This window comes from Cervus elaphus, chromosome 32 (assembly GCF_910594005.1).
Source record: "Cervus elaphus chromosome 32, mCerEla1.1, whole genome shotgun sequence".
In the NCBI taxonomy this organism is placed as follows: domain Eukaryota; kingdom Metazoa; phylum Chordata; class Mammalia; order Artiodactyla; family Cervidae; genus Cervus; species Cervus elaphus.
This window is the reverse complement of record NC_057846.1, coordinates 236,872-308,960: the sequence shown is the minus strand read 5'-3', so window position 1 is coordinate 308,960 and position 72,089 is coordinate 236,872.

Here is a 72,089-nt window from a genome sequence, read left to right as displayed (position 1 = left end):
CCCTGGCTTCGACTCCAGAGGAATACCACCTTACCACAAGCACCTCAAGAGGAGGCTTCTCTCAGCTCTAGGTATGTGAGAGGGACCCTGAGTTTGCGGCCTCAAGTGGAATGGACACTGCGATGCCCTGACGCGAAATAAGGCCGGATATCCCTGCAGTGACTTGAATGCAGGCTCGTCTTGCATTTCCCAAGATGAAAGAATGTCTGAATCCCCTGTGGAGACCACAGAGAAAGACCTAGTTTCCTACCTCATGGCGACCGGAGGCCTCACATCCTTTGAAAACTCCAGAGGTATGCGGAGATCAGTGCCTCCAAAGGAGTCGATGCCTGACTCCTCGTGAAACTTGATAGGAGTCCCAGGATTCCTGTGGCACGTGGAAAGGGACACTTGGTCTCCCGCCTCAGCTGGAGAGGCATCCCAATTGGCCTGCCAAGCCTCGAGGAGAATCCCGAGTGGTCCCTCGCAACAAGGCAGGAGTCCTGACGTCGCTGAATAAACACGTGGGTGGAAGGGCAATCCCCGTCGTAACTCAAGAATATACCCCAGGTTCCCGCCGCAACTCGAGAAAAACCATGAGACTTCCCACTCGCCGTGAGATGAGGCCCGATTCCCCTGCACTGCATGCAGAGCAATTCCGTGTTGCACATCACACATGAAAGGAGCCTTGATTTCCTTGGTGGCACTCCAGAGAAACCCCAAGAACACTGTTTCAAGGCTAGAGGGATCCTGAGGTCACTGTATCAACACGAAAGAGCTCCGTGGACCACAAATCAACTCGAGATGAGAGGTTAGTCCCTGGCTTCGACTCCAGAGGAATACCACCTTACCACAAGCACCTCAAGAGGAGGCTTCACTCAGCTCTAGGTATGTGAGAGGGACCCTGATTTTGCGGCCTCAAGTGAAATGGACACCGCGATGCCCTGACTCGAAATAAGGCCGGATATCCCTGCAGTGACTGGAATGCAGGCTCGTCTTGCATCTCCCAAGACGAAAGGATGTCTGAATCCCCTGTGGAGACCACAGAGAAAGACCTAGTTCCCCACCTCATGGCGACCGGAGGCCTCACATCCTTTGAAAACTCCAGAGGTACGCGGAGATCAGTGCCTCCAAAGGAGACTATGCCTGACTCCTCGTGAAACTTGATAGGAGTCCCAGGATTCCTGGGGCACGTGGAAAGGGACCCTTGGTCTCCCGCCTCAGCTGGAGAGGCGTCCCAATTGCCCTGTCTAGCCTCGAAGAGAATCCCGAGTTGTCCCTCGCAGCTAGGCAGGAGTCCTGATGTCGCTGAACAAACACGTGGGTGGAAGGGCCATCCCCGTCGTAACTCGAGAATATACCCCAGGTTCCCGCCGCAACTCGAGAAAAACCATGAGACTTCCCCCTCGCCGCAAGATGAGGCCCGATTCCCCTGCACTGCATTCAAAGCAATTCCGTATTGCACATCACACATGAAAGGAGCCTTGATTTCCTTGATGGCACTCCAGAGAAACCCCAAGAACACTGTTTCAAGGCTAGAGGGATCCTGAGGTCACTGTAGCAACAAGAAAGTGCTCCGTGGACCAAAAATCAACTCGAGATGAGAGGTTAGTCCCTGGCTTCGACTCCAGAGGAATACCACCTTACCACAAGCACCTCAAGAGGAGGCTTCTCTCAGCTCTAGGTATGTGAGAGGGACCCTGAGATTGCGGCCTCAAGTGGAATGGACACTGCGATGCCCTGACGCGAAATAAGGCCGGATATCCCTGCAGTGACTTGAATGCAGGCTCGTCTTGCATCTCCCAAGACGAAAGGATGTCTGAATCCCCTGTGGAGACCACAGAGAAAGACCTAGTTCCCCACCTCATCGCGACCAGAGGCCTCACATCCGTTGAAAACTCCAGAGGTACGCGGAGATCAGTGCCTCCAAAGGAGACGATGCCTAACTCCTCGTGAAACTTGATAGGAGTCCCAGGATTACTGTGGCACGTGGAAAGGGACACTTGGTCTCCCGCCTCAGCTGGAGAGGCGTCCCAATTGCCCTGCCAAGCCTCGAAGAGAATCCCGAGTTGTCCCTCGCAACTAGGCAGGAGTCCTGACGTCGCTGAACAAACACGTGGGTGGAAGGGCCATCCCCGTCGTAACTCGAGAATATACCCCAGGTTCCCGCCGCAACTCGAGAAAAACCATGAGACTTCCCCCTCGCCGCAAGATGAGGCCCGATTCCCCTGCACTGCATTCAAAGCAATTCCGTATTGCACATCAAACATGAAAGGACCCTTGATTTCCTTGATGGAACACCAGAGAAACCCCAAGAACACTGTTTCAAGGCTAGAGGGATCCTGAGGTCACTGTAGCAACAAGAAAGTGCTCCGTGGACCAAAAATCAACTCGAGATGAGAAGATAGTCCCTGGCTTCGACTCTAGAGGAATACCACCTTACCACAAGCACCTCAAGAGGAGGCGTCTCTCAGCTCTAGGTATGTGAGAGGGACCCTGAGATTGCGGCCTCAAGTGGAATGGACACTGCGATGCCCTGACGCGAAATAAGGCCGGATATCCCTGCAGTGACTTGAATGCAGGCTCGTCTTGCATCTCCCAAGACAAAAGGATGTCTGATTCCCCTGTGGAGACCACAGAGAAAGACCTAGTTCCCCACCTCATCGCGACCGGAGGCCTCACATCCTTTGAAAACTCCAGACGTATACGGAGATCAGTGCCTCCAAGCGAGACGATGCCTGACTCCTCGTGAAACTTCTTAGGAGTCCCAGGATTCCTGTGGCACGTGGAAAGGGACCCTTGGTCTCCCCCCTCAGCTGGAGAGGCGTCCCAATTGCCCTGCCAAGCCTCGAGGAGAACCCGAGTTTTCCCTCGCAACTAGGCAGGAGTCCTGCCGTCGCTGAACAAACACGTGGGTGGAAGGGACATCTCCGTCGTAACTCGAGAATATACCCCAGGTCCCCGCCGCAACTCGAAAAAAAAATGAGACTTTCCCCTCGCCGCGAGATGAGGCCCGATTCCCCTGCACTGCGTGCAGAGGAATTCCGTGTTGCACATCAAACATGAAAGGATCTTTGATTTCCTTGATGGCACTCCAGAGAAACCCCAAGAACACAGTTTCAAGCCTAGAAGGATCCTGAGATCACTGTAGCAACACGAAAGAGCTCCGTGGACCAAAAATCAACTTGAGATGAGAGGTTAGTCCCTGGCTTCGACTCCAGAGGAATACCACCTTACCACAAGCACCTCAAGAGGAGGCTTCTCTCAGCTCTAGCTATGTGAGAGGGACCCTGAGTTTGCGGCCTCAAGTGGAATGGACACCGCGATGCCCTGACTCGACATAAGGCCGGTTATCCCTGCAGTGACTTGAATGCAGGCTCGTCTTGAATCTCCCAAGACGAAAGGATGCCTGAATCCCCTGTGGAGACCACCGAGAAAGACCTAGTTCCCCACCTCATCGTGACCGGAGGCCTCACATCCTTTGAAAACTCCAGAGGCACGCGGAGATCAGTGTCTTCAAAGGAGACGATGCCTGACTCCTCGTGAAACTTGATATGAGTCCCAGGATTCCTGTGGCACGTGGAAAGGGACACTTGGTCTCCCGCCTCAGCTGGAGAGGCGTCCCAATTGCCCTGCCAAGCCTCGAGGAGAATCCCGAGTTGTCCCTCGCAACTAGGCAGGAGTCCTGCCGTCGCTGAACAAACACGTGTGTGGAAGGGCCATCCCCGTCGTAACTCGAGAATATACCCCAGGTTCCCGCCGCAACTCGAGAAAAACAATGAGACTTCCCCCTCGCCGCGAGATGAGGCCAGATTCCCCTGCAGTGCGTGCAGAGCAATTCCATGTTGCACATCACACATGAAAGGAGCCTTGATTTCCTTGATGGCACTCCAGAGAAACCCCAAGAACACTGTTTCAAGGCTAGAGGGATTCTGAGGTCACTGCAACTACACGAATGAGCTCCGTGGACCAAAAATCAACTCGAGATCAGAGGTTAGTCCCTGGCTTCGACTCCAGAGGAAACCACCTTACCACAAGCACCTCAAGAGGAGGCTTCTCTCAGCTCTAGGTATGTGAGAGGGACCCTGAGTTTGCGGCCTCAAATGGAATGGACACCGCGATGCCCTGACTCGAAATAAGGCCGGATATCCCTGCAGTGACTTGAATGCAGGCTCGTCTTGCATCTCCCAAGATGAAAGGACGTCTGAATCCCCTGTGGAGAGCACAGAGAAAGACCTAGTTCCCCACTTCATGGCGACCGGAGGCCTCACATCCTTTGAAAACTCCAGAGGTACGCGGAGATCAGTGCCTCCAAAGGAGACGATGCCTGACTCCTCGTGAAACTTGATAGGAGTCCCAGGATTCCTGTGGCACGTGGAAAGGGACCCTTGGTCTCCCGCCTCAGCTGGAGAGGCGTCCCAATTGCCCTGCCAAGCCTCGAGGAGAATCCCGAGTTGTCCCTCGCAACTAGGCAGGAGTCCTGACGTCGCTGAACAAACACGTGGGTGGAAGGGCCATCCCCGTCTTAACTCGAGAATATACCCCAGGTTCCCGCCGCAACTAGAGAAAAACCATGAGACTTCCCCCTCGCCGTGAGATGAGGCCCGATTCCCCTGCACTGCATGCAGAGCAATTCCGTGTTGCACATCAAACATGAAAGAAGCCTTGATTTCCTTGATGGCACTCCAGATACACCCCAAGAACACTCTTTCAAGGCTAGAGGGATCCTGAGGTCACTGTAGCAACACAAAGGAGCTCCGTGGACCAAAAATCAACTCGAGATGAGAGGTTAGTCCCTGGCTTCGACTCCAGAGGAATACCAGCTTACCACAAGCATCTCAAGAGGAGGCTTCTCTCAGCTCTAGGTATGTGAGAGGGACCCTGAGTTTGCGGCCTCAAGTGGAATGGACACCGCGATGCACTGACTCGAAATAAGGCCGGATATCCCTGCAGTGACTTGAATGCAGGCTCGTCTTGCATCTCCCAAGATGAAAGGATGTCTGAATCACCTGATGAGACCACAGAGAAAGACCAAGATCCCCACCTCATCGCGACCGGAGGCATCACATCCTTTGAAAACTCCAGAGGTACGCGGAGAACAGTGCCTCCAAAGGAGACGATGCCTGACTCGTCATGAAACTTGATAGGAGTCCCAGGATTCCTGTGGCACGTGGAAAGGGACACTTGGTCTCCCCCCTCAGCTGGAGAGGCGTCCCAATTGCCCTGCCAAGCCTCGAGGAGAATCCCGAGTTGTCCCTCGCAACTAGGCAGGAGTCCTGACGTCGCTGAACAAACACGAGGGTGGAAGGAAAATCCCCGTCGTAACTCGAGAATATACCCCAGGTTCCCGCCGCAACTCGAGAAAAACCATGAGACGTCCCCCTCGCCGCGAGATGAGGCCAGATTCCCCTGCAGTGCGTGCAGAGCAATTCCGGGCTGCACATCACACATGAAAGGAGCCTTGATTTCCTTGATGGCACTCCAGAGAAACCCCAAGAACACTGTTTCAAGGCTAGAGGGATCCTGAGGTCACTGTAGCAACACGAAAGAGCTCCGTGGACCAAAAATCAACTCGAGATGAGAGGTTAGTCCCTGGCTTCGACTCCAGAGGAATACCACCTTACCACAAGCACCTCAAGAGGAGGCTTCTCTCAGCTCTAGGTATGTGAGAGGGACCCTGAGTTTGCGGCCTCAAGTGTAATGGACACCGCGATGCCCTGACTCGAAATAAGGCCGGATATCCCTGCAGTGACTTCAATGCAGGCTCGTCTTGCATCTCCCAAGACGAAAGGATGTCTGAATCCCCTGTGGACAGCACAGAGAAAGACTTAGTTCCCCACCTCATCGCGACCGGAGGCCTCACATCCTTTGAAAACTTCAGAGGTACGCAGAGATCAGTGCCTCCAAAGGAGACGATGCCTGACTCCTCGTGAAACTTGATAGGAGTCCCAGGATTCCTGTGGCACGTGGAAAGGGACCCTTGGTCTCCCCCCTCAGCTGGAGAGGCGTCCCAATTGCCCTGCCAAGCCTCGAGGAGAATCCCGAGTTGTCCCTCGCAACTAGGCAGGAGTCCTGACATCGCTGAACAAACACGAGGGTGGAAGGACCATCCCCGTCGTAACTCGAGAATATACCCCAGGTTCCCGCCGCAACTCGAGAAAAACCATGAGACTTCCCCCTCGCCGCGAGATGAGGCCCGATTCCCCTGCACTGCGTGCAGAGCAATTCCGTGTTGCACATCACACATGAAAGGAGCCTTGATTTCCTTGATGGCACTCCAGAGAAAACCAAGAACACTCTTTCAAGGCTAGAGGGATCCTGAGGTCACTGTAGCAACACGAAAGAGCTCTGTGGACCAAAAATCAACTCGAGATAAGAGGGTAGTCTCTGGATTCGACTCCAGAGTAATACCACCTTACCACAAGCACCTCAAGAGGAGGCTTCTCTCAGCTCTAGGTATGTGAGAGGGACCCTGAGTTTGTGGCCTCAAGTGGAATGGACATTGCGATGCCCTGACTCGAAATAAGGCCGGATATCCCTGCAGTGACTTGAATGCAGGCTCGTCTTGCATCTCCCAAGACGAAAGGATGTCTGAATCCCCTGTGGAGACCACAGAGAAAGACCTAGTTCCCCACCTCATCGCGACTGGAGGCCTCACATCCTTTGAAAACTCCAGAGGTACGCGGAGATCAGTGCCTCCAAAGGAGACGATGCCTGACTCCTCGTGAAACTTGATAGGAGTCCCAGGATTCCTGTGGCACGTGGAAAGGGACCCTTGGTCTCCCCCCTCAGCTGGAGAGGCGTCCCAATTGCCCTGCCAAGCCTCGAGGAGAATCCCGAGTTGTCCCTGGCAACTAGGCAGGAGTCCTGACGTCGCTGAACAAACACGAGGGTGGAAGGATCATCCCCGTCTTAACTCGAGAATATACCCCAGGTTCTCGCCGCAACTCGAGAAAAACCATGAGACTTCCCCCTCGCCGCGAGATGAGACCCGATTAACCTGCACTGCATGCAGAGCAATTCCGTGTTGCACATCACACATGAAAGGAGCCTTGATTTCCTTGATGGCCCTCCAGAGAATCCCCAAGAACACTGTTTCAAGGCTAGAGGGATCCTGAGGTCACTGTAGCAACACGAAAGAGCTCCGTAGACCAAAAATCAACTCGAGATGAGAGGTTATTCCCTGGCTTCGACTCCAGAAGAATACCACTTTACCACAAGCACCTCAAGAGGAGGTTTCTCTCAGCTCTAGGTATGTGAGAGGGACCCTAATTTTGCGGCCTCAAGTGGAATGGACACTGCAATGCCCTGACTCGAATTAAGGCCGAATGTCCCTGCAGTGACTTGAATGCAGGTTCTTCTTGCATCTCCCAAGATGAAAGGATGTGTGAATCCCCTGTGGAGACCACAGAGGAAGACCTAGTTCCCCACCTCATCGCGACCGGAGGCCTCACATCCTTTGAAAACTCCAGAGGTACGTGGAGATCAGTGCCTCCAAAGGAGACGACGCCTGACTCCTCGTGAAACTTGATAGGAGTCCCAGGATTCCTGTGGCATGTGGAAAGGGACCCTTGGTCTCCCGCCTCAGCTGGAGAGGCGTCCCAATTGCCCTGCCAAGCCTCGAGGAGAATCCCGAGGTGTCCCTCGCAACTAGGCAGGAGTCCTGACGTCGCTGAACAAACACGTGGGTGGAAGGGCCATCCCCGTCGTAACTCGAGAATATACCCCAGGTTCCCGCCGCAACTCGAGAAAAACCATGAGACTTCCCCCTCGCCGCGAGATGAAGCCCGATTCCCCTGCACTGCGTGCAGAGGAATTCCGAGTTGCACATCACACATGAACGGAGCCTTGATTTCCTTGGTGGCACTCCAGAGAAACCCCAAGAACACTGTTTCAAGGCTAGAGGGATCCTGAGGTCACTGTAGCAAAACGAAAGAGCTCCGTGGACCAAAAATCAACTCGAGATGAGAGGTTAGTCCCTGGCCTCGACTCCAGAGGAATACCACCTTACCACAAGCACCTCAAGAGGAGGCTTCTCTCAGCTCTATGTATGTGAGAGGGGCCCTGAGTTTGCGGCCTCAAGTGGAATGGACACCGCGATGCCCTGACTCGAAATAAGGCCGGATATCCCTGCAGTGACTTGAATGCAGGCTCGTCTTGCATCTCCCAAGACGAAAGGATGTCTGAATCCCCTGTGGAGACCACAGAGAAAGACCTAGTTCCCCACCTCATCGCGACCAGAGGCCTCACATCCTTTGAAAACTCCAGAGGTACACGGAGATCAGTGCCTCCAAAGGAGACAATGCCTGACTCCTCCTGAAACTTGATAGGAGTCCCAGGTTTCCTGTGGCACGTGGAAAGGGACACTTGGTCTCCCGCCTCAGCTGGAGAGGCGTCCCAATTGCCCTGCCAAGCCTCGAGGAGAATCCCGAGTTGTTCTTCGCAACTAGGCAGGAGTCCTGACGTCGCTGAACAAACACGTGGGTGGAAGGGCCATCCCCGTCGTAACTCGAGAATATACCCCAGGTTCCCGCCGCAACTCGAGAAAAACCATGAGACTTCCCCCTCACCGCGAGATGAGGCCCGATTCCCCTACACTGCGTGCAGAGCAATTCCGTGTTGCACATCACACATGAAAGGAGCCTTGATGTCCTTGATGGCACACCAGAGAAACCCCAAGAACACTGTTTCAAGGCTAGAGGGATCCTGAGGTCAGTGCAGCTACACGAAAGACCTCCGTGGACCAAAAATCAACTCGAGATGAGAGGTTAGTCCCTGGCTTCGACTCCAGAGGAAACCACCTTACCACAAGCACCTCAAGAGGAGGCTTCTCTCAGCTCTAGGTATGTGAGAGGGACCCTGAGATTGCGGCCTCAAGTTCAATGGACACGGCGATGCCCTGACTCGAAATAAGGCCGGATATCCCTGCAGTGACTTGAATGCAGGCTCGTCTTGCATCTCCCAAGACGAAAGGATGTCTGAATCCCCTGTGGAGACCACAGAGAAAGACCTAGTTCCCCACATCATCGCGACCGGAGGCCTCACATTCTTTGAAAACTCCAGAAGTACGTGGATATCAGTGCCTCCAAAGGAGATGATGCCTGACTCCTCGTGAAACTTGATAGGAGTCCCCGGATATCTGTGCACGTGGATAGGGACCCTTGGTCTCCCGCCTCAGCTGGAGAGGCGTCCCAATTGCCCTGCCAAGCCTCGAGGAGAATCCCGAGTTGTCCCTCGCAACTAGGCAGGAGTCCTGACGTCGCTGAACTAACATGTGTGTGGAAGGGCCATCCCCGTCGTAACTCGAGAATATACCCCAGGTTCCAGCCGCAACTCGAGAAAAACCGTGAGACTTTCCCCTAGCCGCGAGATGAGCCCCGATTCCCCTGCACTGCGTGCAGAGCAATTCCGTGTTGCACATCACACATGAAAGGAGCCTTGATTTCCTTGGTGGCACTCCAGAGAAACCCCAAGAACACTGTTTCAAGGCTAGAGGGATCCTGAGGTCACTGTAGCAACACGAAAGAGCTCCGTGGACCAAAAATCAACTCGAGATGAGAGGTTAGTCCCTGGCTTCGACTCCAGAGGAATACCACCTTACCACAAGCACCTCAAGAGGAGGCTTCTCTCAGCTCTAGGTATGTGAGAGGGACCCTGAGTTTGCGGCCTCAAGTGGAATGGACACCGCGATGCCCTGACTCGAAATAAGGCCGGATATCCCTGCAGTGACTTGAATGCAGGCTCGTCTTGCATCGGCAAAGAGGAAAGGATGTCTGAATCCCCTGTGGAGACCACAGAGAAGACCTACTTCCCCACCTCATCGCGACCGGAGGCCTCACATCCTTTGAATACTCCAGAGGTACGCAGAGATCAGTGCCTCCAAAGGAGACGATGCCTGACTCCTCGTGAAACTTGATAGGAGTCCCAGGATTTCTGTGGCACGTGGAAAGGGACACTTGGTCTCCCGCCTCAGCTGGAGAGGCATTCCGATTGCCCTGCCAAGCCTCGAGGAGAATCCCGAGTTGTCCCTCGCAACTAGGCAGGAGTCCTGACGTCGCTGAACAAACACGTGGGTGGAAGGGCTATCCCCGTCGTAACTCGAGAATATTCCCCAGGTTCCCACCGCAACTCGAGAAAAACCATGAGACTTCCCCCTCGCTGCAAATTGAGGCCCGATACCCTGCACTGCGTGCAGAGCAATTCCGTGTTGCACATCACACATGAAAGGAGCCTTGATGTCCTTGATGGCACACCAGAGAAACCCCAAGAACACTGTTTCAAGGCTAGAGGGATCCTGAGGTCAGTGCAGCTACACGAAAGACCTCCGTGGACCAAAAATCAACTCGAGATGAGAGGTTAGTCCCTGGCTTCGACTCCAGAGGAAACCACCTTACCACAAGCACCTCAAGAGGAGGCTTCTCTCAGCTCTAGGTATGTGAGAGGGACCCTGAGATTGCGGCCTCAAGTTCAATGGACACGGCGATGCCCTGACTCGAAATAAGGCCGGATATCCCTGCAGTGACTTGAATGCAGGCTCGTCTTGCATCTCCCAAGACGAAAGGATGTCTGAATCCCCTGTGGAGACCACAGAGAAAGACCTAGTTCCCCACATCATCGCGACCGGAGGCCTCACATTCTTTGAAAACTCCAGAAGTACGTGGATATCAGTGCCTCCAAAGGAGATGATGCCTGACTCCTCGTGAAACTTGATAGGAGTCCCCGGATATCTGTGCACGTGGATAGGGACCCTTGGTCTCCCGCCTCAGCTGGAGAGGCGTCCCAATTGCCCTGCCAAGCCTCGAGGAGAATCCCGAGTTGTCCCTCGCAACTAGGCAGGAGTCCTGACGTCGCTGAACAAACATGTGTGTGGAAGGGCCATCCCCGTCGTAACTCGAGAATATACCCCAGGTTCCAGCCGCAACTCGAGAAAAACCGTGAGACTTTCCCCTAGCCGCGAGATGAGCCCCGATTCCCCTGCACTGCGTGCAGAGCAATTCCGTGTTGCACATCACACATGAAAGGAGCCTTGATTTCCTTGGTGGCACTCCAGAGAAACCCCAAGAAGACTGTTTCAAGGCTAGAGGGATCCTGAGGTCACTGTAGCAACACGAAAGAGCTCCGTGGACCAAAAATCAACTCGAGATGAGAGGTTAGTCCCTGGCTTCGACTCCAGAGGAATACCACCTTACCACAAGCACCTCAAGAGGAGGCTTCTCTCAGCTCTAGGTATGTGAGAGGGACCCTGAGTTTGCGGCCTCAAGTGGAATGGACACCGCGATGCCCTGACTCGAAATAAGGCCGGATATCCCTGCAGTGACTTGAATGCAGGCTCGTCTTGCATCGGCAAAGAGGAAAGGATGTCTGAATCCCCTGTGGAGACCACAGAGAAGACCTACTTCCCCACCTCATCGCGACCGGAGGCCTCACATCCTTTGAATACTCCAGAGGTACGCAGAGATCAGTGCCTCCAAAGGAGACGATGCCTGACTCCTCGTGAAACTTGATAGGAGTCCCAGGATTTCTGTGGCACGTGGAAAGGGACACTTGGTCTCCCGCCTCAGCTGGAGAGGCATTCCGATTGCCCTGCCAAGCCTCGAGGAGAATCCCGAGTTGTCCCTCGCAACTAGGCAGGAGTCCTGACGTCGCTGAACAAACACGTGGGTGGAAGGGCTATCCCCGTCGTAACTCGAGAATATTCCCCAGGTTCCCACCGCAACTCGAGAAAAACCATGAGACTTCCCCCTCGCTGCAAATTGAGGCCCGATACCCTGCACTGCGTGCAGAGCAATTCCGTGTTGCACATCACACATGAAAGGAGCCTTGATTTCCTTAATGACACTCCAGAGAAACCCCAAGAACACTGTTTCAAGGCTAGAGGGAACCTGAGGTCACTGTAGCAACAAGAAAGAGCTCCGAGGACCAAAAATCAACTCGAAATGAGAGGTTAGTCCCTGGCTTCGACTCCAGAGGAATACCACCTTACCACAAGCACCTCAAGGGGAGGCTTCTCTCAGCTCTAGGTATGTGAGAGGGACCCTGAGTTTGCAGCCTCAAGTGGAATGGACACCGCGATGCCCTGCCTCCATTTAAGGCCGGATATCCCTGCAGTGACTTGAATGCAGGCTCGTCTTGCATCTCCCAAGACGAAAGGATGTCTGAATCCCTTGTGGAGACCACAGAGAAATACCTAGTTCCCCACCTCATCGCGACCGGAGACCTCACATCCTTTGAATACTCCAGAGGTACGCGGAGATCAGTGCCTCCAAAGGAGACGATGCCTGACTCCTCGTGAAACTTGATAGGAGTCCCAGGATTCCTGGGGCACGTGGAAAGGGACACTTGGTCTCCCGCCTCAGCTGGAGAGGCGTCCCAATTGCCCTGCCAAGCCTCGAGGAGAATCCCGAGTTGTCCCTGGCAACTAGGCAGGAGTCCTGACGTCGCTGAACAAACACGAGGGTGGAAGGACCATCCCCGTCGTAACTCGAGAATATACCCCAGGTTCCCGCCGCAACTCGAGAAAAACCATGAGACTTCCCCCTCGCCGCGAGATGAGGCCAAATTCCCCTGCAGTGCGTGCAGAGCAATTCCGTGTTGCACATCACACATGAAAGGAGCCTTGATTTCCTTGACGGCACTCCAGAGAAACCCCAAGAACACTGTTTCAAGGCTAGAGGGATCCTGAGGTCACTGTAGCAACACGAAAGAGCTCCGTGGACCAAAAATCAACTCGAGATGAGAGGTTAGTCCCTGGCTTCGACTCCAGAGGAATACCACCTTACCACAAGCACCTCAAGAGGAGGCTTCTCTCAGCTCTAGGTATGTGAGAGGGACCCTGAGTTTGCGGCCTCAAGTGGAATGGACACCGCGATGCCCTGACTCGAAATAAGGCCAGATATCCCTGCAGTGACTTGAATGCAGGCTCGTCTTGCATCTCCCAAGATGAAAGGATGTCTGAATCACCTGATGAGACCACAGAGAAAGACCAAGTTCCCCACCTCATCGCGACCGGAGGCATCACATCCTTTGAATATTCCAGACGTATACGGAGATCAGTGCCTCCAAGAGAGACGATGCCTGACTCCTCCTGAAACTTGATAGGAGTCCCACGATTCCTGTGGCACGTGGAAAAGGACCCTTGGTCTCCCGCCTCAGCTGGAGAGGCGTCCCAATTGCCCTGCCAAGCCTCGAGGAGAATCCCGAGTTGTCCCTCGCAACTAGGCAGGAGTCCTGCCGTTGCTGAACAAACACGTGTGTGGAAGGGCCATCCCCGTCGTAACTCGAGAATATACCCCAGGTTCCCGCCGCAACTCGAGAAAAACCATGAGACGTCCCCCTCGCCGCGAGATGAGGCCAGATTCCCCTGCAGTGCGTGCAGAGCAATTCCGTGCTGCACATCACACATGAAAGGAGCCTTGATTTCCTTGATGGCACTCCAGAGAAACCCCAAGAACACTGTTTCAAGGCTAGAGGGATCCTGAGGTCACTGCAGCTACACGAAAGAGCTCAGTGGACCAAAAATCAACTCGAGATGAGAGGGTAGTCCCTGGCTTCGACTCCAGAGGAATACCACCTTACCACAAGCACCTCAAGAGGAGGCTTCTCTCAGCTCTAGGTATGTGAGAGGGACCCGGAGTTTGCGGCCTCAAGTGGAATGGACACCGCGATGCACTGACTCGAAATAAGGCCGGATATCCCTGCAGTGACTTGAATGCAGGCTCGTCTTGCATCTGCCAAGATGAAAGGATGTCTGAATCCCCTGTGGTGACCACAGAGAAAGACCTAGTTCCCCACTTCATGGCGACCGGAGGCCTAACATCCTTTGAAAACTTCAGAGGTACGCGGAGATCAGTGCCTCCAAAGGAGAAGATGCCTGACTCCTCGTGAAACTTGATAGGAGTCCCAGGATTCCTGTGGCACGTGGAAAGGGACCCTTGGTCTCCCGCCTCTGCTGGAGAGGCGTCCCAATTGCCCTGCCAAGCCTCGAGGAGAATCCGGAGTTGTCCCTCGCAACTAGGCAGGAGTCCTGACGTCCCTGAACAAACACGTGGGTCGAAGGACCATCCCCGTCGTAACTCGAGAATATACCCCAGGTTCCCGCCGCAACTCGAGAAAAACAATGAGACTTCCCCCTCGCCGCGAGATGAGGCCCGATTCCCCTGCACTGCGTGCAGAGCAATTTCGTGTTGCACATCACATGAAAGGAGCCTTGATTTCCTTGATGGCACTCCAGAGAAACCCCAAGAACACTGTTTCAAGGCTAGAGGGATCCTGAGGTCACTGTAGCAACACGAAAGAGCTCCGTGGACCAAAAATCAACTCGAGATGAGAGGGTAGTCCCTGGCTTCGAATCCAGAGGAATGCCACCTTACCACAAGCACCTCAAGAGGAGGCTTCTCTCACCTCTAGTTATGTGAAAGGGACCCTGAGTTTGTGGCCACAAGTGAAATGGACACCGCGACGCCCTGACTCGAAATAAGCCCGGATATCCCTGCAGTGACTTGAATGCAGGATCGTCTTGCATCTCCCAAGACGAAAGGATGTCTGAATCCCCTGTGGAGACCACAGAGAAAGACCTAGTTCCCCACCTCATCGTGACCGGAGGCCTCACAACCCTTGAAAACTCCAGAGGGACACGGAGATCAGTGCCTTCAAAGGAGACGATGCCTGACTCCTCGTGAAACTTGATAGGAGTCCCAGGATTCCTGTGGCACGTGGAAACGGACCCTTGGTCTCCCGCCTGAGCTGGAGAGGCATCCCAATTGCCCTGCCAAGCCTCGAGGAGAATCCCGAGTTGTCCCTCGCAACTAGGCAGGAGTCCTGCCGTCGCTGAACAAACACGTGGGTGGAAGGGCCATCCCCGTCATAACTCGAGAATATACCCCAGGTTCCCGCCGCAACTCGAGAAAAACGATGAGACGTCCCCCTCGCCGCGAGATGAGGCCAGATTCCCCTGCAGTTCGTGCAGAGCAATTCTGTGTTGCACATCACACATGAAAGGAGCCTTGATTTCCTTGATGGCACTCCAGAGAAACCCCAAGAACACTGTTTCAAGGCTAGAGGGATCCTGAGGTCAGGGTAGCTACACGAAAGACCTCTGTGGACCAAAAATCAAGTCGAGATGAGTGGTTAGTCCCTGGCTTCGACTACAGAGGAAACCACCTTACCACAAGCACCTCAAGAGGAGGCTTCTCTCAGCTCTAGGTATGTGAGAGGGACCCTGAGTTTGCGGCCTCAAGTGGAATGGACACCGCGATGCCCTGACTCGTAATAAGGCCAGATATCCCTGCAGTGACTTGAATGCAGGCTCGTCTTGCATCTCCCAAGACGAAAGAATGTCTGAATCCCCTGTGGAGACCACAGAGAAAGACCTAGTTACCCACTTCATTGCGACCGGAGGCCTCACATACTTTGAAAATTCCAGAGGTACACTGAGATCAGTGCCTCCAAAGGGGACAATGCCTGACTCCTCGAGAAACTTGATAGGAGTCCCAGGATTCCTGTGGCTCGTGGAAAGGGACACTTGGTCTCCCGCCTGAGCTGGAGAGGCGTCCCAATTGCCCTGCCAAGCCTCGAGGAGAATCCCGAGTTGTCCCTCGCAACTAGGCAGGAGTCCTGCCGTCGCTGAACAAACAAATGGGTGGAAGGGCCATCCCCGTCTTAACTCGAGAATATATCCCAGGTTCCCACCGCAACTCGAGAAAAACCATGAGACTTCCACCTCGCCGCGAGATGAGGCCCGATTCCCCTATACTGCGTGCAGAGCAATTCTGTGTTGCACATCACACATGAAAGGAGCCTTGATTTCCTTGATGGCACTCCAGAGAAACCACAAGAACACTGTTTCAAGGCTAGAGGGATCCTGAGGTCACTGTAGTAACACGAAAGAGCTCCGTGGACCAAAACTCAACTCGAGATGAGAGGGTAGTCCCTGGCTTGGACTCCAGAGGTATACCACCTTACCACAAGCACCTCAAGAGGAGGCTTCTCTCAGCTCTAGCTATGTGAGAGGGACCCTGAGTTTGTGGCCTCAAGTGAAATGGACACCACGACGCCCTGATTCGAAATAAGGCCGGATATCCCTGCAGTGACTTGAATGCAGGATCGTCTTGCATCTTCCAAGAAGAAAGGATGTCTGAATCCCCTGTGGAGACCACAGAGAAAGACCTAGTTCCCCACCTCATCGCGACCAGAGGCCTCACATCCTTTGAAAACTCCAGAGGTACACGGAGATCAGTGCCTCCAAAGGAGACGATGCCTGACTCCTCGTGAAACTTGATAGGAGTCCCAGGATTCCTGTGGCACGTGGAAAGGGACACTTGGTCTCCCGCCTCACCTGGAGAGGCGTCCCAATTGCCCTGCCAAGCCTCGAGGAGAATCCCGAGTTGTCCTTCGCAACTAGGCAGGAGTCCTGACGTCGCTGAACAAACACGTGGGTGGAAGGGCCATCCCCGTCGTAACTCGAGAATATACCCCAGGTTCCCGCCGCAACTCGAGAAAAACCATGAGACTTCCCTCTCACCGCGAGATGAGGCCCGATTCCCCTACACTGCGTGCAGAGCAATTCCGTGTTGCACATCACACATGAAAGGAGCCTTGATTTCCTTGATGGCACTCCAGAGAAACCCCAAGAACACTGTTTCAAGGCTAGAGGGATCCTGAGATCAGTGCAGCTACACGAAAGACCTCCGTGGACCAAAAATCAACTCGAGATGAGAGGTTAGTCCCTGACTTCGACTCCAGAGGAAACCACCTTACCACAAGCACCTCAAGAGGAGGCTTCTCTAAGCTCTAGGTATGTGAGAGGGACCCTGAGTTTGCGGCCTCAAGTGGAATGGACACCGCGATGCCCTGACTCGAAATAAGGCCGAATGTCCCTGCAGTGACTTGAATGCAGGCTAGTCTTGCATCTCCCAAGACGAAAGGATGTCTGAATCCCCTGTGGAGACCACAGAGAAAGACCTAGTTCCCCACTTCATTGCGACCGGAGACCTAACATACTTTGAAAATTCCAGAGGTACACTGAGATCAGTGCCTCCAAAGGAGACGATGCCTGACTCATCGTGAAACTTGATAGGAGTCCCAGGATTCCTGTGGCACGTGGAAAGGGACCCTTGGTCTCCCGCCTCAGCTGGAGAGGCGTCCCAATTGCCCTGTCTAGCCTCGAAGAGAATCCCGAGTTGTCCCTCGCAACTAAGCAGGAGTCCTGACGTCGCAAACAAACACGTGGGTGGAAGGGCCATCCCCGTCGTAACTCGAGAATATACCCCAGGTTCCCGCCGCAACTCGAGAAAAACCATGAGACTTCCCCCTCGCCGCAAGATGAGGCCCGATTCCCCTGCACTGCATTCAAAGCAATTCCGTATTGCACATCACACATGAAAGGAGCCTTGATTTCCTTGATGGCACTCCAGAGAAACCCCAAGAACATTGTTTCAAGGCTAGAGGGATCCTGAGGTCACTGTAGCAACACGAAAGACCTCCGAGGACCAAAAATCAACTCGAGATGAGAGGGTAGTCCCTGGCTTGAACTCCAGAGGAATACCACCTTACCACAAGCACCTCAAGAGGAGGCTTCTCTCAGCTCTAGCTATGTGAGAGGGACCCTGAGTTTGTGGCCTCAAGTGAAATGGACACCGCGACGCCCTGACTCGAAATAAGGCCGGATATCCCTGCAGTGACTTGAATGCAGGCTCGTCTTGCATCTCCCAAGACGAAAGGATGTCTGAATCCCCTGTGGAGACCACAGAGAAAGACCTAGTTCCCCACCTCATCGCGACCAGAGGCCTCACATCCTTTGAAAACTCCAGAGGTACACGGAGATCAGTGCCTCCAAAGGAGACGATGCCTGACTCCTCCTGAAACTTGATAGGAGTCCCAGGATTCCTGTGGCACGTGGAAAGGGACCCTTGGTCTCCCGCCTCAGCTGGAGAGGCGTCCCAATTGCCCTGTCTAGCCTCGAAGAGAATCCCGAGTTGTCCCTCGCAACTAGGCAGGAGTCCTGACGTCGCTGAACAAACACGTGGGTGGAAGGGCCATCCCCGTCGTAACTCGAGAATATACCCCAGGTTCCCGCCGCAACTCCAGAAAAACCATGAGACTTCCCCCTCACCTCGAGATGAGGCCCGATTCCCCTACACTGCGTGCAGAGCAATTCCGTGTTGCACATCACACATGAAAGGAGCCTTGATGTCCTTGATGGCACACCAGAGAAACCCCAAGAACACTGTTTCAAGGCTAGAGGGATCCTGAGGTCAGTGCAGCTACACGAAAGACCTCCGTGGACCAAAAATCAACTCGAGATGAGAGGTTAGTCCCTGGCTTCGACTCCAGAGGAATCCACCTTACCACAAGCACCTCAAGAGGAGGCTTCTCTCAGCTCTAGGTATGTGAGAGGGACCCTGAGTTTGCGGCCTCAAGTGGAATGGACACCGCGATGCCCTGACTCGAAATAAGGCCGGATATCCCTGCAGTGACTTCAATGCAGGCTCGTCTTGCATCTCCCAAGACGAAAGGATGTCTGAATCCCCTGTGGAGACCACAGAGAATGACCTACTTCCCCACTTCATTGCGACCGGAGGCCTCACATACTTTGAAAATTCCAGAGGTACACTGACATCAGTGCCTCCAAAGGAGACGATGCCTGACTCCTCGTGAAACTTGATAGGAGTCCCAGGATTCCTGTGGCACGTGGAAAGGGACCCTTGGTCTCCCACCTCAGCTGGAGAGGCATCCCAATTGCCCTGCCAAGCCTCGAGGAGAATCTCGAGTTGTCCCTCGCAACTAGGCAGGAGTCGTGACGTCGCTAAACAAACACGTGGCTGAAAGGGCCATCCCCGTCATGACTCGAGAATATACCCCAGGTTCCCGCCGCAACTAGAGAAAAAACATGAGACGTCCCCCTCGCCGCGAGATGAGGCCAGATTCCCCTGCAGTGCGTGCAGAGCAATTCCGTGTTGCACATCACACATGAAAGGAGCCTTCATTTCCTTGATGGCACTCCAGAGAAACCCCAAGAACACTGCTTCAAGGCTAGAGGGATTCTGAGGTCACTGTAGCAACACAAAAGAGCTCCGTGGACCAAAGATCAACTCGAGATGAGAGGTTAGTCCCTGGCTTGGACTCCAGAGGAATACCACCTTACCACAAGCACCTCAAGAGGAGGCTTCTCTCAGCTTTAGCTATGTGACAGGGACCCTGAGTTTGTGGCCTCAAGTGAAATGGACACCGCGACGCCCTGACTCGAAATAAGGCCGGATATACCTGCAGTGACTTGAATGCAGGCTCGTCTTGCATCTCCCAAGATGAAAGGATGTCTGTATCCCCTGTGGAGACCACAGAGAAAGACCTAGTTCCACACTTCATGGCGACCAGAGGCCTCACATCCTTTGAAAACTCCAGAGGTACGCGGAGATCAGTGCCTCCAAAGGAGACGATGCCTGACTCCTCGTGAAACTTGATAGGAGTCCCAGGATTCCTGTGGCACGGGGAAAGGGACCCTTGGTCTCCCGCCTCAGCTGGAGAGGCGTCCCAATTGCCCTGCCAAGCCTCGAGGAGAATCCCGAGTTGTCCCTCGCAACTAGGCAGGAGTCCTGACGTCGCTGAACAAACACGTGGGTGAAAGGGCCATCCCCATCGTAACTCGAGAATATACCCCAGGTTCCCGCCGCAACTCGAGAAAAACCATGAGACTTCCCCCTCGCCCCTAGATGAGGCCCAATTCCCCTGCACTGCGTGCAGAGCAATTCTGTCTTGCACATCACACATGAAAGGAGCCTTGATTTCCTGGAAGGCACTCCAGAGAAGCCCCAAGAACACTGTTTCAAGGCTAGAGGGATCCTGAGGTCACTGTAGCAACAAGAAAGAGCTCCGTGGACTAAAAATCAACTCGAGATGAGAGGGTAGTCCCTGGCTTCGACTCCAGAGGAATAAAACCTTACCACAAGCACCTCAAGAGGAGGCTTCTCTCAGCTCTAGGTATGTGAGAGGGACCCTGAGTTTGCGGCCTCAAGTGGAATGGACACCGCGATGCCCTGACTCCAAATAAGGCCGGATATCCCTGCAGTGACTTGAATGCAGGCTCGTCTTGCATCTCCCAAGACGAAAGGATGTCTGAATCCCCTGTGGAGACCACAGAGAAAGACCTAGTTCCCCACCTCATCGCGACCGGAGGCCTCACATCCTTTGAAAATTCCAGAGGTACGCGGAGATCAGTGCCTCCTAAGAATACGATGCCTGATTCCTCGTGAAACTTGAAAGGAGTTCCAGGATTCCTGTGGCACGTGGAAAGGGACCCTTGGTCTCCCGCCTCAGCTGGAGAGGCGTCCCAATTGCCCTGCCAAGGCTCGAGGAGAATCCCGAGTTTTCCCTCGCAACTAGGCAGGAGTCCTGCCGTCGCTGAACAAACACTTGTGTGGAAGGGCCATCCCCGTCGTAACTCGAGAATATACCCCAGGTTCCCACCGCAACTCGGGAAAAACCATGAGAATTCCCCCTCGCCGTGAGATGAGGCCCGATTCCCTTGCACTGTGTGCAGTGCAATTCTGAGTTGCACATCACACATGAAAGGAGCCTTGATTTCCTTGATGGCACTCCAGAGAAACCCCAAGAACACTGTTTCAAGGCTAGAGGCATCCTGAGGTCACTGTAGCAACAGGAAAGAGCTCCCTGGATCAAAAATCAACTCGAGATGAGAGGTTAGTCCCTGGCTTCGACTCCAGAGGAATACCACCTTACCACAAGCACCTCAAGAGGAGGCTTCTCTCAGCTCTAGGTATGTGAGAGGGACCCTGAGTTTGCGGCCTCAAGTGGAATGGACACCGCGATGCCCTGACTCGAAATAAAGCCGGATATCCCTGCAGTGACTTGAATGCAGGCTCGTCTTGCATCGCCCAAGAGGAAAGGATGTCTGAATCCCCTGTGGAGACCACAGAGAAGACCTAGTTCCCCACCTCATCGCGACCGGAGGCCTCACATCCTTTGAAAACTCCAGAGGTACGCGGAGATCAGTGCCTCCAAAGGAGACGATGCCTGACTCCTCGTGAAACTTGATAGGAGTCCCAGGATTCCTGTGGCACGTGGAAAGGGACTCTTGGTCTCCCGCCTCAGCTGGAGAGGCGTCCCAATTGCCCTGCCAAGCCTCGAGGAGAATCCCGAGTTGTCCCTCGCAACTAGGCAGGAGTCCTGACGTCGCTGAACAAACACGTGTGTGGAAGGGCCATCCCCGTCGTAATTCGAGAATATACCCCAGGTTCCCGCCGCAACTCGAGAAAAACCATGAGATTTCCCCCTCGCCGCGAGATGAGGCCCGATTCCCCTGCACTGCGTGCAGAGCAATTCCGTGTTGCACATCACACATGAAAGGAGCCTTGATTTCCTTGGTGGCACTCCAGAGAAACCCCAAGAACACTGTTTCAAGGCTAGAGGGATCCTGAGGTCACTGTAGCCACACAAAAGAGCTCCATGGACGAAAAATCAACTCGATTTGAGAGGATAGTCCCTGGCTTCGACTCCAGAGGAATACCACCTTACCACAAGCACCTCAAGAGGAGGCTTCTCTCAGCTCTAGGTATGTGACAGGGACCCTGAGTTTGCGGCCTCAAGTGGAATGGACACCGCGATGCCCTGGCTCGAAATAAGGCCGGATATCCCTGCAGTGACTTGAATGCAGGCTCCTCTTGGATCGCCCAAGACGAAAGGATGTCTGAATCCCCTGTGGAGACCACAGAGAAAGACCTAGTTCCCCACCTCATCGCGACCGGAGGCCTCACATCCTTTGAAAACTCCAGAGGTACACGGAGATCAGTGCCTCCAAAGGAGACGATGCCTGACTCCTCGTGAAACTTGATAGGAGTCCCAGGATTCCTGAGGCACGTGGAAAGGGACCCTTGGTCTCCCGCCTCAGCTGGAGAGGCGTCCCAATTGCCCTGCCAAGCCTCGAGGAGAATCTCGAGTTGTCCCTCGCAACTAGGCAGGAGTCGTGACGTCGCTAAACAAACACGTGGCTGAAAGGGCCATCCCCGTCATGACTCGAGAATATACCCCAGGTTCCCGCCGCAACTAGAGAAAAAACATGAGACGTCCCCCTCGCCGCGAGATGAGGCCAGATTCCCCTGCAGTGCGTGCAGAGCAATTCCGTGTTGCACATCACACATGAAAGGAGCCTTCATTTCCTTGATGGCACTCCAGAGAAACCCCAAGAACACTGCTTCAAGGCTAGAGGGATTCTGAGGTCACTGTAGCAACACAAAAGAGCTCCGTGGACCAAAGATCAACTCGAGATGAGAGGTTAGTCCCTGGCTTGGACTCCAGAGGAATACCACCTTACCACAAGCACCTCAAGAGGAGGCTTCTCTCAGCTTTAGCTATGTGACAGGGACCCTGAGTTTGTGGCCTCAAGTGAAATGGACACCGCGACGCCCTGACTCGAAATAAGGCCGGATATACCTGCAGTGACTTGAATGCAGGCTCGTCTTGCATCTCCCAAGATGAAAGGATGTCTGTATCCCCTGTGGAGACCACAGAGAAAGACCTAGTTCCACACTTCATGGCGACCAGAGGCCTCACATCCTTTGAAAACTCCAGAGGTACGCGGAGATCAGTGCCTCCAAAGGAGACGATGCCTGACTCCTCGTGAAACTTGATAGGAGTCCCAGGATTCCTGTGGCACGGGGAAAGGGACCCTTGGTCTCCCGCCTCAGCTGGAGAGGCGTCCCAATTGCCCTGCCAAGCCTCGAGGAGAATCCCGAGTTGTCCCTCGCAACTAGGCAGGAGTCCTGACGTCGCTGAACAAACACGTGGGTGAAAGGGCCATCCCCATCGTAACTCGAGAATATACCCCAGGTTCCCGCCGCAACTCGAGAAAAACCATGAGACTTCCCCCTCGCCCCTAGATGAGGCCCAATTCCCCTGCACTGCGTGCAGAGCAATTCTGTCTTGCACATCACACATGAAAGGAGCCTTGATTTCCTGGAAGGCACTCCAGAGAAGCCCCAAGAACACTGTTTCAAGGCTAGAGGGATCCTGAGGTCACTGTAGCAACAAGAAAGAGCTCCGTGGACTAAAAATCAACTCGAGATGAGAGGGTAGTCCCTGGCTTCGACTCCAGAGGAATAAAACCTTACCACAAGCACCTCAAGAGGAGGCTTCTCTCAGCTCTAGGTATGTGAGAGGGACCCTGAGTTTGCGGCCTCAAGTGGAATGGACACCGCGATGGCCTGACTCCAAATAAGGCCGGATATCCCTGCAGTGACTTGAATGCAGGCTCGTCTTGCATCTCCCAAGACGAAAGGATGTCTGAATCCCCTGTGGAGACCACAGAGAAAGACCTAGTTCCCCACCTCATCGCGACCGGAGGCCTCACATCCTTTGAAAATTCCAGAGGTACGCGGAGATCAGTGCCTCCTAAGAATACGATGCCTGACTCCTCGTGAAACTTGATAGGAGTTCCAGGATTCCTGTGGCACGTGGAAAGGGACCCTTGGTCTCCCGCCTCAGCTGGAGAGGCGTCCCAATTGCCCTGCCAAGGCTCGAGGAGAATCCCGAGTTTTCCCTCGCAACTAGGCAGGAGTCCTGCCGTCGCTGAACAAACACTTGTGTGGAAGGGCCATCCCCGTCGTAACTCGAGAATATACCCCAGGTTCCCACCGCAACTCGGGAAAAACCATGAGAATTCCCCCTCGCCGTGAGATGAGGCCCGATTCCCTTGCACTGTGTGCAGTGCAATTCTGAGTTGCACATCACACATGAAAGGAGCCTTGATTTCCTTGATGGCACTCCAGAGAAACCCCAAGAACACTGTTTCAAGGCTAGAGGCATCCTGAGGTCACTGTAGCAACAGGAAAGAGCTCCCTGGATCAAAAATCAACTCGAGATGAGAGGTTAGTCCCTGGCTTCGACTCCAGAGGAATACCACCTTACCACAAGCACCTCAAGAGGAGGCTTCTCTCAGCTCTAGGTATGTGAGAGGGACCCTGAGTTTGCGGCCTCAAGTGGAATGGACACCGCGATGCCCTGACTCGAAATAAGGCCGGATATCCCTGCAGTGACTTGAATGCAGGCTCGTCTTGCATCGCCCAAGAGGAAAGGATGTCTGAATCCCCTGTGGAGACCACAGAGAAGACCTAGTTCCCCACCTCATCGCGACCGGAGGCCTCACATCCTTTGAAAACTCCAGAGGTACGCGGAGATCAGTGCCTCCAAAGGAGACGATGCCTGACTCCTCGTGAAACTTGATAGGAGTCCCAGGATTCCTGTGGCACGTGGAAAGGGACTCTTGGTCTCCCGCCTCAGCTGGAGAGGCGTCCCAATTGCCCTGCCAAGCCTCGAGGAGAATCCCGAGTTGTCCCTCGCAACTAGGCAGGAGTCCTGACGTCGCTGAACAAACACGTGTGTGGAAGGGCCATCCCCGTCGTAATTCGAGAATATACCCCAGGTTCCCGCCGCAACTCGAGAAAAACCATGAGACTTCCCCCTCGCCGCGAGATGAGGCCCGATTCCCCTGCACTGCGTGCAGAGCAATTCCGTGTTGCACATCACACATGAAAGGAGCCTTGATTTCCTTGGTGGCACTCCAGAGAAACCCCAAGAACACTGCTTCAAGGCTAGAGGGATCCTGAGGTCACTGTAGCCACACAAAAGAGCTCCATGGACGAAAAATCAACTCGATTTGAGAGGATAGTCCCTGGCTTCGACTCCAGAGGAATACCACCTTACCACAAGCACCTCAAGAGGAGGCTTCTCTCAGCTCTAGGTATGTGACAGGGACCCTGAGTTTGCGGCCTCAAGTGGAATGGACACCGCGATGCCCTGGCTCGAAATAAGGCCGGATATCCCTGCAGTGACTTGAATGCAGGCTCCTCTTGGATCGCCCAAGACGAAAGGATGTCTGAATCCCCTGTGGAGACCACAGAGAAAGACCTAGTTCCCCACCTCATCGCGACCGGAGGCCTCACATCCTTTGAAAACTCCAGAGGTACACGGAGATCAGTGCCTCCAAAGGAGACGATGCCTGACTCCTCGTGAAACTTGATAGGAGTCCCAGGATTCCTGAGGCACGTGGAAAGGGACCCTTGGTCTCCCGCCTCAGCTGGAGAGGCGTCCCAATTGCCCTGCCAAGCCTCGAGGAGAATCCCGAGTTGTCCCTCGCAACTAAGCAGGAGTCCTGACGTCGCTGAACAAACACGTGTGTGGAAGATCCATCCCCGTCTTAACTCGAGAATATACCCCAGGTTCCCGCCGCAACTCGAGAAAAACCATGAGACTTCCCCCTCGCCGCGAGATGAGGCCCGATTCCCCTGCACTGCGTGCAGAGCAATTCCGTGTTGCACATCACACATGAAAGGAGCCTTGATTTCCTTGATGGCCCTCCAGAGAATCCCCAAGAACACTGTTTTAAGGCTAGAGGGATCCTGAGGTCACTGTAGCAACACGAAAGAGCTCCGTAGACCAAAAATCAACTCGAGATGAGAGGTTATTCCCTGGCTTCGACTCCAGAGGAATACCACTTTACCACAAGCACCTCAAGAGGAGGTTTCTCTCAGCTCTAGGTATGTGAGAGGGACCCTAATTTTGCGGCCTCAAGTGGAATGGACACTGCAATGCCCTGACTCGAAATAAGGCCGAATGTCCCTGCAGTGACTTGAATGCAGGTTCTTCTTGCATCTCCCAAGATGAAAGGATGTGTGAATCCCCTGTGGAGACCACAGAGGAAGACCTAGTTCCCCACCTCATCGCGACCGGAGGCCTCACATCCTTTGAAAACTCCAGAGGTACGTGGAGATCAGTGCCTCCAAAGGAGACGACGGCTGACTCCTCGTGAAACTTGATAGGAGTCCCAGGATTCCTGTGGCATGTGGAAAGGGACCCTTGGTCTCCCGCCTCAGCTGGAGAGGCGTCCCAATTGCCCTGCCAAGCCTCGAGGAGAATCCCGAGTTGTCCCTCGCAACTAGGCAGGAGTCCTGACGTCGCTGAACAAACACGTGGGTGGAAGGGCCATCCCCGTCGTAACTCGAGAATATACCCCAGGTTCCCGCCGCAACTCGAGAAAAACCATGAGACTTCCCCCTCGCCGCGAGATGAGGCCCGATTCCCCTGCACTGCGTGCAGAGGAATTCCGTGTTGCACATCACACATGAACGGAGCCTTGATTTCCTTGGTGGCACTCCAGAGAAACCCCAAGAACACTGTTTCAAGGCTAGAGGGATCCTGAGGTCACTGTAGCAAAACGAAAGAGCTCCGTGGACCAAAAATCAACTCGAGATGAGAGGTTAGTCCCTGGCCTCGACTCCAGAGGAATACCACCTTACCACAAGCACCTCAAGAGTAGGCTTCTCTCAGCTCTATGTATGTGAGAGGGGCCCTGAGTTTGCGGCCTCAAGTGGAATGGACACCGCGATGCCCTGACTCGAAATAAGGCCGGATATCCCTGCAGTGACTTGAATGCAGGCTCGTCTTGCATCTCCCAAGACGAAAGGATGTCTGAATCCCCTGTGGAGACCACAGAGAAAGACCTAGTTCCCCACCTCATCGCGACCAGAAGCCTCACATCCTTTGAAAACTCCAGAGGTACACGGAGATCAGTGCCTCCAAAGGAGACAATGCCTGACTCCTCCTGAAACTTGATAGGAGTCCCAGGTTTCCTGTGGCACGTGGAAAGGGACACTTGGTCTCCCGCCTCAGCTGGAGAGGCGTCCCAATTGCCCTGCCAAGCCTCGAGGAGAATCCCGAGTTGTTCTTCGCAACTAGGCAGGAGTCCTGACGTCGCTGAACAAACACGTGGGTGGAAGGGCCATCCCCGTCGTAACTCGAGAATATACCCCAGGTTCCCGCCGCAACTCGAGAAAAACCATGAGACTTCCCCCTCACCGCGAGATGAGGCCCGATTCCCCTACACTGCGTGCAGAGCAATTCCGTGTTGCACATCACACATGAAAGGAGCCTTGATGTCCTTGATGGCACACCAGAGAAACCCCAAGAACACTGTTTCAAGGCTAGAGGGATCCTGAGGTCAGTGCAGCTACACGAAAGACCTCCGTGGACCAAAAATCAACTCGAGATGAGAGGTTAGTCCCTGGCTTCGACTCCAGAGGAAACCACCTTACCACAAGCACCTCAAGAGGAGGCTTCTCTCAGCTCTAGGTATGTGAGAGGGACCCTGAGTTTGCGGCCTCAAGTTCAATGGACACGGCGATGCCCTGACTCGAAATAAGGCCGGATATCCCTGCAGTGACTTGAATGCAGGCTCGTCTTGCATCTCCCAAGACGAAAGGATGTCTGAATCCCCTGTGGAGACCACAGAGAAAGACCTAGTTCCCCACATCATCGCGACCGGAGGCCTCACATCCTTTGAAAACTCCAGAAGTACGTGGATATCAGTGCCTCCAAAGGAGATGATGCCTGACTCCTCGTGAAACTTGATAGGAGTCCCCGGATATCTGTGCACGTGGATAGGGACCCTTGGTCTCCCGCCTCAGCTGGAGAGGCGTCCCAATTGCCCTGCCAAGCCTCGAGGAGAATCCCGAGTTGTCCCTCGCAACTAGGCAGGAGTCCTGACGTCGCTGAACAAACATGTGTGTGGAAGGGCCATCCCCGTCGTAACTCGAGAATATACCCCAGGTTCCAGCCGCAACTCGAGAAAAACCGTGAGACTTTCCCCCTCGCCGCGAGATGAGCCCCGATTCCCCTGCACTGCGTGCAGAGCAATTCCGTGTTACACATCACACATGAAAGGAGCCTTGATTTCCTTGGTGGCACTCCAGAGAAACCCCAAGAACACTGTTTCAAGGCTAGAGGGATCCTGAGGTCACTGTAGCAACACGAAAGAGCTCCGTGGACCAAAAATCAACTCGAGATGAGAGGTTAGTCCCTGGCTTCGACTCCAGAGGAATACCACCTTACCACAAGCACCTCAAGAGGAGGCTTCTCTCAGCTCTAGGTATGTGAGAGGGACCCTGAGTTTGCGGCCTCAAGTGGAATGGACACCGCGATGCCCTGACTCGAAATAAGGCCGGATATCCCTGCAGTGACTTGAATGCAGGCTCGTCTTGCATCGGCAAAGAGGAAAGGATGTCTGAATCCCCTGTGGAGACCACAGAGAAGACCTACTTCCCCACCTCATCGCGACCGGAGGCCTCACATCCTTTGAATACTCCCGAGGTACGCAGAGATCAGTGCCTCCAAAGGAGACGATGCCTGACTCCTCGTGAAACTTGATAGGAGTCCCAGGATTTCTGTGGCACGTGGAAAGGGACACTTGGTCTCCCGCCTCAGCTGGAGAGGCATTCCGATTGCCCTGCCAAGCCTCGAGGAGAATCCCGAGTTGTCCCTCGCAACTAGGCAGGAGTCCTGACGTCGCTGAACAAACACGTGGGTGGAAGGGCTATCCCCGTCGTAACTCGAGAATATTCCCCAGGTTCCCACCGCAACTCGAGAAAAACCATGAGACTTCCCCCTCGCTGCAAATTGAGGCCCGATACCCTGCACTGCGTGCAGAGCAATTCCGTGTTGCACATCACACATGAAAGGAGCCTTGATTTCCTTAATGACACTCCAGAGAAACCCCAAGAACACTGTTTCAAGGCTAGAGGGAACCTGAGGTCACTGTAGCAACAAGAAAGAGCTCCGAGGACCAAAAATCAACTCGAAATGAGAGGTTAGTCCCTGGCTTCGACTCCAGAGGAAAACCACCTTACCACAAGCACCTCAAGGGGAGGCTTCTCTCAGCTCTAGGTATGTGAGAGGGACCCTGAGTTTGCAGCCTCAAGTGGAATGGACACCGCGATGCCCTGCCTCCATTTAAGGCCGGATATCCCTGCAGTGACTTGAATGCAGGCTCGTCTTGCATCTCCCAAGACGAAAGGATGTCTGAATCCCTTGTGGAGACCACAGAGAAATACCTAGTTCCCCACCTCATCGCGACCGGAGACCTCACATCCTTTGAAAACTCCAGAGGTACGCGGAGATCAGTGCCTCCAAAGGAGACGATGCCTGACTCCTCGTGAAACTTGATAGGAGTCCCAGGATTCCTGTGGCACGTGGAAAGGGACACTTGGTCTCCCGCCTCAGCTGCAGAGGCGTCCCAATTGCCCTGCCAAGCCTCGAGGAGAATCCCGAGTTGTCCCTCGCAACTAGGCAGGAGTCCTGACGTCGCTGAACAAACACGTGGGTGGAAGGGCCATCCCCATCGTAACTCGAGAATATACCCCAGGTTAACGCCGCAACTCGAGAAAAACCATAAGACTTCCCCCTCGCCGCGAGATGAGGCCCGATTCCCCTGCACTGCGTGCAGAGCATTTCCGTGCCGCACATCACACATGAAAGGAGCCTTGATTTTCTTGATGGCACTCCAGAGAAACCCCAAAAACACTGTTTCAAGGCTAGAGGGATCCTGAGGTCACTGTAGCAACACAAAAGAACTCCGTGGGCCAAAAATCAACTCGAGATGAGAGGTTAGTCCCTGGCTTCGACTCCAGAGGAACACCACCTTACCACAAGCACCTCAAGAGGAGGCTTCTCTCAGCTCTAGGTATGTGAGAGGGACCCTGAGTTTGCGGCCTCAAGTGGAATGGACACAGCGATGCCCTGGCTCGAAATAAGGCCGGATATCCCTGCAGTGACTTAAATGCAGGCTCGTCTTGCATCTCCCAAGACGAAAGGATGTCTGAATCCCCTGTGGAGACCACAGAGAAAGACCTAGTTCCCCACATCTTCGCGACCGGAGGCCTCACATCCTTTGAAAACTCCAGAAGTACGTGGATATCAGTGCCTCCAAAGGAGATGATGCCTGACTCCTCGTGAAACTTGATAGGAGTCCCCGGATATCTGTGCACGTGGATAGGGACCCTTGGTCTCCCGCCTCAGCTGGAGAGGCGTCCCAATTGCCCTGCCAAGCCTCGAGGAGAATCCCGAGTTGTCCCTCGCAACTAGGCAGGAGTCCTGACGTCGCTAAACAAACACGTGGTTGAAAGGGCCATCCCCGTGGTAACTCGAGAATACACCCCAGGTTCCCGCCGCAACTCGAGAAAAACCATGAGACTTCCCCCTCGCCGCGAGATGAGGCCCGATTCCCCTGCACTGCGTGCAGAGCAATTCCGTGTTGCACATCACACATGAAAGGAGTGTTGATTTCCTTGATGGCACTCCAGAGAAACCCCAAAAACACTGTTTCAAGGCTAGAGGGATCCTGAGGTCACTGTAGCAACACAAAAGAACTCCGTGGGCCAAAAATCAACTCGAGATGAGAGGTTAGTCCCTGGCTTCGACTCCAGAGGAATACCACCTTACCACAAGCACCTCAAGAGGAGGCTTCTCTCAGCTCTAGGTATGTGACAGGGACCCTGAGTTTGCGGCCTCAAGTGGAATGGACACCGCGATGCCCTGACTCGAAATAAGGCCGGATATCCCTGCAGTGACTTGAATGCCGGCTCGTCTTGCATCTCCCAAGAAGAAAGGATGTCTGAATCCCCTGTGGAGACCACAGAGAAAGACCTAGTTCCCCACCTCATCGCGACCGGAGGCCTCACATCCTTTGAAAACTCCAGAGGTACGTGGAGATCAGTGCCTCCAAAGGGGACGATGCCTGACTCCTCGTGAAACTTGATAGGAGTTCCAGGATTCCTGTGGCACGTGGAAAGGGACACTTGGTCACCCGCCTCAGCTGGAGAGGCGTCCCAATTGCCCTGCCAAGCCTCGAGGAGAATCCCGAGTTGTCCCTCGCAACTAGGCAGGAGTCCTGACGTCGCTGAACAAACATGTGTGTGGAAGGGCCATCCCCGTCGTAACTCGAGAATATACCCCAGGTTCCAGCCGCAACTCGAGAAAAACCGTGAGACTTTCCCCTAGCCGCGAGATGAGCCCCGATTCCCCTGCACTGCGTGCAGAGCAATTCCGTGTTGCACATCACACATGAAAGGAGCCTTGATTTCCTTGGTGGCACTCCAGAGAAACCCCAAGAACACTGTTTCAAAGCTAGAGGGATCCTGAGGTCACTGTAGCAACACGAAAGGGCTCCGTGGACCAAAAATCAACTCGAGATGAGAGGTTAGTCCCTGGCTTCGACTCCAGAGGAATACCACCTTACCACAAGCACCTCAAGAGGAGGCTTCTCTCAGCTCTAGGTATGTGAGAGGGACCCTGAGTTTGCGGCCTCAAGTGGAATGGACACCGCGATGCCCTGACTCGAAATAAGGCCGGATATCCCTGCAGTGACTTGAATGCAGGCTCGTCTTGCATCGGCAAAGAGGAAAGGATGTCTGAATCCCCTGTGGAGACCACAGAGAAGACCTACTTCCCCACCTCATCGCGACCGGAGGCCTCACATCCTTTGAATACTCCAGAGGTACGCAGAGATCAGTGCCTCCAAAGGAGACGATGCCTGACTCCTCGTGAAACTTGATAGGAGTCCCAGGATTCCTGTGGCACGTGGAAAGGGACACTTGGTCTCCCGCCTCAGCTGGAGAGGCATTCCGATTGCCCTGCCAAGCCTCGAGGAGAATCCCGAGTTGTCCCTCGCAACTAGGCAGGAGTCCTGACGTCGCTGAACAAACACGTGGGTGGAAGGGCCATCCCCGTCGTAAGTCGACAATATACCCCAGGTTCCCGCCGCAACTCGAGAAAAACCATGAGACTTCCCACTCCCCGCGAGATGAGGCCCGATTCCACTGCACAGCGTGCAGAGCAATTCCGTGTTGCACATCACACATGAAAGGAGCCTTGATTTCCTTGATGGCACTCCAGAGAAACCCCAAGAACACTGTTTCAAGGCTAGAGGGAACCTGAGGTCACTGTAGCAACAAGAAAGAGCTCCGAGGACCAAAAATCAACTCGAAATGAGAGGTTAGTCCCTGGCTTCGACTCCAGAGGAATACCACCTTACGACAAGCACCTCAAGGGGAGGCTTCTCTCAGCTCTAGGTATGTGAGAGGGACCCTGAGTTTGCAGCCTCAAGTGGAATGGACACCGCGATGCCCTGCCTCCATTTAAGGCCGGATATCCCTGCAGTGACTTGAATGCAGGCTCGTCTTGCATCTCCCAAGACGAAAGGATGTCTGAATCCCTTGTGGAGACCACAGAGAAATAACTAGTTCCCCACCTCATCGCGACCGGAGACCTCACATCCTTTGAAAACTCCAGAGGTACGCGGAGATCAGTGCCTCCAAAGGAGACGATGCCTGACTCCTCGTGAAACTTGATAGGAGTCCCAGGATTCCTGTGGCACGTGGAAAGGGACACTTGGTCTCCCGCCTCAGCTGGAGAGGCGTCCCAATTGCCCTGCCAAGCCTCGAGGAGAATCCCGAGTTGTCCCTCGCAACTAGGCAGGAGTCCTGACGTCGCTGAACAAACACGTGGGTGGAAGGGCCATCCCCATCGTAACTCGAGAATATACCCCAGGTTAACGCCGCAACTCGAGAAAAACCATAAGACTTCCCCCTCGCCGCGAGATGAGGCCCGATTCCCCTGCACTGCGTGCAGAGCATTTCCGTGCCGCACATCACACATGAAAGGAGCCTTGATTTCCTTGATGGCACACCAGAGAAACCCCAAGAACACTGTTTCAAGGCTAGGGGGATCCTGAGGTCACTGTAGCAACACGAAAGAGTTCCGTGGACCAAAAATCAACTCGAGATGAGAGCTTAGTCCCTGGCTTCGACTCCAGAGGAATACCACCTTACCACAAGCACCTCAAGAGGAGGCTTCTCTCAGCTCTAGGTATGTGAGAGGGACCCTGAGTTTACGGCCTCAAGTGGAATGGACACCGCGATGCCCTGACTCGAAATAAGGCCGGATATCCCTGCAGTGACTTGAATGCAGGCCCGTCTTGCATCTCCCAAGACGAAAGGATGTCTGAATCCCCTGTGGAGACCACAAGAAAGAGGAAGTTCCGCACAGCATCGCGACCGGAGGCCTCACATCCTTTGAAAACTCCAGAGGTACGCGGAGATCAGTGCCTCCAAAGGAGACGATGCCTGACTCCTCGTGAAACTTGATAGGAGTCCCAGGATTCCTGTGGCCCGTGGAGAGGGACACTTGGTCTCCTGCCTCAGATGGAGAGGCGTCCCAATTGCCCTGCCAAGCCTCGAGGAGAATCCCGAGTTGTCCCTCCCAACTAGGCAGGAGTCCTGACGTCGCTGAACAAACACGTGGGTGGAAGGGCCATCCCCGTCATAACTGGAGAATATACCCCAGATTCCCGCCGCAACTCGAGAAAAATTATGAGACTTTCCCCTCGCCGCGAGATGAGGCTCGATTCTCCTGCACTGCGTGCAGAGCAATTCCGTGTTGCACATCAAACATGAAAGGAGCCTTGATTTCCTTGATGACACTCCAGAGAAACCCCAAGAACACTGTTTCAAGGCTAGAGGGATCCTGAGGTTACTGTAGCAACACGAAAGAGCTCCGTGGACCAAAAATCAACTAGAGATGAGAGGTTAGTCCCTGGCTTCGACTCCAGAGGAATACCACCTTACCACAAGCACCTCAAGAGGAGGCTTCTCTCAGCTCTAGGTATGTGAGAGGGACCCTGAGTTTGCGGCCTCAAGTGGAATGGACACCGCGATGCCCTGACTCGAATTAAGGCCGGATATCCCTGCAGTGACTTGAATGCAGGCTCGTCTTGCATCTCCCAGGACGAAAGGATGTCTGAATCCCCTGTGTAAACCACAGAGAATGACCTAGTTCCCCACAGCATCGCGACCGGAGGCCTCACATCCTTTGAAAACTCCAGAGGTACGCGGAGATCAGTGCCTCCAAAGGAGACGATGCCTGACTCCTCGTGAAACTTGATAGGAGTCCCAGGATTCCTGTGGCACGTAAAAAGGGACACTTGGTCTCCCGCCTCAGCTGGAGAGGCGTCCCAATTGCCCTGCCAAGCCTCGAGGAGAATCCCGAGTTGTCCCTCGCAACTAGGCAGGAGTCCTGCCGTCGCTGAACAAACATGTGTGTGGAAGGGCCATCCCCGTCGTAAATCGAGAATATACCCCAGGTTCCAGCCGCAACTCGAGAAAAACCATGAGACTTCCCCCTCGCCGCGAGATGAGGCCCGATTCCCCTGCACTGCGTGCAGAGCAATTTCGTGTTGCACATCACACATGAAAAAAGCCTTGATTTCCTTGCTATCACTCCAGAGAAACCCCAAGAACACTGTTTAAATGCTAGAGGGATCCTGAGGTCACTGTAGCAACACGAAAGAGCTCCGTGGACCAAAAATCAACTTGAGATGAGAGGTTAGTCCCTGGCTTCGAATCCAGAGGAATACCACCTTACCACAAGCACCTCAAGAGGAGGCTTCTCTCAGCTCTAGGTATGTGACAGGGACCCTGAGTTTGTGGCCTCAAGTGGAATGGACACCGCGATGCCCTGACTTGAAATAAGGTCGGATATCCATGCAGTGACGTGTATGCAGGCTCGTCTTGCATCTCCCAAGACGAAAGGATATCTGAATCCCCTGTGGAGACCACAGAGAAAGACCTAGTTCCCCACCTCATCACGACCGGAGGCCTCACATCCTTTGAAAACTTCAGAGGTAGGCGGAGATCAGTGCCTCCAAAGGAAATGATGCCTGACTCATCGTGAAAATTGATAGGAGTCCCAGGATTCCTGTGGCACGTGGAAAGGGACCCTTGGTCTCCCGCCTCAGCTGGAGAGGCGTCCCAATTGCCCTGCCAAGCCTCGAGGAGAAACCCGAGTTGTCCCTCGCAACTAGGCAGGAGTCCTGAAATCGCTGAACAAACACGTGGTTGGAAGGGCCATCCCGGTCGTAACTCGAGAGTATACACCAGGTTACCGCCGCAACTCGAGAAAAACCATGAGACTTTCCCCTCGCCGCGAGATGAGGCCAGATTCCCCTGCACTGCGTGCAGAGCAATTCCGTGTTGCACATCACACATGAAAGGAGCCTTGATTTCCTTCATGGCACTCCAGAGAAACCCCAAGAACACTGTTTCAAGGCTAGAGGCATCCTGAGGTCACTGTAGCAACAAGAAATAGCTCTGTGGAGCAAAAATCAACTCGAGATGAGAGGTTAGTCCCTGGCTTCGACTCCAGAGGAATACCACCTTACCATAAGCACCTCAAGAGGAGGCTTCTCTCAGCTCTAGGTATGTGAGAGGGACTCTGAGTTTGCGGCCTCAAGTGGAATCGACACCGCGATGCCCTGACTCGAAATAAGGCAGGATATCCCTGCAGTGACTTGAATGCAGGCTCGTCTTGCATCTCCCAAGACGAAAGGATGTCTGAATCCCCTGTTGAAACCACAGAGAAAGACCAAGTTCCCCACCTCATCGCGACCGGAGGCCGCACATCCTTTGAAAACTCCAGAGGTACGCGGAGATCAGTGCCTCCAAAGGAGACAATGCCTGACACCTCTTCAAACTTGATAGGAATCCCAGGATACCTGTGGCACGTGGAAAGGGACACTTGGTCTCCTGCCTCAGCTGGAGAGGCGTCCCAATTGCCCTGCCAAGCCTCGAGGAGAATCCCGAGTTGTCCCTCGCAACTAGGCAGGAATCCTGACGTGGCTGAACAAACACGAGGGTGGAAGGTCCATCCCGTCGTAACTCGAGAATATACCCCAGGTTCCCGCCGCAACTCGAGAAAAACAATGAGACTTCCCCCTCGCCGCGAGATGAGGCACGATTCTCCTGCACTGTATGCAGAGCAATTCCGTGTTGCACATCAAACATGAAAGGAGCCTTGATTTCCTTGATGGCACTCCAGAGAAACCCCAAGAACACTGTTTCAAGGCTAGAGGGATCCTGAGGTCACTATAGCAAAACGAAAGAACTCCGCGGACCAAAAATCAACTCGAGATGAGAGGTTAGTCCCTGGCTTCGACTCCAGAGGAATACCACCTTACCACAAGCACCTCAAGAGGAGGCTTCTCTCAGCTCTAGGTATGTGAGAGGGACCCTGATTTTGCGGCCCCTAGTGGAATGGACACTGCGATGCCCTGTCGCGAAATAAGGCCGAATATCCATGCAGTGACTTGAATGCTGGCTCGTCTTGCATTTCCCAAGATGAAAGGATGTCTGAATCCCCTGTGGAGACCCCAGAGAAAGACCTAGTTCCCCACCTCATCGCGACCGGAAGCCTCACATTCTTTGAAAACTCCAGAGGTACATGGAGATCAGTGCCTCCAAAAGGAGACGATGCCTGACTCCTCGTGAAACTTGATAGGAGTCCTCGGATTTCTGTGGCACATGGAAAGGGACCCTTGGTATCCCGCCTCAGCTGGAGAGGCATCCCAATTGCCCTGCCAAGCCTCGAGGAGAATCCCGAATTGTCCCTCGCAACTAGGCAGGAGTCCTGACTTCACTGAACAAACACGTGGGTGGAAGGGCCATCCCCGTCAAAACTGGAGATTATACCCCAGAATCCCGCCGCAACTCGAGAAAAATTATGAGACTTCCCCCTCGCCGCGAGATGAGGCTCAATTCTCCTGCACTGCATGCAGAGCAATTCCGTGTTGCACATCACACATGAAAGGAGCCTTGATTTCCTTGATGGCACTGCAGAGAAACCCAAGAACACTGTTTCAAGGCTAGAGGGATCCTGAGGTTACTGTAGCAACACGAAAGAGCTCCGTGGACCAAAAATCAAATCGAGATGAGAGGTTAGTCCCTGGCTTCGACGCCAGAGGAATACCACCTTACCACAAGCACCTCAAGAGGAGGCTTCTCTCAGCTCTAGGTATGTGAGAGGGACCCTGAGTTTGCGGCCTCAAGTGGAATGGACACCGCGATGCCCTGACTCGAAATCATGCTGCATATCCCTGCAGTGACTTGAATGCAGGCCTGTCTTCCATCTCCCAAGACGGAAGACTGGCTGAATCCCCTGTGGAGGCCACAGAGAAAGACGTAGGTCCCCACCTCATCGCGACCATATGCCTCACATCCTTTGAAAACTCCAGAGGTACGCGGAAATCAGTGCGTCCAAAGGAGACGATGCCTGACTCCTCGTGAAACTTGATAGGAGTCCCAGGATTCCTGTGGCACGTGGAAAGGGACCCTCGGTCTCCCGCCTCAGCTGGAGAGTCGTCCCAATTGCCCTGCCAAGCCTCAAGGAGAATCCCGAGTTGTCCCTCGCAACTAGGCAGCAGTTCTGACGTCGCTGAAAAAACACGTGTGAGGAAGGACCCTCCCCGTCGGAACTGGAGAATATACCCCAGGTTCCCACCGCAACTCGAGAAAAACCATGAGACTTCCCCCTCGCCGTAAAATGAGACCCGATACCCGGCTCTGCGTGCAGAGCAATTCCGTGCTGCACATCACACATGAAAGGAGCCTTGATTTTCTTGATGGCACTCCAGAGAAACCCCAAGAACACTGTTTCAAGGCTAGAAGGATCATGAGGTCACTGTAGCAACACGAAAGAGCTCCGTGGACCAAAAATCAACTCGAGATGAGAGGTTAGTCCCTGGCTTCGACTCCAGAGGAATACAACCTTACGACAAGCACCTCAAGAGGAGGCTTTTCTCAGCTCTAGGTATGTGAGAGGGACCCTAATTTTGCGGCTTCAAGTGGAATGGACACTGCGATGCCCTGACGGAAAATAAGGCCGGATATCCCTGCAGTGACTTGAATGCAGGCTCGTCTTGCATCTCCCAAGATGAAAGGATGTCTGAATCCCCTGTGGAGACCACAGAGAAAGACCTAGTTCCCCACCTCATGGTGACCGGAGGCCTCACATCCTTTGAAAACTCCAGAGGTACGCGGAGATCAGTGCCTCCAAAGGAGACGATGCCTGACTCCTCGTGAAACTTGATAGTAGTCCCAGGATTCCTGTGGCACGTGGAAAGGGACACTTGGTCTCCCGCCTCAGCTGGAGGGGCGTCCCAATTGCCCTGCCAAGCCTCGAGGAGAATCCCGAGTTGTCCCTCGCAACTAGGCAGGAGTCCTGACGTCGCTGAACAAACACGTGTGTGGAAGGGCCATCCCCGCCGTAACTCGAGAATATACCCCAGGTTCCCGCCGCAACTCGAGGAAAACCATGAGACTTCCCCCTCATAGCGAGATGAGGCCCGATTCCCCTACACTGCGTGCAGAGCAATTCCGTGTTGCACATCACACATGAAAGGAGCCTTGATTTCCTTGATGGCACTCCTGAGAAACCCCAAGAACACTGTTTCAATGCTAGAGGGATCCTGAGGTCACTGTAGCAAAACGAAAGAGCTCCGTGGAAACAAATCAACTCGAGATGAGAGGTTAGTCCCTGGCTTCGACTCCAGAGGAATACCACCTGACCACAAGCACCACAAGAGGAGGCTTCTCTCAGCTCTAGGTATGTGAGAGGGACCCGGAGTTTGCGGCCTCAAGTGGAATGGACACCGCGGTGCCCTGACTCGAAATAAGGCAGGATATCCCTGCAGTGACTTGAATGCAGGCTCGTCTTGCATCTCCCAAGACGAAAGGATGTCTGAATCCCCTGTGGAGACCACAGAGAAAGAGCTAGTTCCCCACCTCATCGCGACCGGAGGCCTCACATCCCTTGAAAACTCCAGAGGTACGCAGAGATCAGTGCCTCCAAAGGAGACGATGCGTGACTCCTCGTGAAACTTGATAGGAGTCCCAGGATTCCTTTGGCACGTGGAAAGGGACCCTTGGTCTCCCGCCTCAGCTGGAGAGGCGTCCCAATTGCCCTGCCAAGCCACGAGGAGAATCCCGAATTGTCCCTCGCAACTAGGCAGGAGTCCTGCCGTCGCTGAACAAACACGTGTGTGGAAGGGCCATCCCCGTCGTAACTCGAGAATATACCCCAGGTTCCCGCCGCAACTCGAGAAAAACCATGAGACTTCCCCCTCGCCGCGAGATGAGGCCCGATTTCCCTGCACTGCGTGCAGAGCAATTCCGTGTTGCACATCACACATGAAAGGAGCCTTGATTTCCTTGATGGCACTCCAGAGCAACCCCAAGAACACTGTTTCAAGGCTAGAGGGATCCTGAGGTCACTGTAGCATCACGAAAGAGCTCCGTGGCCCAAAAATCAACTCGAGATGAAAGGTTAGTCCCTGGCTTCGAATCCAGAGGAATACCACCTTACCACAAGCACCTCAAGAGGAGGCTTCTCTCAGCTCTAGGTATGTGAGAGGGACCCTGAGTTTGCGGCCTCAAGTCGAATGGACACCGCGATGCCCTGACTCGAAATAAGGCTGGATATCCCTGCAGTGACGTGAATGCAGGCTCGTCTTGCATCTCCCAAGATGAAAGGATGTCTGAATCCCCTGTGGAGACCAAAGAGAAAGACTTAGTTCCCCACCTCATCGTGACCGGAGGCCTCACATCCTTTGAAAACTCCAGAGGTTCGCGGAAATCAGTGCCTCCAAAGGAGACGATGCCTGACTCCTCGTGAAACTTGATAGGAGTCCCAGGATTCATGTGGCACGTGGAAAGGGACCCTTGGTCTCCCGCCTCAGCTGGAGAGGCGTCCCTATTGCCCTGCCAAGCCTCGAGGAGAATCCCGAGTTGTCCCTCGCAACTAGGCAGGAGTCCTGACGTCGCTGAACAAACACGTGTGTGGAAGGGCCATCCCCGTCGTAACTCGAGAATATACCCCAGGTTACCGCCGCAACTCGAGAAAAACCATGAGACTTCCCCCTCGCCGCGAGATGAGGCCCGATTCCCCTGCACTGCGTGCAGAGCAATTCCGTGTTGCACATCACACATGAAAGGAGCCTTGATTTCCTTGATGGCACTCCAGAGAAATTGCAAGAACACTGTTTCAAGGCTAGAGGGATCCTGAGGTCACTGTAGCAACACGAAAGAGCTCCGTGGCCCAAAATCAACTCGAGATGAGAGGTTAGTCCCTGGCTTCGACTCCAGAGGAATACCACCTTACCACAAGCACTTCAAGAGGAGGCTACTCTCAGCTCTAGGTATGTGAGAGGGACCCTGAGTTTGCGGCCTCAAGTGGAATGGACACCGTGATGCCCTGACTCGAAATAAGGCCGGATATCCCTGCAGTGACTAGAATGCAGGCTCGTCTTGCATCTCCCAAGACGAAAGGATGTCTGAATCCCCTGTGGAGACCACAAAGAAAGACCTAGTTCCCCACCTCATCGCGACCGGAGGCCTCACATCCTTTGAAAATTCCAGAGGTACGCGGAGATCAGTGCCTCCAAAGAAGACGATGCCTGACTCCTCCTGAAACTTGATAGGAGTCCCAGGATTCCTGTGGCACGTGGAAAGGGACCCTTGGTATCCCGCCACAGCTGGAGAGGCGTCCCAATGGCGCTGCCAAGCCTCGAGGAGAATCGCGAGTTGTCCCTCGCAACTAGGTAGGAGTCCTGACGTGGCTGAACAAACACGTGGGTGGAAGGGCCATTTCCGTCGTACCTCGAGAATATACCCCAGGTTCCCGCCGCAACTCGAGAAAAACCATGAGACTTCCCCCTCGCCACGAGATGAGGCCCGATTCCCCTGCACTGCGTGCAGGGCAATTCCGTGTTGCACATCACACATGAAAGGAGCCTTGATTTCCTTGATGGCACTCCAGAGAAACCCCAAGAACACTGTTTCAAGGCTAGAGGGATCCTGAGGTCACTGTAGCAACACGAAAGAGCTCCGTGGAACATAAATTAACTCGAGATGAGAAGTTAGTCCCTGGCTTCGACTCCAGAGGAATACCAACTTACCACAAACACCTCAAGAGGAGGCTTCTCCCAGATCTAGGTATGTGAGAGGGACCCTGAGTTTGCGGCCTCAAGTGGAATGGAAACCGCGATGCCCTGCCTCGAAATAAGGCCGGATATCCCTGCAGTGACTTGAATGCAGGCTCGTCTTGCATCTCCCAAGACGAAAGGATGTCTGAATCCCCTGTGGAGACCACAGAGAATGACCTAGTTCCCCACCTCATGGTGACCGGAGGCCTCACATCCTTTGAAAACTCCAGAGGTACGCGGAGATCAGTGCCTCCAAAGCAGATGATGTGTGACTCCTCGTGAAACTTGATAGGAGTCCCAGGATTCCTGTGGTACGTGGAAAGGGACCCTTGATCTCCCGCCTCAGCTGGAGAGGCTTCCCACTTGCCCTGCCAACCCTCGAGGAGAATCCCGAGTTGTCCCTCGCAACTAGGCAGGAGTCCTGACGTCGCTGAACAAACACGTGTGTGGAAGGGCCATCCTCGTCGTGACACGAGAATTTACCCCAGGTTCCCGCCGCAACTCGAGGAAAACCATGGGACATCCCCCTCGCCGCGAGATGAGGCCCGATTCCCCTGCACTGCGTACAGAGCAATTCCGTGTTGCACATCACACATGAAAGGAGCCTTGATTTCCTTGATGGCATTCCAGAGAAACCCCAAGAACACTGTTTCAAGGCTAGAGGGATCCTGAGGTCACTGTAGCAACACGAAAGAGCTCCGTGGCCAAAAATCAACTCGAGATGAGAGATTAGTCCCTGGCTTCGACTCCAGAGGAATACCACCTTACCACAAGCACCTCAAGAGGACGCTTCTCTCAGCTCTAGGTATGTGAGAGGGACCCTGAGTTTGCGGCCTCAAGTGGAATGGACACCGCGATGCCCTGACTCAAAATAAGGCTGGATATCCCTGCAGTGACTTGAATGCAGGCTCGTCTTGCATCTCCCAAGACGAAAGGATGTCTGAATCCCCTGTGGAAACCACAGAGAAAGACCTAGTTCCCCACCTCATCGCGACCGGAGGCCTCACATCCCTTGAAAACTCCAGAGGTACGCAGAGATCAGCGCCTCCAAAGGAGACGATGCGTGACTCCTCCTGAAACTTGATAGGAGTCCCAGGATTCCTGTGGCACGTGGAAAGGGACACTTGGTCTCCCGCCTCAGCTGGAGAGGCGTCCCAATTGCCCTGCCAAGCCTCGAGGAGAATCCCGAGTTGTCCCTCGCAACTAGGAAGGAGTCCTGCCGTCGCTGAACAAACACGTGGGTGGAAGGGCCATCCCCGTCGTAACTCGAGAATATACCCCAGGTTCCCGCCGCAACTCGAGAAAAACCATAAGACTTCCCCCTCGCCGCGAGATGAGGCCCGATTCCCCTGCACTGCGTGCAGAGCAATTCCGTGTTGCACATCACACATGAAAGGAGCCTTGATTTCCTTGATGGCACTCCTGAGAAACCCCAAGAACACTGTTTCAAGGCTAGAGGGATCCTGAGGTCACTGTAGCACAACGAAAGAGCTCCGTGGAAACAAATCAACTCGAGATGAGAGGTTAGTCCCTGGCTTCGACTCCAGAGGAATACCACCTTACCACAAGCACCTCAAGAGGAGGCTTCTCTCAGCTCTAAGTATGTGAGAGGGACCCTGAGTTTGCGGCCTCAAGTGGAATGGACACCGCGATGCCCTGACTCGAAATAAGGCCGGATATCCCTGCAGTGACTTGAATGCAGGCTCGTCTTGCATCTCCCAAGAAGAAAGGATGTCTGAATCCCCTGTGGAGACCTCAGAGAAAGACCTAGTTCCCCACCTCATTGCGACCGGAGGCCTCACATCCTTTGAAAACTCCAGAGGTACGCGGAGATCAGTGCCTCCAAGGAGACGATGTCTGACTCCTCGTGAAACTTGATAGGAGTCCCAGGATTCCTGTGGCACGTGGAAAGGGACCCTTGGTCTCCCGCCTCAGCTGGAGGGGCGTCCCAATTGCCCTGCCAAGCCTCGAGGAGAATCCCGAGTTGTCCCTCGCAACTAGGCAGGAGTCCTGACGTCGCTGAACAAACACGTGTGTGGAAGGGCCATCCTTGTCGTGACACGAGAATTTACCCCAGGTTCCCGCCGCAACTCGAGGAAAACCATGAGACATCCCCCTCGCCGCGAAATGAGGCCCGATTCCCCTGCACTGCGTACAGAGCAATTCCGTGTTGCACATCACACATGAAAGGAGCCTTGATTTCCTTGATGGCATTCCAGAGAAACCCCAAGAACACTGTTTCAAGGCTAGAGGGATCCTGAGGTCACTGTAGCAAAACGAAAGAGCTCCGTGGAAACAAATCAACTCGAGATGAGAGGTTAGTCCCTGGCTTCGACTCCAGAGGAATACCACCTGACCACAAGCACCACAAGAGGAGGCTTCTCTCAGCTCTAGGTATGTGAGAGGGACCCTGAGTTTGCGGCCTCAAGTCGAATGGACACCGCGATGCCCTGACTCGAAATAAGGCCGGATATCCCTGCAGTGACTTGAATGCAGGCTCGTCTTGCATCTCCCAAGACGAAAGGATGTCTGAATCCCCTGTGGAGACCACCGAGAAAGACCTAGTTCCCCACCTCATTGCGACCGGAGGCCTCACATCCTTTGAAAACTCCAGAGGTACGCGGAGATCAGTGCCTCCAAGGAGACGATGTCTGACTCCTCGTGAAACTTCTTAGGAGTCCCAGGATTCCTGTGGCACGTGGAAAGGACCCTTGGTCTCCCGCCTCAGCTGGAGAGGCGTCCCAATTGCCCTGCCAAGCCACGAGGAGAATCCCGAATTGTCCCTCGCAACTAGGCAGGAGTCCTGCCGTCGCTGAACAAACACGTGTGTGGAAGGGCCATCCCCGTCGTAACTCGAGAATATACCCCAGGTTCCCGCCGCAACTCGAGAAAAACCATGAGACTTCCCCCTCGCCGCGAGATGAGGCCCGATTTCCCTGCACTGCGTGCAGAGCAATTCCGTGTTGCACATCACACATGAAAGGAGCCTTGATTTCCTTGATGGCACTCCAGAGCAACCCCAAGAACACTGTTTCAAGGCTAGAGGGATCCTGAGGTCACTGTAGCATCACAAAAGAGCTCCGTGGCCCAAAAATCAACTCGAGATGAAAGGTTAGTCCCTGGCTTCGAATCCAGAGGAATACCACCTTACCACAAGCACCTCAAGAGGAGGCTTCTCTCAGCTCTAGGTATGTGAGAGGGACCCTGAGTTTGCGGCCTCAAGTCGAATGGACACCGCGATGCCCTGACTCGAAATAAGGCTGGATATCCCTGCAGTGACGTGAATGCAGGCTCGTCTTGCATCTCCCAAGATGAAAGGATGTCTGAATCCCCTGTGGAGACCAAAGAGAAAGACTTAGTTCCCCACCTCATCGCGACCGGAGGCCTCACATCCTTTGAAAACTCCAGAGGTTCGCGGAGATCAGTGCCTCCAAAGGAGACGATGCCTGACTCCTCGTGAAACTTGATAGGAGTCCCAGGATTCATGTGGCACGTGGAAAGGGACCCTTGGTCTCCCGCCTCAGCTGGAGAGGCGTCCCTATTGCCCTGCCAAGCCTCGAGGAGAATCCCGAGTTGTCCCTCGCAACTAGGCAGGAGTCCTGACGTCGCTGAACAAACACGTGTGTGGAAGGGCCATCCCCGTCGTAACTCGAGAATATACCCCAGGTTCCCGCCGCAACTCGAGAAAAACCATGAGACTTCCCCCTCGCCGCGAGATGAGGCCCGATTCCCCTGCACTGCGTGCAGAGCAATTCCGTGTTGCACATCACACATGAAAGGAGCCTTGATTTCCTTGATGGCACTCCAGAGAAATTGCAAGAACACTGTTTCAAGGCTAGAGGGATCCTGAGGTCACTGTAGCAACACGAAAGAGCTCCGTGGCCCAAAATCAACTCGAGATGAGAGGTTAGTCCCTGGCTTCGACTCCAGAGGAATACCACCTTACCACAAGCACTTCAAGAGGAGGCTTCTCTCAGCTCTAGGTATGTGAGAGGGACCCTGAGTTTGCGGCCTCAAGTGGAATGGACACCGTGATGCCCTGACTCGAAATAAGGCCGGATATCCCTGCAGTGACTAGAATGCAGGCTCGTCTTGCATCTACCAAGACGAAAGGATGTCTGAATCCCCTGTGGAGACCACAGAGAAAGACCTAGTTCCCGAACTCATCGCGACCGGAGGCCTCACATCCTTTGAAAACTCCAGAGGTACGCGGAGATCAGTGCCTCCAAAGGAGACGATGCCTGACTCCTCGTGAAACTACTTAGGAGTCCCAGGATTCCTGTGGCACGTGGTAAGGGACTCTTGGTCTCCCGTCTCAGCTGGAGAGGCGTCCCAATTGCCCTGCCAAGCCTCGAGGAGAATCCCGAATTGTCCCTTGCAACTAGGCAGGAGTCCTAACGTCGCTGAACAAACACGTGTGAGGAAGGGCCATCCCCGTCGTAACTCGAGAATATACCCCAGGTTCCCGCCGCAACTCGAGAAAAACCATGAGACTTCCCCCTCGCCGCGAGATGAGGCCCAATTCCCCTGCACTGCGTGCAGAGCAATTCCGTGTTGCACAACACACATGAAAGGAGCCTTGATTACCGTGATGGCACTCCAGAGAAAACCCAAGAACACTGTTTCAAGGCTAGAGGGATCCTGAGGTCACTGTAGCAACACGAAAGAGCTCCGTGGACCAAAACTCAACTCGAGATGAGAGCTTAGTCCCTGGCTTCGACTCCAGAGGAATACCACCTTACCACAAGCACCTCAAGAGGAGGCTTCTCTCAGCTCTAGGTATGTGAGAGGGACCCGGAGTTTGTGGCCTCAAGTGGATTGGACACCGCGATGCCCTGACTCGAAATAAGGCTGGATATCCCTGAGGTGACTTGAATGCAGGCTCGTCTTGCATCTCCCAAGAAGAAAGGATGTCTGAATCCCCTGTGGAGACCACAAAGAAAGACCTAGTTCCCCACCTCATCGCGACCGGAGGCCTCACATCCTTTGAAAACTCCAGAGGTACGCGGAGATCAGTGCCTCCAAAGAAGACGATGCCTGACTCCTCCTGAAACTTGATAGGAGTCCCAGGATTCCTGTGGCACGTGGAAAGGGACCCTTGGTATCCCGCCACAGCTGGAGAGGCGTCCCAATGGCGCTGCCAAGCCTCGAGGAGAATCGCGAGTTGTCCCTCGCAACTAGGTAGGAGTCCTGACGTGGCTGAACAAACACGTGGGTGGAAGGGCCATTTCCGTCGTACCTCGAGAATATACCCCAGGTTCCCGCCGCAACTCGAGAAAAACCATGAGACTTCCCCCTCGCCGCGAGATGAGGCCCGATTCCCCTGCACTGCGTGCAGAGCAATTCCGTGTTTCACATCACACATGAAAGGAGCGTTGATTACCTTGATGGCACTCCAGAGAAACCCCAAGAACACTGTTTCAAGGCTAGAGGGATCCTGAGGTCACTGTAGCAACACGAAAGAGCTCCGTGGAACATAAATTAACTCGAGATGAGAAGTTAGTCCCTGGCTTCGACTCCAGAGGAATACCAACTTACCACAAACACCTCAAGAGGAGGCTTCTCCCAGATCTAGGTATGTGAGAGGGACCCTGAGTTTGCGGCCTCAAGTGGAATGGACACCGCGATGCCCTGCCTCGAAATAAGGCCGGATATCCCTGCAGTGACTTGAATGCAGGCTCGTCTTGCATCTCCCAGGACGAAAGGATGTCTGAATCCCCTGTGGAGACCACAGAGAATGACCTAGTTCCCCACCTCATGGTGACCGGAGGCCTCACATCCTTTGAAAACTCCAGAGGTACGCGGAGATCAGTGCCTCCAAAGCAGATGATGTGTGACTCCTCGTGAAACTTGATAGGAGTCCCAGGATTCCTGTGGTACGTGGAAAGGGACCCTTGATCTCCCGCCTCAGCTGGAGAGGCTTCCCACTTGCCCTGCCAAAGCTCGAGGAGAATCCCGAGTTGTCCCTCGCAACTAGGCAGGAGTCCTGACGTCGCTGAACAAACACGTGTGTGGAAGGGCCATCCTCGTCGTGACACGAGAATTTACCCCAGGTTCCCGCCGCAACTCGAGGAAAACCATGAGACATCCCCCTCGCCGCGAGATGAGGCCCGATTCCCCTGCACTGCGTACAGAGCAATTCCGTGTTGCACATCACACATGAAAGGAGCCTTGATTTCCTTGATGGCATTCCAGAGAAACCCCAAGAACACTGTTTCAAGGCTAGAGGGATCCTGAGGTCACTGTAGCAACACGAAAGAGCTCCGTGGCCAAAAATCAACTCGAGATGAGAGATTAGTCCCTGGCTTCGACTCCAGAGGAATACCACCTTACCACAAGCACCTCAAGAGGACGCTTCTCTCAGCTCTAGGTATGTGAGAGGGACCCTGAGTTTGCGGCCTCAAGTGGAATGGACACCGCGATGCCCTGACTCAAAATAAGGCTGGATATCCCTGTAGTGACTTGAATGCAGGCTCGTCTTGCATCTCCCAAGACGAAAGGATGTCTGAATCCCCTGTGGAGACCTCAGAGAAAGACCTAGTTCCCCACCTCATCGCGACCGGAGGCCTCACATCCCTTGAAAACTCCAGAGGTACGCAGAGATCAGCGCCTCCAAAGGAGACGATGCGTGACTCCTCCTGAAACTTGATAGGAGTCCCAGGATTCCTGTGGCACGTGGAAAGGGACACTTGGTCTCCCGCCTCAGCTGGAGAGGCGTCCCAATTGCCCTGCCAAGCCTCGAGGAGAATCCCGAGTTGTCCCTCGCAACTAGGAAGGAGTCCTGCCGTCGCTGAACAAACACGTGGGTGGAAGGGCCATCCCCGTCGTAACTCGAGAATATACCCCAGGTTCCCGCCGCAACTCGAGAAAAACCATAAGACTTCCCCCTCGCCGCGAGATGAGGCCCGATTCCGCTGCACTGCGTGCAGAGCAATTCCGTGTTGCACATCACACATGAAAGGAGCCTTGATTTTCTTGATGGCACTCCTGAGAAACCCCAAGAACACTGTTTCAAGGCTAGAGGGATCCTGAGGTCACTGTAGCACAACGAAAGAGCTCCGTGGAAACAAATCAACTCGAGATGAGAGGTTAGTCCCTGGCTTCGACTCCAGAGGAATACCACCTTACCACAAGCACCTCAAGAGGAGGCTTCTCTCAGCTCTAGGTATGTGAGAGGGACCCTGAGTTTGCGGCCTCAAGTGGAATGGACACCGCGATGCCCTGACTCGAAATAAGGCCGGATATCCCTGCAGTGACTTGAATGCAGGCTCGTCTTGCATCTCCCAAGAAGAAAGGATGTCTGAATCCCCTGTGGAGACCACAGAAAAAGACCTAGTTCCCCACACATTGCGACTGGAGGCCTCACATCCTTTGAAAACTCCAGAGGTACGCGGAGATCAGTGCCTCCAAGGAGACGATATCTGACTCCTCGTGAAACTTCTTAGGAGTCCCAGGATTCCTGTGGCACGTGGAAAGGACCCTTGGTCTCCCGCCTCAGCTGGAGAAGCGTCCCAATTGCCCTGCCAAGCCACGAAGAGAATCCCGAATTTTCCCTCGCAACTAGGCAGGAGTCCTGCCGTCGCTGAACAAACACGTGTGTGGAAAGGCCATCCCCGTCGTAACTCGAGAATATACCCCAGGTTCCCGCAGCAACTCGAGAAAAACCATGAGACTTCCCCCTCGCCGCGAGATGAGGCCCGATTTCCCTGCACTGCGTGCAGAGCAAATCCGTGTTGCACATCACACATGAAAGGAGCCTTGATTTCCTTGATGGCACTCCAGAGCAACCCCAAGAACACTGTTTCAAGGCTAGAGGGATCCTGAGGTCACTGTAGCATCACGAAAGAGCTCCGTGGCCCAAAAATCAACTCGAGATGAAAGGTTAGTCCCTGGCTTCGACTCCAGAGGAATACCACCTTACCACAAGCACCTCAAGAGGAGGCTTCTCTCAGCTCTAGGTATGTGAGAGGGACCCTGAGTTTGCGGCCTCAAGTGGAATGGACACCGCGATGCCCTGACTCGAAATAAGGCTGGATATCCCTGCAGTGACGTGAATGCAGGCTCGTCTTGCATCTCCCAAGATGAAAGGATGTCTGAATCCCCTGTGGAGACCAAGGAGAAAGAATTAGTTCCCCACCTCATCGCGACCGGAGGCCTCACATCCTTTGAAGACTCCAGAGATTCGCGGAGATCAGTGCCTCCAAAGGAGACGATGCCTGACTCCTCGTGAAACTTGATAGGAGTCCCAGGATTCCTGTGGCACTTGGAAAGGGACCCTTGGTCTCCCGCCTCAGCTGGAGAGGCGTCCCAATTGCGCTGCCAAGCCTCGAGGAGAATCCCGAATTATCCCTTGCAACTAGGCAGGAGTCCTAACGTCGCTGAACAAACACATGTGGGGAAGGGCCATCCCCGTCGTAACTCGAGAATATACCCCAGGTTCCCGCCGCAACTCGAGAAAAACCATGAGACTTCCCCCTCGCCGCGAGAGGAGGCCCGATTCCCCTGCACTGCGTGCAGAGCAATTCCGTGTTGCACAACACACATGAAAGGAGCCTTGATTACCGTGATGGCACTCCAAAGAAAACCCAACAACACTGTTTCAAGGCTAGAAGGATCCTGAGGTCACTGTAGCAACACGAAAGAGCTCCGTGGACCACAAATCAACTCGAGATGAGAGCTTAGTCCCTGGCTTCGACTTCAGAGGAATACCACCTTACCACAAGCACCTCAAGAGGAGGCTTCTCTCAGCTCTAGGTATGTGAGAGGGACCCGGAGTTTGTGGCCTCAAGTGGAATGGACACCGCGATGCCCTGACTCGAAATAAGGCTGGATATCCCTGAGGTGACTTGAATGCAGGCTCGTCTTGCATCTCCCAAGACGAAAGGATGTCTGAATCCCCTGTGGAGACCACAAAGAAAGACCTAGTTCCCCAACTCATCGCGACCGGAGGCCTCACATCCTTTGAAAACTCCAGAGGTACGCGGAGATCAGTGCCTCCAAAGAAGACGATGCCTGACTCCTCCTGAAACTTGATAGGAGTCCCAGGATTCCTGTGGCACGTGGAAAGGGACCCTTGGTATCCCGCCACAGCTGGAGAGGCGTCCCAATGGCGCTGCCAAGCCTCGAGGAGAATCGCGAGTTGTCCCTCGCAACTAGGTAGGAGTCCTGACGTGGCTGAACAAACACGTGGGTGGAAGGGCCATTTCCGTCGTACCTCGAGAATATACGCCAGGTTCCCGCCGCAACCCGAGAAAAACCATGAGACTTCCCCCTCGCCGCGAGATGAGGCCCGATTCCCCTGCACTGCGTGCAGAGCAATTCCATGTTTCACATCACACATGAAAGAAGCGTTGATTACCTTGATGGCACTCCAGAGAAACCCCAAGAACACTGTTTCAAGGCTAGAGGGATCCTGAGGTCACTGTAGCAACACGAAAGAGCTCCGTGGAACATAAATTAACTCGAGATGAGAGGTTAGTCCCTGGCTTCAACTCCAGAGGAATACCAACTTACCACAAGCACCTCAAGAGGAGGCTTCTCCCAGATCTAGGTATGTGAGAGGGACCCTGAGTTTGCGGCCTCAAGTGGAATGGACACCGCGATGCCCTGACTCGAAATCATGCCGCATATCCCTGCAGTGACTTGAATGCAGGCCTCTCTTCCATCTCCCAAGACGGAAGACTGGCTGAATCCCCTGTGGAGGCCACAGAGAAAGACCTAGTTCCCCACCTCATCGCGACCGGAGGCCTCACATCCCTTGAAAACTCCAGAGGTACGCAGAGATCAGTGCCTCCAAAGGAGACGATGCGTGACTCCTCGTGAAACTTGATAGGAGTCCCAGGATTCCTGTGGCACGTGGAAAGGGACACTTGGTCTCCCGCCTCAGCTGGAGAGGCGTCCCAATTGCCCTGCCAAGCCTCGAGGAGAATCCCGAGTTGTCCCTCGCAACTAGGAAGGAGTCCTGCCGTCGCTGAACAAACACGTGGGTGGAAGGGCCATCCCCGTCGTAACTCGAGAATATACCCCAGGTTCCCGCCGCAACTCGAGAAAAACCATAAGACTTCCCCCTCGCCGCGAGATGAGGCCCGATTCCGCTGCACTGCGTGCAGAGCAATTCCGTGTTGCACATCACACATGAAAGGAGCCTTGATTTCCTTGATGGCACTCCTGAGAAACCCCAAGAACACTGTTTCAAGGCTAGAGGGATCCTGAGGTCACTGTAGCACAACGAAAGAGCTCCGTGGAAACAAATCAACTCGAGATGAGAGGTTAGTCCCTGGATTCGTCTCCAGAGGAATACCACCTGACCACAAGCACCTCAAGAGGAGGCTTCTCTCAGCTCTAGGTATGTGAGAGGGACCCTGAGTTTGCGGCCTCAACTGGAATGGACACCGCGATGCCCTGACTCGAAATAAGGCCGGATATCCCTGCAGTGACTTGAATGCAGGCTCGTCTTGCATCTCCCAAGAAGAAAGGATGTCTGAATCCCCTGTGGAGACCACAGAGAAAGACCTAGTTCCCCACCTCATTGCGACTGGAGGCCTCACATCCTTTGAAAACTCCAGAGGTACGCGGAGATCAGTGCCTCCAAGGAGACGATATCTGACTCCTCGTGAAACTTCTTAGGAGTCCCAGGATTCCTGTGGCACGTGGAAAGGACCCTTGGTCTCCCGCCTCAGCTGGAGAGGCGTCCCAATTGCCCTGCCAAGCCACGAGGAGAATCCCGAATTTTCCCTCGCAACTAGGCAGGAGTCCTGCCGTCGCTGAACAAACACGTGTGTGGAAAGGCCATCCCCGTCGTAACTCGAGAATATACCCCAGGTTCCCGCAGCAACTCGAGAAAAACCATGAGACTTCCCCCTCGCCGCGAGATGAGGCCCGATTCCCCTGCACTGCGTGCAGAGCAATTCCGTGTTGCACAACACACATGAAAGGAGCCTTGATTACCGTGATGGCACTCCAAAGAAAACCCAACAACACTGTTTCAAGGCTAGAAGGATCCTGAGGTCACTGTAGCAACACGAAAGAGCTCCGTGGACCACAAATCAACTCGAGATGGGAGCTTAGTCCCTGGCTTCGACTCCAGAGGAATACCACCTTACCACAAGCACCTCAAGAGGAGGCTTCTCTCAGCTCTAGGTATGTGAGAGGGACCCTGAGTTTGCGGCCTCAAGTGGAATGGACACCGCGATGCCCTGACTCGAAATAAGGCTGGATATCCCTGAGGTGACTTGAATGCAGGCTCGTCTTGCATCTCCCAAGACGAAAGGATGTCTGAATCCCCTGTGGAGACCACAAAGAAAGACCTAGTTCCCCAACTCATCGCGACCGAAGGCCTCACATCCTTTGAAAACTCCAGAGGTACGCGGAGATCAGTGCCTCCAAAGAAGACGATGCCTGACTCCTCCTGAAACTTGATAGGAGTCCCAGGATTCCTGTGGCACGTGGAAAGGGACCCTTGGTATCCCGCCACAGCTGGAGAGGCGTCCCAATGGCGCTGCCAAGCCTCGAGGAGAATCGCGAGTTGTCCCTCGCAACTAGGTAGGAGTCCTGACGTGGCTGAAGAAACACGTGGGTGGAAGGGCCATTTCCGTCGTACCTCGAGAATATACGACAGGTTCCCGCCGCAACCCGAGAAAAACCATGAGACTTCCCCCTCGCCGCGAGATGAGGCCCGATTCCCCTGCACTGCGTGCAGAGCAATTCCATGTTTCACATCACACATGAAAGAAGCGTTGATTACCTTGATGGCACTCCAGAGAAACCCCAAGAACACTGTTTCAAGGCTAGAGGGATCCTGAGGTCACTGTAGCAACACGAAAGAGCTCCGTGGAAAATAAATTAACTCGAGATGAGAGGTTAGTCCCTGGCTTCAACTCCAGAGGAATACCAACTTACCACAAGCACCTCAAGAGGAGGCTTCTCCCAGATCTAGGTATGTGAGAGGGACCCTGAGTTTGCGGCCTCAAGTGGAATGGACACCGCGATGCCCTGACTCGAAATCATGCCGCATATCCCTGCAGTGACTTGAATGCAGGCCTGTCTTCTATCTCCCAAGACGGAAGACTGGCTGAATCCCCTGTGGAGGCCACAGAGAAAGACGTAGGTCCCCACCTCATCGCGACCATATGCCTCACATCCTTTGAAAACTCCAGAGGTACGCGGAAATCAGTGCGTCCAAAGGAGACGATGCCTGACTCCTCGTGAAACTTGATAGGAGTCCCAGGATTCCTGTGGCACGTGGAAAGGGACCCTTGGTCTCCCGCATCAGCTGGAGAGTCGTCCCAATTGCCCTGCCAAGCCTCAAGGAGAATCCCGAGTTGTCCCTCGCAACTAGGCAGGAGTTCTGACGTCGCTGAAAAAACACGTGTGAGGAAGGACCCTCCCCGTCGTAACTGGAGAATATACCCCAGGTTCCCACCGCAACTCGAGAAAAACCATGAGACTTCCCCCTCGTCGTAAAATGAGACCCGATACCCGGCTCTGCGTGCAGAGCAATTCCGTGCTGCACATCACACATGAAAGGAGCCTTGATTTTCTTGATGGCACTCCAGAGAAACCCCAAGAACACTGTTTCAAGGATAGAGGGATCCTGAGGTCACTGTAGCAACACGAAAGAGCTCCGTGGACCACAAATCAACTGGAGATGAGAGGTTAGTCCCTGGCTTCGACTCCAGAGGAATACCACCTTACCACAAGCACCTCAAGAGGAGGCTTCTCTCAGCTCTAGGTATGTGAGAGGGACCCTGAGTTTGCGGCCTCAAGTGGAATGGACACCGCGATGCCCTGACTCGAAATGAGGCTGGATATCCCTGCAGTGACTTCAATGTAGGCTCGTCTTGCATCTCCCAAGAGGAAAGGATGTCTGAAACCCCTGTGTAGACCACAGAGAAAGACCTAGTTCCCGACCTCATCGCGATCGGAGGCCTCACATCCTTTGAAAACTCCAGAGGTACGCGTAGTTCAGTGCCTCCAAAGGAGACGATGCCTGACTCCTCGTGAAACTACTTAGGAGTCCCAGGATTCCTGTGGCACGTGGTAAGGGACACTTGGTCTCCCGCCTCAGCTGGAGAGGCGTCCCAATTGCCCTGCCAAGCCTCGAGGAGAATCCCGAATTGTCCCTTGCAACTAGGCAGGAGTCCTAACGTCGCTGAACAAACACGTGTGAGGAAGGGCCATCCCCGTCGTAACTCGAGAATATACCCCAGGTTCCCGCCGCAACTCGAGAAAAACCATGAGACTTCCCCCTCGCCGCGAGATGAGGAGAGATTCCCTTGCAGTGCGTGCAGAGCAATTCCGTGTTGCACATCACACATGAAAGGAGCCTTGATTTCCTTGATGGCACCCCAGAGAAACCCCAAGAACACTGTTTCAAGGCTAGAGGGATCCTGAGGTCACTGTAGCAACAAGAAAGAGCTCCTTGGACCAAAAATCAACTCGAGATGAGAGGTTAGTCCCTTTCTTCGATTCCAGAGGAATACCACCTTACCACAAGCACCTCAAGAGGAGGCTTCTCTCAGCTCTAGGTATGTGAGAGGGACCCTGATTTTGCGGCCTCAAGTGGAATGGACACCGCGATGCCCTGACTCGAAATAAGGCCGGACATCACTGCAGTGACTTGAATGCAGGCTCGTCTTGCATCTCCCAAGACGAAAGGATGTCTGAATCCCCTGTGGAGACCACAGAGAAAGACCTAGGTCCCCACCTCATCGCCACCGGAGGCCTCACATCCTTTGAAAACTCCAGAGGTACGCGGAGATCAGTGCCTCCAAAGGAGACGATGCGTGACTCCTCAGAAACTTGATAGGAGTCCCAGGATTCCTGTGGCACGTGGAAAGGGACACTTGGTCTCCCGCCTCAGCTGGAGTGGCGTCCCACTTGCCCTGCCAACCCTCGAAGAGAATCCCGAGTTGTCCCTCGCAACTAGGCAGGAGTCCTGACGTCGCTGAACAAACACGTGTGTGGAAGGGCCATCCCCGTCATAACTCGAGAATATATCCCAGGCTCCCGCTGCAACTCGAGAAAAATCATGAGACTTCTCCCTTGCCGGGAGATTCAGCCCGATTTCCCTGCACTGCGTGCAGAGCAATTCCGAGTTGCCCATGACACATGAAAGGAGCCTTGATTTCCTTGATGGCACTCCAGAGAAATTGCAAGAACACTGTTTCAAGGCTAGAGGGATCCTGAGGTCACTGTAGCAACTCGAAAGAGCTCGGTGGCCCAAAATCAACTCGAGATGAGAGGTTAGTCCCTGGCTTCGACTCCAGAGGAATACCACCTTACCACAAGCACCTCAAGAGGAGGCTTCTCTCAGCTCTAGGTATGTGAGAGGGACCCTGAGTTTGCGGCCTCAAGTGGAATGGACACCGTGATGCCCTGACTCGAAATAAGGCCGGATATCCCTGCAGTGACTTGAATGCAGGCTCGTCTTGCATCTCCCAAGACGAAAGGATGTCTGAATCCCCTGTGGAGACCACAGAGAAAGACCTAGTTCCCGACTTCATCGCGATCGGAGGCCTCACATCCTTTGAAAACTCCAGAGGTACGCGGAGATCAGTGCCTCCAAAGGAGACGATGCCTGACTCCTCGTGAAACTACTTAGGAGTCCCAGGATTCCTGTGGCACGTGGTAAGGGACCCTTGGTCTCCCGCCTCAGCTGGAGAGTCGTCCCAATTGCCCTGCCAAGCCTCGAGGAGAATCCCGAATTGTCCCTTGCAACTAGGCAGGAGTCCTAACGTCGCTGAACAAACACGTGTGAGGAAGGGTCATCCCCGTCGTAACTCGAGAATATACCCCAGGTTCCCGCCGCAACTCGAGAAAAACCATGAGACTTCCCCCTCGCCGTGAGATGAGGCCCGATTCCCCTGCACTGCGTACAGAGCAATTCCGTGTTGCACAACACACATGAAAGGAGCCTTGATTACCGTGATGGCACTCCAGAGAAAACCCAAGAACACTGTTTCAAGGCTAGAAGGATCCTGAGGTCACTGTAGCAACACGAAAGAGCTCCGTGGACCACAAATCAACTCGAGATGAGAGCTTAGCCCCTGGCTTCGACTCCAGAGGAATACCACCTTACCACAAGCACCTCAAGAGGAGGCTTCTCTCAGCTCTAGGTATGTGAGAGGGACCCGGAGTTTGTGGCCTCAAGTGGAATGGACACCGCGATGCCCTGACTCGAAATAAGGCTGGATATCCCTGAAGTGACTTGAATGCAGGCTCGTCTTGCATCTCCCAAGACGAAAGGATGTCTGAATCCCCTGTGGAGACCACAAAGAAAGACCTAGTTCCCCAACTCATCGCGACCGGAGGCCTCACATCCTTTGAAAACTCCAGAGGTACGCGGAGATCAGTGCCTCCAAAGAAGACGATGCCTGACTCCTCCTGAAACTTGATAGGAGTCCCAGGATTCCTGTGGCACGTGGAAAGGGACCCTTGGTACGCCGCCACAGCTGGAGAGGCGTCCCAATGGCGCTGCCAAGCCTCGAGGAGAATCGCGAGTTGTCCCTCGCAATTACGTAGGAGTCCTGACGTGGCTGAACAAACACGTGGGTGGAAGGGCCATTTCCGTCGTACCTCGAGAATATACTCCAGGTTCCCGCCGCAACTCGAGAAAAACCATGAGACTTCCCCCTCGCCGTGAGATGAGGCCCGATTCCCCTGCACTGCGTACAGAGCAATTCCGTGTTGCACAACACACATGAAAGGAGCCTTGATTACCGTGATGGCACTCCAGAGAAAACCCAAGAACACTGTTTCAAGGCTAGAAGGATCCTGAGGTCACTGTAGCAACACGAAAGAGCTCCGTGGACCACAAATCAACTCGAGATGAGAGCTTAGCCCCTGGCTTCGACTCCAGAGGAATACCACCTTACCACAAGCACCTCAAGAGGAGGCTTCTCTCAGCTCTAGGTATGTGAGAGGGACCCGGAGTTTGTGGCCTCAAGTGGAATGGACACCGCGATGCCCTGACTCGAAATAAGGCTGGATATCCCTGAAGTGACTTGAATGCAGGCTCGTCTTGCATCTCCCAAGACGAAAGGATGTCTGAATCCCCTGTGGAGACCACAAAGAAAGACCTAGTTCCCCAACTCATCGCGACCGGAGGCCTCACATCCTTTGAAAACTCCAGAGGTACGCGGAGATCAGTGCCTCCAAAGAAGACGATGCCTGACTCCTCCTGAAACTTGATAGGAGTCCCAGGATTCCTGTGGCACGTGGAAAGGGACCCTTGGTACGCCGCCACAGCTGGAGAGGCGTCCCAATGGCGCTGCCAAGCCTCGAGGAGAATCGCGAGTTGTCCCTCGCAATTACGTAGGAGTCCTGACGTGGCTGAACAAACACGTGGGTGGAAGGGCCATTTCCGTCGTACCTCGAGAATATACTCCAGGTTCCCGCCGCAACTCGAGAAAAACCATGAGACTTCCCCCTCGCCGCGAGATGAGGCCCGATTCCCCTGCACTGCATGCAGAGCAATTCCGTGTTTCACATCACACATGAAAGGAGCGTTGATTACCTTGATGGCACTCCAGAGAAACCCCAAGAACACTGTTTCAAGGCTAGAGGGATCCTGAGGTCACTGTAGCAACACGAAACAGCTCCGTGGAACATAAATTAACTCGAGATGAGAGGTTAGTCCCTGGCTTCGACTCCAGAGGAATACCAACTTACCACAAGCACCTCAAGAGGAGGCTTCTCCCAGATCTAGGTATGTGAGAGGGACCCTGAGTTTGCGGCCTCAAGTGGAATGGACACCGCGATGCCCTGACTCGAAATCATGCCGCATATCCCTGCAGTGACTTGAATGCCGGCCTGTCTTCCATCTCCCAAGACGGAAGACTGGCTGAATCCCCTGTGGAGGCCACAGAGAAAGACGTAGGTCCCCACCTCATCGCGACCGATAGCCTCACCTCCTTTGAAAACTCCAGAGGTACGCGGAGATCAGTGCCTCCAAAGGAGACGATGCCTGACTCCTCGTGAAACTTGATAGGAGTCCCAGGATTCCTGTGGCACTTGGAAAGGGACCCTTGGTCTCCCGCATCAGCTGGAGAGGCGTCCCAATTGCCCTGCCAAGCCTCGAGGAGAATCCCGAGTTGTCCCTCGCAAGTAGGCAGCAGTCCTTTCGTCACGGAACAAACACGTGTGTGGAAGGGCCATTCCCGTCGTAACTCGAGAATATACCCCAGGTTCCCGCCGCAACTCGAGAAAAACCATGAGACTTCCCCCTCGCCGCGAGATGAGGCCCGATTCCCCTGCACTGCGTGCAGAGCAATTCCGTGTTGCACATCACACATGAAAGGAGCCTTGATTTCCTTGATGGCACTCCAGAGAAACCCCAAGAACACTGTTTAAAGGCTAGAGGGATCCTGAGGTCAGTGTAGCTACACGAAAGACCTCCGTGGACCAAAAATCAACTCAAAATGAGAGGTTAGTCCCCGTCTTCGACTCCAGACGAAATCACCTTACCACAAGCACCTCAAGAGGAGGCTTCTCTCAGCTCTAGGTATGTGAGAGGGACCCTGAGTTTGCGGCCTCAAGTGGAATGGACGCCGCGATGCCCTGACTCGAAATAAGGCCGGATATCCCTGCAGTGACTTGAATGCAGGCTCGTCTTGCATCTCCCAAGATGAAAGGATGTCTGAATCCCCTGTGGAGACCACGCAGAAAGACCTAGTTCCCCACCTCATCGCGACCGGAGGCCTCACATTCTTTGAAAACTCCATAGGTACGCGGAGATCAGTGCCTCCAAAGGAGGCGATGCCTGACTCCTCGGGAAACTTGATAGGAGTCCCAGGATTCCTGTGGCACGTGGAAAGGGACCCTTGGTCTCCCGCCTCAGCTGGAGAGGCGTCCCAATTGCCCTGCCAAGCCTCGAGGAGAATCCCGAGTTGTCCCTCGCAACTAGGCAGGAGTCCTGACGTCGCTGAACAAACACGTGTGTGGAAGGGCCATCCCCGTCGTAGCTGAGAATATACCCCAGGTTCCCGCCGCAACTCGAGAAAAACCATGAGACTTCCCCCTCGCCGCGAGATGAGGCCCGATTCCACTGCACAGCGTGCAGAGCAATTCCGTGTTGCACATCACACATGAAAGGAGCCTTGATTTCCTTGATGGCACTCCAGAGAAACCCCAAGAACACTGTTTCAAGGCTAGAGGGATCCTGAGGTCACTATAGCAACACGAAAGAGCTCCGTCGACCAAGAATCAACTCGAGATGAGAGGTTTGTCCCTGGCTTCGACTCCAGAGGAATACCACCTTACCACAAGCACCTCAAGAGGAGGCTTCTCTCAGCTCTAGGTATGTGAGAGGGACCCTGAGTTTGCAGCCTCAAGTGGAAAGGGCAGCTCGATGCCCTGACTCTAAATAACGCCGGATATCCCTGCAGTGACTTGAATGCAGGCTCGTCTTGTATCTCCCAAGACGAAAGGATGTCTGAATCCCCTGTGGAGACCACAGAGAAAGACCTAGTTCCCCACCTCATCGCGACCGGAGGCCTCACATCCTTTGAAAACTCCAGAGGTACGCGGAGATCAGTGCCTCCAAAGGAGACGATGCCTGACTCCTCGTGAAACTTGATAGGAGTCCCAGGATTCCTGTGGCACGTGGAAAGGGACCCTTGGTCTCCCGCCTCAGCTGGAGAGGCGTTCCAATTGCCCTTGCAAGCCTCGAGGAGAATCCCGAGTTGTCCCTCGCAACTAGGCAGGAGTCCTGACGTCGCTGAACAAACACGTGGATGGAAGGGCCATCCCCGTCGTAAGTCGAGAATATACCCCAGGTTCCCGCCGCAACTCGAGAAAAACCATGAGACTTCCCCCTCGCCGCGAGATGAGGCCCGATTCCCCTGCACTGCGTGCAGAGCAATTCCGTGTTGCACATCACACATGAAAGGAGCCTTGATTCCCTTGATGGCACTCCAGAGAAACCCCAAGAACACTGTTTCAAGGCTAGAGGGATCCTGAGGGCACTGTAGCAACACGAAAGAGCTCCGTGGACCAAAAATCAACTCGAGATGAGAGGGTAGTCCCTGGCTTCGACTCCAGAGGAATACCACCTTACCACAAGCACCTCAAGAGGAGGCTTCTCTCAGCTCTAGGTATGTGATATGGACCCTGAGTTTGCGGCCTCAAGTGGAATGGACACCGTGATGCCCTGACTCGAAATAAGGCCAGATATCCCTGCAGTGACTTGAATGCAGGCTCGTCTTGCATCTCCCAAGACGAAAGAATGTCTGAATCCCCTGTGGAGACCACAGAGAAGACCTAGTTCCCCACCTCATCGCGACCGGAGGCCTCACATCCTTTGATAACCCCAGAGGTACGCGGAGATCAGTGCCTCCAAAGGAGACGATGCCTGACTCCTCCTGAAACTTGATAGGAGTCCCAGGATTCCTGTGGCACGTGGAAAGGGACCCTTGGTCTCCCGCCTCAGCTGGAGAGGCGTCCCAATTGCCCTGCCAAGCCTCGAGGAGAATCCCGAGTTGTCCCTCGCAACTAGGCAGGAGTCCTGACGTCACTGAACAAACACGTGGGTGGAAGGGCCATCCCCGTCCTAACTCGTGAATATAGCCCACGTTCCCGCCGCAACTCGAGAAAAACCATGAGACTTCCCCCTCGCCGCAAGATGAGGCCCGATTCCCCTGCACTGCATTCAAAGCAATTCCGTATTGCACATCATACATGAAAGGAGCCTTGCTTTCCTTGATGGCACTCCAGAGAAACCCCAAGAACACTGTTTCAAGGCTAGAGGGATCCTGAGGTCACTGTAGCACCACAAAGGAGCTCCGTGGACCAAAAATCAACTCGAGATGAGAGGTTAGTCCCTGGCTTCGACTCCAGAGGAATACCAGCTTACCACAAGCATCTCAAGAGGAGGCTTCTCTCAGCTCTAGGTATGTGAGAGGGACCCTGAGTTTGCGGCCTCAAGTGGAATGGACATCTCGATGCCCTGACTCGAAATCAGGCCGGATATCCCTGCAGTGACTTGAATGCAGGCTCTTCTTGCATCTCCCAAGATGAAAGGATGTCTGAATCCCCTGTGGAGACCACAGAGAAAGACCTAGTTCCCCACCTCATCGCGACCGGAGGCCTCACATCCTTTGAAAACTCCAGAGGTAGGCGGAGATCAGTGGCTCCAAAGGAGACGATGCCTGACTCGTCGTGAAACTTGATAGGAGTCCCAGGATTCCTGTGGCACGTGGAAAGGGACCCTTGTTCTCCCGTCTCAGCTGGAGAGGTGTCCCAATTGCCCTGCCAAGCCTCGAGGAGAATCCCAAGTTGTCCCTCGCAACTAGGCTGGAATCCTGACCAGGCTGAACAAACACGTCGGTGGAAGGGCCATCCCCGTCGTAACTCGAGAATGTACCCCAGGGTCCCGCAGCAACTCGAGAAAAACAATGAGACTTCCCCTCGCCGCGAGATGAGGCCCGATTCCCCTGCACTGCATGCAGAGCAATTCCGTGTTGCACATCACGCATGAAAGGAGCTTTGATTTCCTTGATGGCACTCCAGAAAAACCCCAAGAACACTGTTTCAAGGCTAGAGGGATCCTGAAGTCACTGTAGCAACACGAAAGAGCTCCGTGGACCAAAAATCAATTCGAGATGAGAGGTTAGTCCCTGTCTTTGACTGCAGAGTACTACCACCTTACCACAAGCACCTCAAGAGGAGGCTTCTCTCAGCTCTAGGTATGGGAGAGGGACCCTGAGTTTGCGGCCTCAAGTGGAATGGACACCACGATGCCCTGACTCGAAATAAGGCCAGATATCTCTGCAGTGACTTGAATACCAGCTCGTCTTGCATCTCCCAAGACGAAAGGATGTCTGAATCCCCTGTGGAGACCACAGAGAAAGACCTAGTTCCCCACCTCATCGCGACCGGAGGCCTCACATCCTTTGAAAACTCCAGAGGTACGCGGAGATCAGTGCCTCCAAAGGAGACGATGCCTGACTCCTCGTGAAACTTGATAGGAGTCCCAGGATTCCTGTGGCACGTGAAAAGGGACCCTTGGTCTCCCGCATCAGCTGGAGAGGCGTCCCAATTGCCCTGCCAAGCCTCGAGGAGAATCCCGAGTTGTCCCTCGCAAGTAGGCAGCAGTCCTTTCGTCACGGAACAAACACGTGTGTGGAAGGGCCATTCCCGTCGTAACTCGAGAATATACCCCAGGTTCCCGCCGCAACTCGAGAAAAACCATGAGACTTCCCACTCGCCGCGAGATGAGGCCCGATTCCCCTGCACTGCGTGCAGAGCAATTCCGTGTTGCACATCACACATGAAAGGAGCCTTGATTTCCTTGATGGCACTCCAGAGAAACCCCAAGAACACTGTTTCAAGGCTAGAGGGATCCTGAGGTCAGTGTAGCTACACGAAAGACCTCCGTGGACCAAAAATCAACTCAAAATGAGAGGTTAGTCCCCATCTTCGACTCCAGAGGAAATCACCTTAACACAAGCACCTCAAGAGGAGGCTTCTCTCAGCTCTAGGTATGTGAGAGGGACCCTGAGTTTGCGGCCTCAAGTGGAATGGACGCCGCGATGCCCTGACTCGAAATAAGGCCGGATATCCCTGCAGTGACTTGAATGCAGGCTCGTCTTGCATCTCCCAAGACGAAAGGATGTCTGAATCCCCTGTGGAGACCACAGAGAAAGACCTAGTTCCCCACCTCATCGCGATCGGAGGCCTCACATTTGAAAACTCCAGAGGTACGCGGAGATCAGTGCCTCCAAAGGAGGCGATGCCTGACTCCTCGGGAAACTTGATAGGAGTCCCAGGATTCCTGTGGCACGTGGAAAGGGACCCTTCGTCTCCTGCCTCGGATGGAGAGGCGTCCCAATTTCCCTGCCAAGCCTCGAGGAGAATCCCGAGTTGTCCCTCGCAACTAGGCAGGAGTCCTGCCGTCACTGAACAAACACGTGGGTGGAAGGGCCATCCCCGTCGTAACTCGAGAATATACCCCAGGTTCCCGCCGCAACTCGAGAAAAACCATGAGAGTTCCCCCTCGCCGCGAGATAAGGCCCGATTCCCCTGCACTGCGTGCAGAGCAATTCCGTGTTGCACATCACACATGAAAGGAGCCTTGATTCCCTTGATGGCACTCCAGAGAAACCCCAAGAACACTCTTTCAAGGCTAGAGGGATCCTGAGGGCACTGTAGCAACACGAAAGAGCTCCGTGGACCAAAAATCAACTCGAGATGAGAGGGTAGTCCCTGGCTTCGACTCCAGAGGAATACCACCTTACCACAAGCACCTCACGAGGAGGCTTCTCTCATCTCTAGCTATGTGAGAGGGACCCTGAGTTTGTGGCCTCAAGTGGAATGGACACCGCGATGCCTTGACGTGAAATAAGGCCGGATATCCCTGCAGTGACTTGAATGCAGGCTGGTCTTGCATCTCCCAAGACGAAAGGATGTCTGAATCCCCTGTAGAGACCAGAGAGAACGACCTAGTTCCCCACCTCATCACGACCGGAGGCCTCACATCCTTTGAAAACTCCAGAGGTAGGCGGAGATCAGTGCCTCCAAAGGAGACGATGCCTGACTCCTCGTGAAACTTGATAGGAGTCCCAGGATTCCTGTGGCACGTGGAAAGGGACACTTGGTCTCCAGCCTCAGCTGGTGAGGCGTCCCAATTGCCCTGCCAAGCCTCGAGGAGAATCCCGAGGTGTCCCTCGCAACTAGGCAGGAGTCCTGACGTCGCTGAACAAACACGTGTGTGGAAGGGCCATCCCCGTCGTAACTCGAGAATATACCCCAGGTTCCCGCCGCAACTCGAGAAAAACCATGAGACTTCCCACTCGCCGCGAGATGAGGCCCGATTCCCCTGCACTGCGCGCAGAGCAATTCCGTGTTGCACATCACACATGAAAGGAGCCTTGATTTCCTTGATGGCACTCCAGAGAAACCCCAAGAACACAGTTTCAAGGCTAGAGGAATCCTGAGGTCACTGTAGCCACACAAAAGAGCTCCGTGGACGAAAAATCAACTCGAGATGAGAGGTTAGTCCCAGGCTTCGACTTCAGAGGAATACCACCTTACCACAAGCACCTCAAGAGGAGGCTTCTCTCAGCTCTAGGTATGTGAGAGGGACCCTGAGTTTGCGGCCTCAAGTGGAATGGACACCGCGATGCCCTGGCTCGAAATAAGGCCGGATATCCCTGCAGTGACTTGAATGCAGGCTCGTCTTGCATCTCCCAAGACGAAAGGATGTCTGAATCCCCTGTGGAGACCACAGAGAAAGACCTAGTTCCCCATCTCATCGCGACCGGAGGCCTCACATCCTTTGAAAACTCCAGAGGTACGCGGAGATCAGTGCCTCCAAAGAAGACGATGCCTGACTCCTCGTGAAACTTGATAGGAGTCCCAGGATTCCTGTGGCACGTGGAAAGGGACACTTGGTCTCCCGCCTCAGCTGGAGAGGCGTCCCAATTGCCCTGCCAAGCCTCGAGGAGAATCCAGAGTTGTCCCTCGCAACTAGGCAGGAGTCCTGACATCGCTGAACAAACACGTGTGTGGAAGGGCCATCCCCGTCGTAACTCGAGAATATACCCCAGGTTCCCGCCGCAACTCGAGAAAAACCATGAGACTTCCCCCTCGCCGCGAGATGAGGCCCGATTCCCCTGCACTGCGTGCAGAGCAATTCCGTGTTGCACATCACACATGAAAGGAGCCTTGATTTCCTTGATGGCACTCCAGAGACACCCCAAGAACACTGTTTCAAGGCTAGAGGGATCCTGAGGTCACTGTAGCAACACGAAAGAGCTGCGTGGACGAAAAATCAACTCGAGATGAGAGGTTAGTCCCTGGCTTCGACTCCAGAGGAATACCACCTTACCACAAGCACCTCAAGAGGAGGCTTCTCTCAGCTCTAGGTATGTGAGAGGGACCCTGAGTTTGCGGCCTCAAGTGGAATGGACACCGCGATGCCCTGGCTCGAAATAAGGCCGGATATCCCTGCAGTGACTTGAATGCACGCTCGTCTTGCATCTCCCAAGACGAAAGGATGTCTGAATCCCCTGTGGAGACCACAGAGAAAGACCTAGTTCCCCATCTCATCGCGACCGGAGGCCTCACATCCTTTGAAAACTCCAGAGGTACGCGGATATCAGTGCCTCCAAAGGAGATGAAGCCTGACTCCTCGTGAAACTTGATAGGAGTCCCAGGATTCCTGTGCACGTGGATAGGGACCCTTGGTCTCCCGCCTCAGCTGGAGAGGCGTCCCTATTGCCCTGCCAAGCCTCGAGGAGAATCCCGAGTTGTCCCTCACAACTAGGCAGGAGTCCTGACGTCGCTAAACAAACATGTGGTTGAAAGGGCCATCCCCGTCGTAACTCGAGAATATACCCCAGGTTCCCGCCGCAACTCGAGAAAAACCATGAGACTTCCCCCTCGCTGCGAGATGAGGCCCGATTCCCCTGCACTGCGTGCAGAGCAATTCCGTGTTGCACATCACACATGAAAGGAGCCTTGATTTCCTTGGTGGCACTCCAGAGAAACCCCAAGAACACTGTTTCAAGGATAGAGGGATCCTGAGGTCACTGTAGCAACACGAAAGAGCTCCGTGGACCACAAATCAACTGGAGATGAGAGGTTAGTCCCTGGCTTCGACTCCAGAGGAATACCACCTTAACACAAGCACCTCAAGAGGAGGCTTCTCTCAGCTCTAGGTATGTGAGAGGGACCCTGAGTTTGCGGCCTCAAGTGGAATGGACACCGCGATGCCCTGACTCGAAATGAGGCCGGATATCCCTGCAGTGACTTGAATGCAGGCTCGTCTTGCATCTCCCAAGACGAAAGGATGTCTGAATCCCCTGTGTAGACCACAGAGTAAGACATAGTTCCCCACCTCATCGCGACCGGAGGCCTCACATCCTTTGAATACTCCAGAGGTACGCGGAGATCAGTGCCTCCAAAGGAGACGATGCCTGACTCCTCGTGAAACTTGATAGGAGTCCCAGGATTCCTGTGGCACGTGGAAAGGGACCCTTGGTCTCCCGCCTCAGCTGGAGAGGCGTCCCAATTGCCCTGCCAAGCCTCGAGGAGAATCCCGAGTTGTCCCTCGCAACTAGGCAGGAGTCCTGACGTCGCTAAACAAACACGTGGTTGAAAGGGCCATTCCCGTCGTAACTCGAGAATATACCCCAGGTTCCCGCCGCAACTCGAGAAAAACCATGAGACTTCCCCCTCGCTGCGAGATGAGGCCCGATTCAACTGCACTACGTGCAGAGCAATTCCGTGTTGCACATCACACATGAAAGGAGCCTTGATTTCCTTGGTGGCACTCCAGAGAAACCCCAAGAACACTGTTTCAAGGCTAGAGTGATCCTGAGGTCACTGTAGCAACACGAAAGAGCTCCGTGGACCACAAATCAACTGGAGATGAGAGGTTAGTCCCTGGCTTCGACTCCAGAGGAATACCACCTTAACACAAGCACCTCAAGAGGAGGCTTCTCTCAGCTCTATGTATGTGAAGGGACACTGAGTTTGCGGCCTCAAGTGGAATGGACACCGCGATGCCCTGACTCGAAATAAGGCCGGATATCCCTGCAGTGACTTGAATGTAGGCTCGTCTTGCATCTCCCAAGACGAAAGGATGTCTGAATCCCCTGTGGAGACCACAGAGAAAGACATAGTTCCCCACCTCATGGCGACCGGAGGCCTCACATCCTTTGAAAACTCCAGAGGTACGTGGAGATTAGTGCCTCCAAAGGAGACGATGCCTGACTCCTCGTGAAACTTGATAGGAGTCCCAGGATTCCTTTGGCACGTGGAATGGGACCCTTGGTCTCCCGCCTCAGCTGGAGAGGCGTCCCAATTGCCCTGCCAAGCCTCGAGGAGAATCCCGAGTTGTCCCTCGCAACTAGGCAGGAGTCCTGCCGTCGCTGAACAAACACGTGTGTGGAAGGTCCATCCCCGTCGTAACTCGAGAATATACCCCAGGTTCCCGCCGCAACTCGAGAAAAACCATGAGACTTCCCCCTCGCTGCGAGATGAGGCCCGATTCCCCTGCACTGCGTGCACAGCAATTCCGTGTTGCACATCACACATGAAAGGAGCCTTGATTTTCTTGATGGCACTCCAGAGAAACCCCAAGAACACTGTTTCAAGGCTAGAGGGATCCTGAGGTCACTATAGCAACACGAAAGAGTTCCGTGGACCAAGAATCAACTCGAGATGAGAGGTTTGTCCCTGGCTTCGACTCCAGAGGAATACCACCTTACCACAAGCACCTCAAGAGGAGGCTTCTCTCAGCTCTAGGTATGTGAGAGGGACCCTGAGTTTGCGGCCTCAAGTGGAATGGACACCTCGATGCCCTGACTCGAAATAAGGCCGGATATCCCTGCAGTGACTTGAATGCAGGCTTGTCTTGCATCTCCCAAGATGAAAGGATGTCTGAATCCCCTGTGGAGACCACAGAGAAAGACCTAGTTCCCCACCTCATCGCGACCGGAGGCCTCACATCCTTTGAAAACTCCAGAGGTAGGCGGAGATCAGTGGCTCCAAAGGAGACGATGCCTGACTCGTCGTGAAACTTGATAGGAGTCCCAGGATTCCTTTGGCACGTGGAAAGGGATCCTTGGTCTCCCGTCTCAGCTGGAGAGGTGTCCCAATTGCCCTGCCAAGCCTCGAGGAGAATCCCAAGTTGTCCCTCGCAACTAGGCTGGAATCCTGACGAGGCTGAACAAACACGTCGGTGGAAGGGCCATCCCCGTCGTAACTCGAGAATGTACCCCAGGGTCCCGCAGCAACTCGAGAAAAACAATGAGACTTCCCCCTCGCCGCGAGATGAGGCCCGATTCCCCTGCACTGCATGCAGAGCAATTCCGTGTTGCACATCACGCATGAAAGGAGCTTTGATTTCCTTGATGGCACTCCAGAAAAACCCCAAGAACACTGTTTCAAGGCTAGAGGGATCCTGAAGTCACTGTAGCAACACGAAAGAGCTCCGTGGACCAAAAATCAATTCGAGATGAGAGGTTAGTCCCTGTCTTTGACTGCAGAGTACTACCACCTTACCACAAGCACCTCAAGAGGAGGCTTCTCTCAGCTCTAGGTATGGGAGAGGGACCCTGAGTTTGCGGCCTCAAGTGGAATGGACACCACGATGCCCTGACTCGAAATAAGGCCAGATATCTCTGCAGTGACTTGAATACCAGCTCGTCTTGCATCTCCCAAGACGAAAGGATGTCTGAATCCCCTGTGGAGACCACAGAGAAAGACCTAGTTCCCCACCTCATCGCGACCGGAGGCCTCACATCCTTTGAAAACTCCAGAGGTACGCGGAGATCAGTGCCTCCAAAGGAGACGATGCCTGACTCCTCGTGAAACTTGATAGGAGTCCCAGGATTCCTGTGGCACGTGAAAAGGGACCCTTGGTCTCCCGCATCAGCTGGAGAGGCGTCCCAATTGCCCTGCCAAGCCTCGAGGAGAATCCCGAGTTGTCCCTCGCAAGTAGGCAGCAGTCCTTTCGTCACGGAACAAACACGTGTGTGGAAGGGCCATTCCCGTCGTAACTCGAGAATATACCCCAGGTTCCCGCCGCAACTCGAGAAAAACCATGAGACTTCCCCCTCGCCGCGAGATGAGGCCCGATTCCTCTGCACTGCGTGCAGAGCAATTCCGTGTTGCACATCACACATGAAAGGAGCCTTGATTTCCTTGATGGCACTCCAGAGAAACCCCAAGAACAATGTTTCAAGGCTAGAGGGATCCTAAGGTCAGTGTAGCTACACGAAAGACCTCCGTGGACCAAAAATCAACTCAAAATGAGAGGTTAGTCCCCATCTTCGACTCCAGAGGAAATCACCTTAACACAAGCACCTCAAGAGGAGGCTTCTCTCAGCTCTAGGTATGTGAGAGGGACCCTGAGTTTGCGGCCTCAAGTGGAATGGACGCCGCGATGCCCTGACTCGAAATAAGGCCGGATATCCCTGCAGTGACTTGAATGCAGGCTCGTCTTGCATCTCCCAAGACGAAAGGATGTCTGAATCCCCTGTGGAGACCACAGAGAAAGACCTAGTTCCCCACCTCATCGCGACCGGAGGCCTCACATTTGAAAACTCCAGAGGTACGCGGAGATCAGTGCCTCCAAAGGAGGCGATGCCTGACTCCTCGGGAAACTTGATAGGAGTCCCAGGATTCCTGTGGCACGTGGAAAGGGACCCTTGGTCTCCTGCCTCGGATGGAGAGGCGTCCCAATTTCCCTGCCAAGCCTCGAGGAGAATCCCGAGTTGTCCCTCGCAACTAGGCAGGAGTCCTGCCGTCACTGAACAAACACGTGGGTGGAAGGGCCATCCCCGTCGTAACTCGAGAATATACCCCAGGTTCCCGCCACAACTCGAGAAAAACCATGAGAGTTCCCCCTCGCCGCGAGATGAGGCCCGATTCCCCTGCACTGCGTGCAGAGCAATTCCGTGTTGCACATCACACATGAAAGGAGCCTTGATTCCCTTGATGGCACTCCAGAGAAACCCCAAGAACACTCTTTCAAGGCTAGAGGGATCCTGAGTGCACTGTAGCAACACGAAAGAGCTCCGTGGACCAAAAATCAACTCGAGATGAGAGGGTAGTCCCTGGCTTCGAATCCAGAGGAATACCACCTTACCACAAGCACCTCAAGAGGAGGCTTCTCTCATCTCTAGCTATGTGAGATGGACCCTGAGTTTGTGGCCTCAAGTGGAATGGACACCGCGATGCCTTGACGTGAAATAAGGCCGGATATCCCTGCAGTGACTTGAATGCAGGCTGGTCTTGCATCTCCCAAGACGAAAGGATGTCTGAATCCCCTGTAGAGACCACAGAGAACGACCTAGTTCCCCACCTCATCACGACCGGAGGCCTCACATCCTTTGAAAACTCCAGAGGTAGGCGGAGATCAGTGCCTCCAAAGGAGACGATGCCTGACTCCTCGTGAAACTTGATAGGAGTCCCAGGATTCCTGTGGCACGTGGAAAGGGACCCTTGGTCTCCAGCCTCAGCTGGTGAGGCGTCCCAATTGCCCTGCCAAGCCTCGAGGAGAATCCCGAGTTGTCCCTCGCAACTAGGCAGGAGTCCTGACGTCGCTGAACAAACACGTGTGTGGAAGGGCCATCCCCGTCGTAACTCGAGAATATACCCCAGGTTCCCGCCGCAACTCGAGAAAAACCATGAGACTTCCCCCTCGCCGCGAGATGAGGCCCGATTCCCCTGCACTGCGTGCAGAGCAATTCCGTGTTGCACATCACACATGAAAGGAGCCTTGATTTCCTTGATGGCACTCCAGAGAAACCCCAAGAACACTGTTTCAAGGCTAGAGGAATCCTGAGGTCACTGTAGCCACACAAAAGAGCTCCGTGGACGAAAAATCAACTCGAGATGAGAGGTTAGTCCCAGGCTTCGACTTCAGAGGAATACCACCTTACCACAAGCACCTCAAGAGGAGGCTTCTCTCAGCTCTAGGTATGTGAGAGGGACCCTGAGTTTGCGGCCTCAAGTGGAATGGACACCGCGATGCCCTGGCTCGAAATAAGGCCGGATATCCCTGCAGTGACTTGAATGCAGGCTCGTCTTGCATCTCCCAAGACGAAAGGATGTCTGAATCCCCTGTGGAGACCACAGAGAAAGACCTAGTTCCCCACCTCATGGCGACCGGAGGCCTCACATCCTTTGAAAACTCCAGAGGTACGCGGAGATCAGTGCCTCCAAAGGAGATGATGCCTGACTCCTCGTGAAACTTGATAGGAGTCCCAGGATTCCTGTGGCTAATTGAAAGGGAGCCTTGGTCTCCCGCCTCAGCTGGAGAGGCGTCCCAATTGCCCTGCCAAGCCTCGAGGAGAATCCCGAGTTGTCCCTCGCATCTAGGCAGGAGTCCTGACGTCGCTGAACAAACACGTGTGTGGAAGGGCCATCCCCGTCGTAACTCGAGAATATACCCCAGGTTCCCGCCGCAACTCGAGAAAAACCATGAGACTTCCCCCTCGCCGCGAGATGAGGCCCGATTCCCCTGCACTGCGTGCAGAGCAATTCCGTGTTGCACATCACACATGAAAGGAGCCTTGATTTCCTTGATGGCACTCCAGAGAAACCCCAAGAACACTGTTTCAAGGCTAGAGGGATCCTGAGGTCACTGTAGCAACACGAAAGAGCTCCGTGGAAGAAAAATCAACTCGAGATGAGAGGTTAGTCCCTGGCTTCGACTCCAGAGGAATACCACCTTACCACAAGCACCTCAAGAGGAGGCTTCTCTCAGCTCTAGGTATGTGCGAGGGACCCTGAGTTTGCGGCCTCAAGTGGAATGGACACCGCGATGCCCTGACTCGAAATAAGGCCGGATATCCCTGCAGTGACTTGAATGCAGGCTCGTCTTGCATCTCCCAAGACGAAAGGATGTCTGAATCCCCTGTGGAGACCACAGAGAAAGACCTAGTTCCCCACCTCATCGCGACCGGAGGCCTCACATCCTTTGAAAACTCCAGAGGTACGCGGATATCACTGCCTCCAAAGGAGACGATGCCTGACTCCTCGTGAAACTTGATAGGAGTCCCAGGATTCCTGTGCACGTGGATAGGGACCCTTGGTCTCCCGCCTCAGCTGGAGAGGCGTCCCAATTGCCCTGCCAAGCCTCGAGGAGAATCCCGAGTTGTCCCTCGCAACTAGGCAGGAGTCCTGACGTCGCTAAACAAACACGTGGTTGAAAGGGCCATCCCCGTCGTACCTCGAGAATATACCCCAGGTTTCCGCCGCAACTCGAGAAAAACAATGAGACTTCCCCCTCGCTGCGAGATGAGGCCCGATTCCCCTGCACTGCGTGCAGAGCAATTCCGTTTTGCACATCAAACATGAAAGGAACCTTGATTTCCTTGGTGGCACTCCAGAGAAACCCCAAGAACACTGTTTCAAGGATAGAGGGATCCTGAGGTCACTGTAGCAACACGAAAGAGCTCCGTGGACCACAAATCAACTGGAGATGAGAGGTTAGTGCCTGGCTTCGACTCCAGAGGAATACCACCTTAACACAAGCACCTCAAGAGGAGGCTTCTCTCAGCTCTAGGTATGTGAGAGGGACCCTGAGTTTGCGGCCTCAAGTGGAATGGACACCGCGATGCCCTGACTCGAAATGAGGCTGGATATCCCTGCAGTGACTTCAATGTAGGCTCGTCTTGCATCTCCCAAGAGGAAAGGATGTCTGAAACCCCTGTGTAGACCACAGGGAAAGACATATTTCCCCACCTCATCGCGACCGGAGGCCTCACATCCTTTGAAAACTCCAGAGGTATGCGGAGATCAGTGCCTCCAAAGGAGACGATGCCTGACTCCTCGTGAAACTTGATAGGAGTCCCAGGATTCCTGTGGCACGTGGAAAGGGACACTTGGTCTCCCGCCTCAGCTGGAGAGGCGTCCCAATTGCCCTGCCAAGCCTCGAGGAGAATCCCGAGTTGTCCCTCGCAACTAGGCAGGAGTCCAGACATCGCTGAACAAACACGTGTGTGGA